Raw genomic sequence first — 72,089 nt, 5'->3', positions numbered from 1 at the left:
ACCAATACCTCTTTATTTTTTTAAACAAGCTTGAGGAGGATAACATATGCTTGTAGTATAATTCCACCCTTCGGGTGAATCCATCACTATGTGATGTTTTAACAAGTCTAGCGAAGGTGAAACTTGGTCTTGTCATGATAGACAAGTTTGTCGCTATTTGATGTTTTAACAACAATGAGAACTTGATCCTTTTCATATTTAGATAGTTTGAAAAGGGACAAAAATAAAACTCCACAAGTTCTTTTTCGTAAATTTGTCTCTCAAGTCCAAAAAAGTGTAAAATAATACAATAGAGAACCTATTGACCATGTTCAATCAACTTATTCCTTTTTTGTAAGTAATCTATCTCAGTCAGAAAAAGGGTTAAACTTATACTGATTAGATGTTGTTTCCAATCCGTTTACGAGCTGAAAAGGACAAGCACCCGACAATATTTTCATGTTTAAAGAGTCAGAAAAGAGCTTGAAAGTAGACCCCCTGTTTTTACTTTCTTTTAACGAGTCAAAAAGGAAAATACTTGGTGATATTTTCATTTTTTACAAGTCATAAAAGAGCTTAAGGGTGACTCGTCCTAAAGGAATGAGTGGTATAAAGGGTAGAAATTGGTTCCAGCAATGGTGGAACTGCTCAAAACATGTAATGGTCAAGAGACTAGCTAATAAAACCACGCATCAGTACGATCCCTCAGGAAAGGAAAATCAACCAAGTGAAAGAATATGATCGGCCAAAGAGATGGTGGCGATGGAATGAAACAACCAAGGCTCATCTAGCATAAATTAGCTAATAAAAATGGAAATCACGAGATGTAAATTGGGCATGGGTTCATTTTTACACAAGCTTGAACCATGGAGAACTCTGCCTGGATTCGGTTTCATGTTTACACAAGCTTGAAACAGAAAAATATGCTTACTATAAGTTTGCATGCCCCCAACATAATGACTCGATTCTAGGTGCATGCCCCCCAAGCTTCATTACATTCACCCAAGTAGACTATTTGTGGCTATCAGGTGGATGGAATGAAGGTTCATTTACGAGATCAAGTGAAAGACTTGACTAGGATTTTACGAGATCTAATCAAAGACTCGAATTGGAACTTTGCTCTAGGGGACATCGTTTCATTTTTTAATGAGCTTCTCACAAGACAAGGAACTCTGCTAAGATTCCTTGTTTCATTTTTTAACGAGCTTGACACAAGACAAGGAACTATGCTCTAGGACTTCTTTCATTTTTTAATGAGGTTGACACAGTAAAAGAACTATCCTCATATTCCTTGTTTCATTTTTTAACGAGATTGACACAAGACAAGGAACTGTGCTCATGATTCCTTGATCACAACCCATAAGAGGTCATGACTTCCAAGAGGTTCTCATCGGATGGGAGAATAATGCTCTAGAAGGGATACATAGCAAGGAATCCATTAGAGAGATCTCGTTCCAATGTCCCCAGTACATAATGCACAACATCACAGAATTGATCGTCAGTTGATGTAGGCATGGAACGGGTTGCCAGACAATTGACCCGTGGCGGAGAAGATACCTTGGGACAAAAGGACCATTTAGGGAAGATGGTTGACTGGAAGCCATATTTGGACCGGGAAATGAAAGTTGGTCAACGGTGACAATTATGCCTTCATACGAGAAACACATCACTCAAAAGAGTGTTGAAACAATAGCTCCCATGTCATAAACATAGTCGTTCCCAAGAAGTAAATTGTAATCTAAAGGGCCTGGGACTAACATCACATCGAGATAAACAATTTTTCCTCCCAAAGTAATAGGCAACTAAGGAAGTATCCCTAATGGTTGACTGGTTCCTCTGTTAAAAGCCAACAGATTTTGGGTAACATGCATAAGTGGCGGTGAACCGAGCGCCTGCTAAGCAGTGGAGGAAAGGATACTCACAGATACATCTTCATCTATAATAGTGCCAGATACAATCATATTATAAACCTGTACTATGATCTGGAAAGGCACATAAGAAGGAAGACAACGTCCTGCCAGTCGATTCCAATCAAAGGAAGTGACCAGACTACTTGGAGGGGGTACCGTAAGAACGAGAGAATTACCTGCTTGAGTTACGAGAACGGGAGGATTTTCCTCCTGTCTTGATGGAACAAGAGGGTTGCCTCCAAGATCATCGGAATCTAAAGAAATGAAAAGAACTTGAGTGGTATCATACTCACTCTCTAAGGTAAAAATACGATTAATTGAAGGTAAAATCGAGTCAACTGTTTCCTTGACCTATGATTGGTTAGGTATAGACTCATGGGATTCACATTCAGAGAGAGTGGGTTTGACTGAAAGTTGATTTCGGTCAGTCGCTTCATCAACTAGTGAAGGATTAAGGGAGAGTCTCCTGTAACCAAATGGAAGTCCCCACGGAGAAGTAGGATGGTTATGCAACACATTTTTTGCTTCATCGAGATAGGGACAAAGGTGAATGGGGTGATTCCCTTCACATAACATACAGGGAAACTTAACTTTAACCTTATTTCCATGAACTTTACTACCACTAGTTGATGGTGTGTTGCTAGCATGATCTCCAGAAGTTGATGAAACAGGATGATGTGAATGAGAAGACCATTCTCCTAAGATCTGAGGAATACTAGAACAATTTCGAAGAAGATGGTCTCCCATACAAAGTTTGCAAGGATATCAAAGTTTGTGAGGCTTATTGGATGGTTTCTCATCAGAAGTTGCATTCAAAGCAATGGTTGCTTGTTTGCCCCCCTGCTGAATTTTCTTCTTCCCTTTCTTCTTCTTCTTATCCACCTAGTTACTAGTGTCAATACTTTCACTAGGCGAAGAGGAAGAAGGGGAGGAAGAAACAACCGATGAAGAAGGTAAAGGGTAAACTTTAGGATCAATTGGAGGTTGATTTTGTCCAATTGTAGGAATATTCAGTTGCGGGGCCAAGGAGGTTGAGAACAACCATACTGGAAAGCCAATGGTAAGTCCCATAAGGGACAATGTAGCCATATAAGGAGCACTAATATTCCCGAAAGGAGGAAAAGGACTAGGATTCCCATCAAAAGGAATTCCTTGATTGGTGGACTCCAGAGTTGTTGCCATATGTCTCAACATAAGATCAACTAAGGAGTGTCATGGAGGATGTTATCTGTGGTCAGTTAATTTTATTTTAATCAAAATAACATAACAAAACAAAAGAGGGATAATCTAGGCAAAAGGATTACGAGGTAATTGTGAACTGCAATATACCGCCTCAGTAAACCAAGGAATTAACATACGTGCAGGTAATCTCCTTGAATGTTGTTTTTTATGTATCACAGTATACAAGATGGCCGACTCAGTTACCTATGGATGGATAGCAACCTAATGTAGTCCTCCCAAATATACCCAAAATTATGTAGGGTGCGGGATTCCCCAAGGGAAGTTTTGGGGCTTAAAGCCGAGATTTTGGTCAAAAGATGTAAATATGATGTAAAGAATTTGCATTTTGTGGGCACGGAGCATGAAGTTTGTACATGATTCATAGGGTTGTCTGCCCTTAATTTTGTAATGTAATGTCATCTTTAGAGATCTACCCATGGTCCGCGGACCATGGGATTGTATAAATAGAGCGAGGCTCTAAGTTGTAAAAGAGGAATAGAATTGAAAGGAAGGATGGAGAGTTAAGCCTTATCTTAAGTGTAGAGTCAAGTATTTGGGTTGAAGAGTAGGAGAAGGCTTTGCATCTGAGTGCGCAGAGGCCTAGTAGTCCGCAGCTGAGTGTGCGGAACCCTACATCTAAGTGCACAGGGTGAGTCGAGTCTGTAAACATTGAAGCATTAATAAAGAAGAATTTTCGTAGCATTATGTGTATTTATTTCCTGTTTTTTGTATCGAATATATTGAGTATAAATTGCATTTCTTTTGTCTATATGGTGCACGGACATATATAACTGTGTTGATTAAGTAAAGGTGAGATAAGGTATCTTTTTACGCGAAGTTACCTAACAATTGTAAGAAGATAAGTAAGATACGTGGTGTAACTCGGGGAATTAGCGCAGATCTCTACCCTAGCAGCGTGAAATCATCTTAGCCCCTGGTTAGGGCTGCACGAAAGGCGATCCTAGTAGATCAAAAAGGTCTTGTAGGTCACGACAGTTCGCGAAGTGACTTGCATGAAGGTAGGCATAGTTGGACTAAATCAACCCCTCAGACATCTCCAGTGTGCAGAAACTTGGTTCCAACATGCCCCCATACTGCTTCGGGTGAGACTTCAGTCCGCGCTCCGCGAGCTGATGCTGAAAGGGCCAGTAGTGTAGGGATTTGTTTGGCTAATTAACTCCGAAACTAGGTCAGGTCCCCTCAAGCCAAAAAATAGTTCCATTGCTGGGACCAGAATCTGCATAGAGATGTCTGATGTCATATCATTGGAATCTAACTAAGAAGGAAATTGAAGGTTGGTTGGATAGGAGGATTTACGAGTTCACGATGTAGGAGAACAAGAACCCGTGACTGACAAAAGAAGAGTGGTTAGACTGCTACCTGTACACAGAGATCCACGAAATACTCTTCGCGTATTTTCCTACTGAGCTGTACGAGTGGATCACAAAGCTAGTAGATAGCCAGGAAAGGTGAAAACTCGATAATCCTATTGTGTGGACCCCATAGTTAGTGTGAAGGTTGGAAGCATTAGAGGATAATATCGCGCGCGTTGTTGATCACTGGCTCGATAATATTATAGGAGGATTCGTTACTGAGTTCGCAGGGGGCCTGACCTAGGTTCAGAGTTAATTAGCCAAACAAATAGCTACACTATTGGCCCTTTTGGCATCAGCCCACGGAGCGTGGAATGAAGTCTCACCCGAAGCATGATGTATTCCATCGGAATTACGACTTCCATCGGCATTATGACTTCCACTCCATAGGCCAACCAGGAAAGGTGTCTGTCCCGTTAGTTTCTTTCATGTCATCCTATAAGCCCATAATACTATGGGTACACGCATGCCCCAATCACTTTGTTGCGCATTGCATACCTTGGTTAGCGCAGTCTCCAGTACTTTGTTAAATGATTCTACTATCCTGTTAGCTTGTGGGTGATACAATGTTCTTTTCTGATGATACACTTGAAATTATTCTGTCAGCACGCTGATCATCTCATTCAGGAAATGTGTACTGCGATTGCTCATCAAGATCTTTGGACATCAAAATCATGTCAATACATGTTCAAACAGAAACTTCGTGGCTGTGTAATCTTTTACTGGCTGTGCTTCTGCCCAACGAGTCAGGTACTTTATCGTAGTGATAATATATCTTGCGCCCATTTTTCCTTGAGGTTTAATAGGTCCTACAAAGTCAATCACCCACTTTTCAAAGGGCTGCAATGTCATTTATGGATTCAAAGGCATCTCATCCCTCCATGTTGGATTACTTGTTCTTTGACATACATCACAGGCCTTGCAATGTGCTTTTGAATCCTGATGAAGGGTCGGCCACCACAACCCTGTGCGAAGAATCTTCTGCACGGTTGTTGTTCTTGCATAGTGTCCTCCTGTAGCGCCCCCATGAGTGTCTGCGAGGATATTGCTTCGTTCAAATTCAGGTACATACCTTCGCAATATCTCATCATTCCCCATCTTATATAGGTGCCCACAATGACAGAGAAATCTGCCGCACGCACCACTAGTTCCTTCTTCTACTGGACAGAGTATCCTTTCGGCATAGTTCCAGTTGTGAGAAAGTGAATTATATCTTCAAAATGTCCATCCGCTATGCGCACAACAAAGAGCTGCACGTTGGGTAATCCTTCCTCCAGTCTAGTAGGTTCCTCTACTCTCTCAATGTGCGACAGGTGATCTGGTCCCGCATTCAATCATCCAGGTTTCATAACAACTTCAAAGTCATATTCTTGGAACAATAAAAGCCATCTATATATGCATCCCCCCAACACAGGCTTATTGACCAAGTACTTCAACGCGAAATGATCTGTATACATCTTAAAGTGACCTCCTAGCAAGTAGTGTCGATAATTCTAGAGCACATACACCATATCCAGTCCCTCACATTTAGTGGTGGAATATTTCTTTTCTGCTTTAGAAAATCCGTGACTCATGAATGCGATAGGGTGATCCAAGCCCTCTCCATCATCCTGTGTTAGTACCACTCCCAGCATATACACGATGCATCAACATGGACATGAAACTCTTTGTCCCAGTTTGGGAAGACAAGGATCAGTGCAATGACCATCTTTTCCTTCAATATATCCAAGATTTTCTTGCATTCATTGTTCTAGCAGAATGTAACATCCTTCTTCAGCAATTTCTCCATCGACGTGGTGATTTGGCATAACTTTTGATAAACTTTCTATAGTAACCGGTATGTCCCAGTATAGCGCGTAGCTGTTTCACAATTCGTGGCGCTTCCTAATTCAAAATCATTGCAATCTTCGCGGGATCTACCATTAGCCCCTATCTGCAAACGACGTGTCCCAATAGGTTCCCAAAAGGAACAATAAACACACACTTCTTAAGGTTAAGCACGATTTGGTATCCTCGATAGGTATCCAACATTAAGCGTAAGCTCACTACATGGCACTTAACCAGCCCAAATACAGTCCAAAAATCAAAATAAACCTCCAAGAACTTATGAATATATTCCTTGAATGGTGCAACAACCATGTGCGAAAATATGGGCGACACATTCTTTAACTCAAACGGAGTGATAGTGTATTGAAAGCAACCCCACTCAGTCGTGAAGGTTGTCTTTCTCCTATCCTCCGACGCGATTTTGATCTGATGGTACCCTGAGCCCATCAGTGAAAGAATATGATTTCTGCCCACCGACGTTGTCCAACACCTCATCTGTGAACGGAGTTGGGAATGGATCATGCACACAAGCGTCATTCAATTTTTTGAGATCCACACATATTCTTAACTCGTCCTTCTTCTTCTTTTCCTACACCACCATTGGAATTACCCAATCGGATTCTTCCATCGACTCAATGATTCTTGCTGCGGGCATTTTATCTAGTTCTACGTGGAACTTCTCCTTGTATTTCGGATTTAAGTGGTAAGGCCTCTGCTTAACTGGCTTTGCGTCGGGCTTTAATGTGATCCTCATCATTCCTAAATCTCTAATGATTCCCTTTAACTCCGTAAACTTGGTTGGGCAAAGTAACTCAACGACCTTATCTACCATCGCGTCGTCCCAGTATGCAAACTTAGGTTCGGCCTCCGTACCAATGTTCACCTGCTTTGTTTTTACTGGCGTGGTTATGTGAGGGTTCTCAATCTATGGTCCTTATTGGGCAGCGGATCCTCCCATAGTGGATTTTTGGGGCTTGTAGCCCGAATTTGGTCAATGTAATGTGAAGACCCTGCAAAATGCGGGTGCGAAGCGCGAGAGTCTAGGGTTGTCTGCCTAAAATATTGTAATTTAATATAGAGTGTGTCAGCCTACCCATGGTCTGCGGACCATGGGAATGTATAAATGGAGTGAGGCTCTAAGTGCAGAAGTCAATTTTTAGTTAGAGTTGATCTCAAGTGATATGGGTTCTTGAATGCGATATTTGCTCTGAGTCTGTAAGTCCAAGTCTTGGGTTGAAGGAGTAGGAAAAGGCTCTGTAGCTGTGTGTGCAGAGGCCTGGTAGAGTCCTTAGCTATGTTCGCGGACCCTTGCAGCTGAGTGCGCAGGGCTGAGTTGAGATTGTAATGGAATAGAAGTTAATAAAAGATAAGTTGATTCTGGAATACTGTGTATCTGCATGTTTATGCTTCTGTTATAATCTTATGCATCTCTTTACAGTTTATGATTACAAGCACTTGTTATGACTGTTGAATGATTAATAAGAATACTGGGCCCATAAAATTAAGTCAGATCTATAATAATAACACAGTAAGGATAAAGGATCTAGACAACACCTCTTCACGCTCTTCTCAGAGCTACGCAAAGGTCAGACAGTTGCGCGGAGCAACGCAAGCATGTAGGATCAGTTTGCGAACTTCCTAGATGCCATTAAGACATCCCTAGGGTGCAGAAACCTAGTTCTAGCACCCTCCCATACTACCTCGGGTGAGACCTCAATCCGCGCTCCGTGGACTGTTACCAAAAGCGCTGGTAGTTTCGGGATTTTCTTGGTTAAAACACTTTTGAACTTGGGTCATGCCCCAACAAGCCAACAAATGGTTCCATTGTTGGGATTGGGATCTACCTAAGGGATGTCTAATGTCGGAACACTAGAACCCTACGAAGAAGGAAATTGAAGAGTGGTTGGATTAGAAACTTCACGAGTTCGTGGCACAGGAAAACAAAACTCCCTAGATATCTGAGAAGAGGTGGCTGGATCGCTACGTATATACGGAAATCCACAAGATTTTCTTCGTGCCTTCTCTTTAGAGCTGTATGATTGGATCGCGAGGTTAGCCGCCAGCTAGGGAAGGTATAAGCTCGATCAACTGATAGTGTGGACTCTGAAGTTAGTGCGTAGGCTAGAGGCATCAGAAGATAAGGTCGCACGGGCTGTAGACCATTGGCTCGACTGGATAATAGTAGGGTATATCACTGAATTTGCAATAGACACGACTGTAAGCTACAGCGAAGTAGAAAGACGTTTTTCAAGGGACCGCGAGGTAAGTGCATCAAATCTTTGAATACCTGGATTAAGATGCTGTTATGTGAAAAACGGGTGATGCAAATACATTAATTATTGGAACGACGTGGAGTGGAAAGGTATACAAAGGTACCGAAGGGTTAGGAAACAGTCCCTTAATTTCACCTCCGTGAGCGAGCAAGGAAGAGTGTGCTCGGGTTTCTCCGAGGAGTGTGGTCAGTTTGATAAGGCAACGAATTCCACAATTACCATCTCCAATTACACCACCACTTGCATCACCTCCTTCACCTCCATCTTCGCCCACACCACCTCTACCAAAACAGTAGTTTAGCATGGCGAGCATGATTAAGCTACTCGTATTCAGAGGAGTAGGAAATGAGGACCCAGATCAGTTTTGGTTCATGGTAAGAGCAGTGTGGGAAGCATAAGGGATTATAGACGATAACATTAAGAAGGCTACATTGGTGAGCGCACTGCAGGATCGCATGTTGACGTGGTATATCAAACACTCAAATGATCACCGAAATGCAGGAATAACAGAGACCTAGAATGCATTGAATAAAGAATTTAGTCGGCCGAAATCAGAGAAGCAGTCAATCATTTGATTTAAGGAGATCGTGATGCTTCCAGGTGAGACCCCATGGGATCTGGATTAGCGGCTAAAGAGTATGATTTGCAAGGCTAATATGACACTAACGGATGCGCAACACTGCGCGTGGTTTGTGGCATCTTTAATATCCCACCTAAGGACGATGCTGCCATAGCAGAAGCTTTCAACCCAGGACGAAGCATTGGAAATGGCAATGAGGTTGCATGAAACATCGATACAGGATCCAGGGCTAGGAGTTCAATAGATTCATGCACAACTGTAGAACCTATGATTGGAGATGCAGAGTTTGAAGCAGGATAGGGCACCATGGCCAAAGGTGCGTGAAGAAGTGTGGTGTATAAAATGCAAAGGCCAGGGCCACAATAAGGATCATTGTCTGGTATTTGCGAACTAATTGGAAGGAGGGGGGCCAATGCCATTGAGATTGGAGGCACAAGTAGGTCCGAGTGCAACACCCCCGCTATGGGGCGCGATCTGTCAGATAGGAGGAAAACACACAACGGAAAATTGTCATCTATTACAGAAATATACATGGATTCCGCAACAACTGTTTTGTAACTTTTGTAGGTCGTTGGGACATGATGAGCGTACTTTTTGCAACTATGAGTTAATGATGGATCAGACCCCAGCCTATAGAATGTAGACAGAAACACGAGGCCTTGACCTAGCTGCGGGAATGGTGCTCGCTGGATTTCAGGGCCAAGGAGGAATGGGGCCAGGAAGGGGCCGAGGACAATTAATCTGTTACAATTGCAGAGGAACAGGGCACTACGCTCGCGATTGTACCAACCCGACGAGACTATCTTTTTCGTACTATTCTCAGTTTGATCACAAAATGGTAGATTTTCCTACGCTGATCGCCCAGATGTGCGAGAAAGGGGTACGACAGCCTTACTCCGACTCAGAATATCCAAATTATGAGGTCTGAACCATGCGAAGAAGATCCAAACGTGAACATGGTGCTTAGAAGCGGCACGACCATAGGGGAAGATAAGGGGAAGCAGCCCGAGGAGGATACATGGGTTCGCAAGGCTCCTACAAATGAGCTTGAGTTTGACTTGGAACATGCAAAGGAGACATTTATAGAAGCTAAGAAGAGCTTCACGGAGGCCTCTACTTCAGGTAGTAAGGATCAACTAGAGATAGGGATGGATCCTTCTATGCTAACTACCTTTTTATAGACATGCATGAAATTGCTGCGTGATAATAGGGTAGTGAAAGGACTATAAGAATTGATAACTAGGTGCGTAGGGTCTGGTGAACCATGCGTAGTTTGGAAACTAGGAAAGCATACATTGTGCACCAGGAGGGAGATGAGATTGATGACGTAGATTGGCGAATATGAAATGGATCAGATCATTCTAGACTTGGGTTCCAATGCGAATGTGTTACCGAAACAGACATGGGAACATGTGGGCAAGCCCATGTTACAGTGGTCCCCTATTCAATTATGGATGGCAAACCAACAAAAGATTTTTCCCATGGGGAGGTTGCAAGGGGTAATTGTTGATATCGAAGGCGTGAGCATACAAATAGACTTTGAAGTAATAGAGATTGTTGATGACAAGAACCCTTACCCCGCGTTGCTAGGAATAGACTGGGCCATTGATATGAATGGAGTCATCAACCTAAAGAAGCGGAAGATGATATTCGAGAAAAAGCCCCTTCGCGTAGTGTTTCTACTAGATCTGACTGAAGGTGCACACTACACCGAACCTGTGCGCGATGAGGACAGTGACGATGAGATGGATTGCATTTACCAGATAACAGTGTAAGACCAGGATCGGGTGAACTCGATAGTAGACGGGAGAATCTCATGGGAGCGTGACAGTTCCTATACTTCGGATTGAGATGAAGAAATAGAACACTGGAAGAACCGGTTACACGAAGTAACAACGCTGAATTGCAACATGATGATTAGATCACTGTGGTGCGTGATGACCGAAGTAAGGGAACTGCCAACATATGATGGGGTAACAGGAGTGGATGAATACTTAGATAAATTTGAAAGTGCAATACCAGAACAACAGTGGTATGGTGCGATGGAATGGGCGTTGCGCATGACACCCACATGATGGTGGAATACACACCAAAAGAATATTGGAAATTGGCATGAAGGTAGAAGGCGGATGCGCTTACGGTTTGGAAGTCCCCAACATCGAACGTGAGTTAGGTAGTCAGGATGAAGCATTTTGCACACCCACCTGTGTCGATGGGTGTAGTCGAGTGCTGTGCAAGCACGTCCTAGTTTGAGGATTGAAAATTAGAACCTGACGCGATAGCAGGAAAAGCGACAGACATTCCATGTCAGAGCCTTCACAAAGCTATGCTGAGTCATGAACATAGTTCACCAGGCGAAACGAATTGACTGGGACTTGCACATACCAACGGTTCGATGGGCCTATAGGACCATAAGAAAAAACAGGAGCATGGAAATGACCCCAACACTGACAAGAAGAGATGAAACCAGAAGAGTAGAAAAGAATCCCCAGACCACAGCTCCCGCAGTTGGGGTAGGACACAAGGACCTGGGTAAAGGAATTAGGTAGTTACAAGAAGCCATTCAGCGAGGGGACCTTGAGCTTCGTGAACTTGAAGAGGATCGGGTACGACTGAAGCAGGAAAGCATATTAATGGACGCGGATATCAGAAAGCTGGAAACCAAAATCTTGCAAGCATTATGTGTTGATAGAAGGACGGGGCCACGGATGGGCAACCCTACCACTGCACTGGAAGATTGTCGCCGAACTTTTTTGGCTATACTACCATGGCTGTGACCACACCTTATCAGACAAAGTTGTTAGAAAATTATATATTATGGAGCAATGGAACACATAAAATATTGCAGAAATATAAATACAGAAAATGCATAAAACAAGAGAGACACAGATATACGTGGTTCACCTAGTTTTGGCTACGTCCACGGAGAAACAACCAGTCCTTCCTCTTATATTATCCAGCACACTGAAGAGATACAACCTACAGCAGATCCGCTGTAACACCCTCTTCGCTCTCAATCTCCTCTCTCTTCCTCACTCAAAATATAGATATATATAGATGCAATACAATTCCCTCATATATAGTGAGGGGTTGCCTTCTAAGGCAAAACACCCTAAATTAAACATAACTTCTACCGTCAGATCATCCGCCTAATGAACGACCCAGATTGACTAGAAATTACTAGACTTTTACACGGTAATTTTACATCTATTTTTAGCTTTGGGGGCATTGCCCCCAAACCCTCATCAGGGGACCACCGGCCCCCAGACCCCCTAGCCAGGGGGGGATTTACCCCCCCAGACCCCCGCGAGGAGGAGTGTACAGTCTCCCTGGGGTATACATCCGGCTGAAACCTTTGAATACAGAAGATAATCAGGCTCCACACCTAACAATCTCCCACTTGGAGCCTGATTATAGCAACTCCACGACTGCTTCATTTGCTAGACAATGACTCCACTTTGGACCTGGCTATTTCTCATCTTCTTCATCATAATTGAAGACCAATTGAAATTGAGCAGATTCTCAGTTTTTCCCTAGTTACAACTTTTGTTAACATATCTGCAGGATTCTAGCTAGTGTATATCTTTTCCAGCTTCAACTGTCCATCTTCCAATGCCGACCGTATGAAATGGTACTTGAGCTGTATTTGTTTAGTCTTGAAATGAAATGTAGAGTTCTTTGCAAGATGTATGGCACTCTGGTTGTCACTGTATAACCTTCCCAACTCCTGCTTCTTGCCTAATTCATCCAGAAACCTTTGTAACCAAATCATTTCTTTACTAGCCTCTGTAGCAGCAACATACTCTGCTTCTATTGTTGAAAGTGCAACAACACTTTGGATTTTTGAAACCCAACTGACAACTGTTCCACCTATAGTAAACACATACCCTTTGTACTCCTCCTGTTATCTCTATCACCTACCATATCTGCATCAACATATCCCTGTAGAGGAATGTTTGAACCACCAAAGCATAATGCTTGATTTGTGGTACCTCTCAAATACCTGAGAATCCACTTCACTGCCATCCAATGTTCTTTTCTTGGATTGTTCATGTACCTGCTTACAACTCCCACTGCATATGCAATATCAGGCCTTGTGCAGACCATTGCATACATTAAGCTTCCAACTACTGATGCATATGGAACTTTAAACATATGAGCCATTTCTTCCTGAGTCTTGGGACACGCCTCCTTACTTAATTTGAAATGGTTAGCCAGAGGTATACTAACTGGTTTTGCATTCTTCATATTAAACCTTTTCAACACCTTTTCTATGTACTCACTTTGAGACAATGTTAATTTGTGATTCTTCCTATCTCTAGTTATTCTCATACCAAGGATTTGTTTTATAGCACCCAAATCCTTCATTGCAAATGGGTTTGCCAATTTCCTTTTGAGCACATTTATTTCCTACATGTTAGAACCTGCAACAAGCATGTCATCTACATACAATAATAATATAATATAGCTGCCATCATTTTGCCTTTTGAGATAAACACAATGATCATAGTGACATCTAGTATAACCTTGTTCAAACATAAACTTGTCAAATTTTAGATACCACTGCCTTGGAGCCTATTTTAAGCCATATAAGCTCTTCTTCAACCTGCACACTAGTTTCTCCTTTCCTTTTACCTCATATCCTTGTGGCTGCTGCATATATATCCCTTCCTCCAAATCCACATGGAGAAAGGTTGTCTTTACATCTAACTGCTCAAGATGCAAATCTTTAGCTGCTACTACACTTAAAATAGTTATGATTGAAGTCAGTTTAACAATAGGAGAAAATATTTCATCAAAGTCAATACCTTTCTTCTGTGCAAACCCCTTCACTACAAGTCTAGCTTTGTACCTCTGTTTTCCTCCATCTTCTTCCTTCAGCCTATAAACCCATTTATTCTGCAATGTTGTTTTACCTACAAGCAACCTGACTAAGTCCCAAGTCTGGTTATGTGCTAAGGAGTCCATCTCTTCTTTCATGGCTTGCTCCCACTTCTTCCTGGTTTCTACTTGCACTGCTTCTTCATAACATTCTGGTTCACCAGAATCAGTCAACAATACATAATATAATGAAGGAGAGTATCGTTCAGGGGGTCTACTTATCCTGGTAGATCTTCTAACACCACTTTCAGGTGTTTGAAGTGCTTGTTGCTATTATGGTTGTTGTTTTGGCTGTTGATCATTATGATTTTCAGGCACCATCACTTTTCCTGTGATATCGTCAAACACTGTGTATTCTCTGTTTTCTTTTTCTTATTTATTTTCTTGCAACTGATTCTTATAGAAGACCTTTTCGTTGAATATTACATCTTTTCTCCTAATGATTTTGTGATTTTCATAATCATATAAGCGATAACCAAAATCATTAACACCATATCCAATCAAGGTACATTTCTTTGATTTTGCCTCAAGTTTTGTTCTATTTTATTTATTAATGTGGACAAAGGCTTCAAAACCAAAAATATTTAAAAATGAGTAGTTTACCTTTTTACCTGTCCATGCCTCCTTTGGAATACTACCATCTAAGGAACTTGAAGGCCCTCTGTTTATTAGATAAACAATAGTATCTACAACATCTGCCCAAAATTGTAAAGGCAATCCGACATGCAATCTCATGCACCTTGCACGCTACATGATTGTCCTGTTCATCCTTTCTGACACACCATTTTCTTGTGGTGTTCCTCAAACTGTCTTCTCTTTGCAAATTCCATTCTCTGAACAGTACCTATCAAACTCTTTGCTGCAATATTCACCTCCATTATCTGATCTGAGACACTTCAACCTTTTCCTGTCTCATTTTCAACCAAAGATTTCCATTTCTTGAAAGTATCAAATGCATTAGATTTATTTCGAATACAATAAATCCATGTTTTTCTGGTTGTATCATCAATAAAAGTAACATAATAACGAGATCCACCAAGAGATGATACCTGAGCAGGTCCCCATACATCTGCATGCACAAGCTCTAATTTTTCACTCTTCTTTTCTTTCCCAACTCTAAGGAATATGACTCTCTTCTGTTTTCCATAAACACAATTCTCATAGAATTTTAAATCAACATGATTCAATCCTGGAAAAAAATTTCTTGAGTGAAGAATCTGCATCCCCTTCTCACTCATGTGCCCAAGCCTATGATGCCACAATGTCATATCTTCTCTTGTAGAGGTTAAAGCATTAACAGAATTAGCAATACCATTGCATAAATACAATGTACCAACCTTTTCTCCTTTCGCTATTACCAGGGATGCTTTAGTGACCTTCCAGGGCTTATCTGTGAAAGTAGTTACGCAACCTTCACCTCCCAACTGCCCTGATGAAATCATATTTTTCTTCAGATCTAGAACATGCCTTACCTTCTTCAATAGCCATTGATTTCCATTTTGATTTTTTATGAAAATTGTACCCATTCCAACGATTTTATAGGGTTTATCATCACCCAATCGAACTTGTCCAAAATCTCCTTGAACATAATCATGAAAATGTTTCTTATCAGGTGTGGCATGGAATGAGGCCCCTGAATCTATCACCCAAGTATAAATAATATTTTCTAATGAAAGAATCAAAGAATCTTGCAACACATCACCTGTTACATTCGGTTCATGATTAGTTTCTTGCTTCGCATCTCCTTCTTTTCCCTTTTGAGACTTGCAGTCTTTTGTTAGGTGTCCTTTCTTCCCACATTTCCAGCACACTATCCCCAATTTGGACTTGGATCTACCTTTTCTTGACTTAATGCGTTATCTTGGGCTCTTTCCTCTTTCCATTTTTCTTCCCCTAGTCTCTGCAGTCAAAACATTACCTGATGTCTCACTGGAGCTTTTCTGTCACATTTCCTTGCTAAGGATTGCACCGACAACATCATCAAACTTTAAAGTACTAGATCTAGAGACAAAGTTACTAACGGCCATAGCTAAACCATTCCAACTTTCTGGAAATGAGCACAGAAATAACAGAGCCCTAACTTCATCATCAAACTTTACCCCTACAGAACTTAACTAACTTGTAACAGTATTAAAATCATTTAAATGATCTGCAATAAATCCACCTTCTGACATCTTCATATTAAATAAGCACTTCATAAGAAATACCTTATTTGAGGCAGAGGGCTTTTCTTATAGTTTGGCCAATGCCGACATTAAACCCAATGTTGTCGTTTCCTTTGAAATATTAAATGCTACGGACGCTGCTAGGCACAACTGTATTGTTCCAAGTGCCTTTCTGTCCAGAATATCCCATTCTGTGTTTGTCATACTCGTCAGCTTCTTTGTCTTTCCGCTCAATGGGTACAGATCTCTTTGATACAACTAATCTTCCATCTGCATCTTCCACAACTGGTAGTTTTGGCCATTGAATTTTTCGACCCTAAACCTACCATCTTCTGCCATTGCTCCCACTCGAACCAGGAACCCTTCTCTCCTGCAAGTTTATCAGCCAAATAAACCTTTGGCTCTAATACCAATTGTTAGAAAATTATATATTACGGAGCAATGGAACACATAAAATATTGTAGAAATATAAACACAGAAAATGCATAAAACAAGAGAGACACAGATATACGTGGTTCACCTAATTTGGGCTACGTCCACGGAGAAAAAACCAGTCCTTCCTTTTATATTATCCAATAAACTGAAGAGATACAACCTACAACAAATCTGTTGTAACACCCTCTTTGCTCTCAATCTCCTCTCTCTTCCTCCCTCGAGATACAAATATATATAGATGCAATAAAATTCCCTCATATATAGTGAGGGGTTGCCTTCTGGGACAGAAAACCCTAAATTAAACATAACTTCTACCGTCAGATCATCTGCCTAATGAACGGCTCAGATTGAATAGAAATTACTAGACTTTTACAAGGTAATTTTACATCTATTTTTAGCTTCAGGGGCACTACCCCCAAACCCCCGCCGAGGGACCACTAGCTGCCGACCCCCTAGCCGGGTGGGGGGATTTACCCCTGTGGGGGGGACAAGTCCCCCCCGCACTCCCCTACGTGGAGGGGTGTACAGTCTTCCTAGGGTATACATCCATCTGAAACCTTTGAATACAGAAGATAATCAGGCTCCACACCCAACAAAAGTCACCAAGGAAGCGCACCACATAAGGAAGAATGCGAGGTGTTGACGGGCGTGAGGGTAACTAAGGGAGGCCTGCCGACTGGATTGAAAGGTGACTTGAAGCCCCACACCTATAGTGTGACCACCTGACTATCCATAGGAAGCACAATCTTAGTGCTCCAAGAAGTTGAAAGAGAGAGCGGGACTATAAACGAGTCTGTATGGGAGCTGCACGACACGGAAGTTGCGCGTAGGCTCAGTATGATGCACAATTCATGTTCGTGCATAAAGGTCTGCGCTGTCACGTAGACAGGCTAAAAAGTGACCGTTGGTGTCACTGTTCATGACAAGATGGCCAATTTAAGACAACGAGGAGTGGACGACGGGCAGTTAACACATAAAGTCAGAACTAGATTTGGGACTATCTGCCGCCAGTCTCACATTAATGAGCTGAATCCAGGGGGAATGGTCGAATTTGAATTCAAAAGGGCCTATAAATCACAGGTGGCCCTCCACCAAACAACCCTTGGCATTTTGTGAATTAAGTTGTTGCGTTATCAAGCAAGCATGAACCAGATGAATTTGGAGGTTGTAAGAGCAAGTTCGTAGTTTGAAGCATTTCCAAAGGATACACAGGTCCTCTGTGATCAGAATAATGTCAACAACCAAAGGATCCACACAGAGTTCTACACCACCGATAGGGGATGCACTAGAAATCCCTAAATTGCCTCGGATGCCGAGACCCAAGAAAGACCCACAGGTAGCAGGACTGGTCTGTATGTCCCCAAGAAATCCGCGGTTCGGAAAACTGTCGATGGAAGGGAAAAACAGTTAATATTGAGAGCGATGATGATGAGGAGGATCCTCAAACCTTTGTAGAAGAGATGGAACCAGAGGAAGAGATGGAAGAATACATCTAGCTAGTACGAGCCACAACAAAGCTGCCCAAGTATGTCCCTCCGTGGAAAGGGAGGGTAAAGGTACCTAAAGATTTGGATGCTGTTAAAATCACACTCAACACCCTATTCCTCCCCGAGGGAGTTCTATTTGAAGGTTTGGCTGTGGGCCGCATACCCACTATGAAGTTTGAAGACTGGGACCTTGCGGATAGTGAGAAGTTCCCTCATTTAGAAACTAGCCAGCTGACGGAGCAAATCACGGAGGGGGCGGTTACAACACTGCAACCATGGACATGGCTACACGGGGTGGAGGAGGTTGGGATACTCCACCTCCTATTGATTCCACACTTCCAATGAGCCCCAATCATGATATTTGTCATCAGGCAACTACTTTTCCTGGTATACGATGGGTACTTGTGGCTGGAGGAGCCCATTCCCATCATGACGGAGCTCATTCATAGGATTTCTCGGCTTCCCTATACAGGAAGGGACCCCGTGGAAATAGCTAGCACAAGTGGAGACTTAGCGATTGCGGAGGCCATGAAAAAGAAACATAAGTTGGAGAAAAAGCAGAGGGGTTACATTATTACTAGTATTCAGAACAAAAGAGTCTACGTCGCTACCCAGTTGTTGGCCAGAAAGGTGATGAGAAAATGTCGTGGCAATGAGGTACTAGCAATGGTCATTGCGCTGGACGAGTAATGCGCAAAAGGAGTATGGTTCAACTAGGTGAAGTTCCTCTGTGACGAGTTCCTAACGAACTGCAAGGAGGCCCAAGAGTAGGGTAAGACCTTCCACTATGCGTGGTTGCACTTATCCATCCTATTGGTTATAGGTGAATTGCTTGAGGATAGTCAATTTCCTCCCATTGACCAGGACTGGCCAAAGGCAACAAAATACACGTCGCTATGGGCGACGAAGGATGCCACGCGAATTCAAGAAACCAAGATCTTCTGGGTACTGATGGAAGCAAGCATATGACTATGGATCACCAAATGGCCACGCCTATCCACCTCGGTACACAATAGTTTGAAGATATTTGTAGACTTTAAAGCAGATATGCACAATGTGTATATTAGGGTGCAGAAGGATCCAGAGTAGAGGTGGACCACACTCCCCTTCATTGCAATAGATGACGTTGTTTTCGTGGTGCTCGACACATGGCCATCGGAATGGCGCGCACCAGATCTGGTGGTGCGCGATGAGATGTAGATTCAAAGACAAAAGGTTTCCGCCAAGTTTCTAGCACAAAAGAAGTGGAACGAACAGCTAGCTGAAGAAGTACGGGTGTCCTGGGAGGTAGCGAAGGTCACCGCAGAAAAGACAGTGTTAGTAGGGGCTGCTACGACACAAGAAGAAAGAGACCCAAACGTGACCATAGGGCATGGGGCAAATGATACGACAGAAGGCGTGGACCCAAGCACCACCTCTACATAATTGAAATGGCTACACACGACAGAACAAACTGGGCCGCGGAAGAAGGCCAAGGCTTCCAAGTTGGATGGGGAGCCTATTACACTGACCGAGGGTGACCTATACGACATCAACAACACAGTTCACGAAGTCACCAGGAAGGTGATCCAGGAGGCAATGAAGGAGCAGCAAAATGTGTTGGGGGCGCTCAGGACGCAACTCCAAGAACTTCAGGTGCGGCCCCCACAGCAGGGAATGGTAGCCACCTACGAGGCTTGTTATGTAAAAATTTAGTTAATTTCAGGTTTATTATTTAATTTAGGTTTAGTTAGGCGAAAGGGCACGATCATAAGATCATGCCCTTTCCTAAAGGGTGTCCATGGCAGTATTTAAGCCAGGAAACCCCATTGTAAAAGACATCATCTGTCTATTTCATTTATTAATAAAGTATTTCTATATATATATTTCTGTTATCCAGAAGTTTTTACACTTCATCTGGTATCAGAGTTGTTCGGTTCTCCGGCAAGACGCTGCACAGAAGGGTATCTCTTCATTGTCCAGGCATCTGATTCCCCATTGGCTCGATCCATTGAAGATCTACCTGTCCCGATAAACCGCTGCCCTTCGCTACCTTCCGCCAACCCTGTAACTGCCGACACCATCAACTCACGTCCCTCGCACTGTCCTTTGTCGTTCGCTGCTTTTCAAACTTCCTCCCAACACCCCTGCCACTACCGCATATTTTCTGACCGCTGTCTCCCTGACTGTCATTGCCGTCCGCCCACTGCCAGTTGCGTCCTCTGTCCACACGCAGTCCACTGCAATCACCCCGCCAACTTCTCTGCACCCAATCCGCTACTGCGTATCCCATTTTCGTTGCAATCACCTGCACCCAATCTGCTGCCACGTATTCCATTTCCGCTGCAATCACCCCGCCGACGTCTCTGCACACGACCACGTTGCGTCTGCACTCATCTGCTGCAACCGGTTGACAGCGAAACCCGCATTGCTGTAGCCGCACAGTAGTCCTGCTTCCATACATAAGTGGGTAAAACGTGACTGTCGGGAATAGGTGATATCTGCGGGGAGCTGACCGCTTAGTCAAACCTGACTGTCCATTTACGCGGTCTTAGATATCCGTTGTTCTATTCCTGGCCTGCGGTGATATACGCTCCGTCGAAATCGAGTGTGACGGTTCAACGGAACCGTGACTAACCATAACGTAAATAATACATATATGGTGTATATATATATAACTTATAATATAAATATATATATTATAATATATATATAAAAGTTATATAAAAATAATTTTAATCGTAAATTATATATATATATATATATATATTATATAAATTATATAACTTAATTAACTTATAATATAAGTTATATATATAACGGTTAATTTATTTATATATATATATTATATAATATAAATATATAAGTTATATAATATATATTATAAATTTTATAACATATAACTTTAATTTTAATTTAGTTATAAGTTTTATATATATATATATATATAAAAGTTAATTTAATTAATTAAAAAATTATATATATATATAAGTTAATTTAATTATTAAAAGTTATATGTATAAAATTTATTTTAGATAAAAAAAAAAAGGGAAGGAAAAATATTTTAGCTGGCAAATAAATATACGCCTCCGCAAACCCGCTCAATGTCAAAAATGACAATGGCGGATTTTCAAAAAAGGTTGTTGGATGCAGAGCAAAAGATAAATAAAAACCACGACGAGGTCAGTAAAAGATTAAATGAAGTCGAGAGCAAGCTTGGGGAGCAAGCGGACAAAATCAAAAATCTCGAAGATACGACAAATCGAATAGAGATAAAGATGGAAAGTCAACATGTTCAAACCGAAGTAAACTTCAGAGAAGTCTTAACAATGCTGAAAAGTCTGTGTAAAAAGTCGAATTGTACACCCGAAGAGCTATTAAAAGAAGGTGAAGAGAATCAAGAACACGTCTCGTCGGATTCAACTAAGTCCACAGACTCTCATGACAAGGTTGAATCCCCAAAAAAATCAGCGACACCCCACCAAGAAGCAAGTAACACAGTCTTTACAAACAAGCAACTCTGGGATAACTTTACCAATCAACACCCTTTTTTCGCTCAACCAGTGGCAACATACCAGCGAAGGGCAAAAATCGAGATGCCTAAATTCGATGGAAACGAAAAAAACAATGTTGCATGGATAAATAAAGCAGAAGAATACTTTGAGATATATGACATCACTGACGATGACGAAAAGCTCAGACATGCATCCATGAAAATGGAGGGAGAAGCATATAACTGGTATATGTGGTGGAAAAAGACAACACATGTCATTAGCTGGAGGAAATTTAAAGATGCATTCTTCAAAAGATTCCAAGGTGTAAAGGAAGAAGAGTTCTTTTCAAAACTCATCAAACTACGACAAAAAGGAAGTGTCGATGAATACACTCAAGAATGGGAGACCTTAGTAACACGAGTACCTGGGTTATCAGAATCTCGTCTAATTCAGTCATACATCTCGGGACTCAAAACCCATTTACAAGCAGAACTTGAGATGCATGATATTACATCTATAGAAGAAGCAAGACGAAAAGCAAAAGCAGCCGAAAAGAAATCCGAACCAATATTTTGGTCAACAGCAGAAAAATCTTATGCAAGACGAAGGATACCCTAGTATGTGGACTCAAATAATACAAGATATGTTCCACCACATCGTCGTGAAGATGAAAAATCTAATTTGGAAATGCAAAGGATAAAAGAGGGTAAATGTAAACGCTGTGGTGAGAAGTGGGACCCCAAACATAGATGTGCTAAAGGAAAAGAACCAAAGAACCTATATAATTGTGAAGCAACCAATGATTCAAACAGTGAAGATTATGACGTAGAAGACACAGAAGATGCCCCAGAGTTCTCACCAGAACTAGATGATGGAAGTATTCTACAAGTATCATTATCAGCTATGATAGGTATATCACAACCTCAGACCTTAAAGTTAAAAGGACACATAAAGAAGAACAACGTAGTGGTTCTCATCGACTCTGGAAGCACACACAATTTTTTAGATACAACTGTGGCAAAGAGACTCAATATAATTTCATTTCCCTTACCAAACATGAAAGTGATGATACCTAACGGTAAAAAGATTGAAAAGGTGGGAAAATGCCATAAGGTTAAATTGCAGATTCAAGACTTCAGTTTAGAGTCTCCGTTTTTTACAGTACCGTTAGGAGGAGTAGATGTAGTCTTAGGTATCCAATGGCTACGAACTTTAGGTACTTATGCCGCCAACCATCAAGTACAATTTATAAAATTCAAATGGGGAGGTCAGAAGTACAAGCTACACAGATTCCAACCACCAGAAAATCAAGTTACATCATCATCCCAGATGATGAAGCTGAGTCGAAAAGGAGCACCTACTTATGTAGTACAATGTCACCAATTAGAAATGTTATCTGCAAATATGACCAGAGAAGAATCACTAGAGATTCAAGACCTACCTATGAAGATGCCGCCTAATACGAAAAGTGAGCGTAGAACAGAAGTTAAAACAGAGTCAGACCTTGCCAACATCAAGCCATACCGATATCCACATCTCCAAAAAACGGAAATTGAGAGATTAATCCAAGATCTTTTAAAGTGTGTGACTTTGATCATCTTGGAGTATCTGATCAAGTGGAAGGACTTACCCGAAGAAGACGCTTTCTGGGAGAATGAATCATTCTTCAACAACATCCGTCGTTACATATGCTTTGAGGACAAAGCATTCTTTCAAGAGGAAGGCAATGTTATGTAAAAATTTAGTTAATTTCAGGTTTATTATTTAATTTAGGTTTAGTTAGGCGAAAGGGCACGATCATAAGATCATGTCCTTTCCTAAAGGGTGTCCATGGCAGTATTTAAGCCAGGAAACCCCATTGTAAAAGACATCATCTGTCTATTTCATTTATTAATAAAGTATTTCTATATATATATTTCTGTTATCCAGAAGTTTTTACACTTCAAGGCTATGGGTACATCAACAACCAAGTAGTTGCTGTGGACCAAAATGGCTAATACTGTCGTGGTGTCGGAAGGAGCACTGACAACAGACAATGCAAAGGATAGAGCTGTGGTAGGTCGGCTCAAGGGACTAGGACTAAACTTGGCTGCCCTTCCACGAGAAATATTATACCAGCTACAGGATGGAGTGACAACAGAGCTCCGTGATAGGGAAGGACGCGCAGTACAGATGCTCAGTGAACAGCGAATCAACATCGAGAAACTGAGCCTCCAACGCGATGAAGCGGTAGCGCAGACTCAAAGGTTGGAAAAAATCATCAAGGAAGCCTGTTGACGCGTCCCCGAACTAGAGATTGCAGTAGATTTACCAGTAGGTATACGGATCCACATATTGGCCAGTGGATTCCGCGAGGTGAAGGAGGAAGCAACGAGGATCTAGTTGGACCTCAACTTGCAGATTACAGAGCTAAGGCTGAAGGCGCAACCCTCTACACCGCTGGAGGTCAGAGAGCAGCGACACCATGCCATTCAATCAGGGTTGGAAGCAATAGAGTGCGCCATATAGGATTGCAAAGGCTTGTTATATCAGTCACTTGTCACCCTCAATTCACTGCAGGAAGACCCAACGCTACAACTATTAGAGACAGAAGTGTGGGAGTTGCAGCAGGCCTCTGATAATGTCCGAGGGACCACGCATACGGTCACCCTTACTTAGTGGCTAGCCAAGATGAGGGAGGCCTGGGCTCTAAAGGCATAGGTGGACACCACGCATCAAAAGGAAGAAGTGCTTAAAGAATGCATCCAGCCTTGGCTCGAGGAAGAATTCACAATCACTGCCAAGATCGAGGGAAGGATGGCACAGATGTAGGGCGTATATGCACTTAGGCAAGTAATTGCACCTGACAACGAAGCATCTGAGATACGCACACAACAGATACGGCAGACAACGGAAGAATGTGCTGCAAATGTAAGTGAAGCACAGAGATTGTTGGATGAACTTCATGCAAAGATCATCGCACCAGCCGAGTGACTCAGGATGAGTCACGATGATTGTGTTGAGGGCTTGTTGGGCAGCGAATCCCCCCATAGCGGATTTTTGGGCCTTGTAGTCCGAGTTTGGTCAATGTAGTGTAAAGACCCCACAAAATGAGGGCATGGAGTGTGAGAGTCTAGGGTTGTCCGCTCTAAAATATTGTAATTTAATATCGAGTGTGTCGGCCTACCTATGGTCTGCGGACCATGGGAATGTATAAATGGAGCAAGTCTCTAAGTGTAGAAGTCAGTTTTTAGTTAGAGTTGATCTCAAGTGATATGGGTTCTTGAATGCGATATTCGCTCTAAGTCTATAAGTCCGAGTCTTGGGTTGTAGAAGTAGGAAGAGGCTTTGCCGCTATGTGCACAGAGGCCTGGTAGAGTCTGCAGCTGTGTGCGTGGACCCTTGCAGCTAAGTGTGCAGGGCGGAGTTGAGATTGTAATGGAATAGAATTTAATAAAAGATAAGTTGATTCTGGAATACTATGTATCTGCGTGTTTATGCTTATATTATATTCTTATGCATCTCTTTACAGTTTATGATTACGTGTACTTGTTATGACTATTGAATGATTAATAAGAATACTGGGCCCACAAAATTAAGTCAGATTTATAATAATAACACAGTAAGGATAAAGGATCTAGACAACGCCTCTTTGCGCTCTTCTCAGAGCTACGCAAAGGTCAGACAGCTGCGCGGAGCAGCGCAAGCGCACAGGATCAGTTCACAAACTTCCCAGACGCCATTAAGACATCCTTAGGGTGCGGAAACCTGGTTCCAGCACCCTCCCATGCTACCTCGAGTGAGACTCAGTCTGCGCTCCGCAGACTGTTGCCGAAAGGGCCAGTAGTTTCGGGATTTGTTTGGCTAAAACACTTCTGAACCTGGGTCAGGCCCCAACAAGCCAACAGTCCTTGAACCTTGCGATGGCCTTCTATCTATGGAATTTTAAGATTCCTCGTATCCTCATCCTCCTCTTCAGCAGTTACATTATAACATTCTAGCGTGCAACTCATCTGAGTAGCCATTTAGGCCGACTCAGGGTTAAAGGCTCCCGCGGTATCCTAAATATGGCTGGTTTTATCTCTTGTAATGCTTCATCAATACTGTCCCCCCATCAATCCTCAAAAATGAGGGTCAGCATGAACCCTTCACGCAAGATATCCCATTCACTTGTCCCATGGAGGAGCTTCGTCTCTATATACCAATTCATGGTTATAACATCTAGGGTATGATAGAATAGGTGCACCCACTCAGGTTGTGCCTTTTCTCCATAGACCTTTGTCCACTTGGCCAGGGGTGCACGCACATCATCCCGTTCATCATACTTGTCTGTTAGCAAGCTTCCAAAAATGCATGCGCATCATTCTTCTATATTCGTGCCAACCATCAAAGCTCCCTTTGTGCGTACCCCACCACCTCGTGGGCGTAGCGCGCAGTACCCAATTCAAGGCCTGGAAGCATTGCTTTTTTGACACCGCCCTTTAAAATTTGTCCAAGAAGGCATCTACCTCACTTAACCCATCATAAGTAGGCAGGTCCCTTACTTCCATCGATACATAGCGCAATGACCTTGTCATCATATTACAATTTAGTGTAGTCACCTCATGTAATCGGTTCTGCCATTGCTTTATCTCCTCATCAAAATCTGACGTACAGGAGCTTTCGCACTCCCATGAGATTCGTCCATCCATGGTGGGATTTACCCAATCTTTCTCTCACACGGTTATTTTGTAGATGCAATCCAAATCATCATCACTTTCATAGTTGTGCACCAGCTCTGTATAACGCGATCCTTTAGCAGGGTCCAAGGGTATAACTATGCATAGATACTTCTTCTCAAAAATTATCTTGTGCTTCTTCATATTAATCACCCCGTTCATGTCAGTGGCCTAATCAATTCCTAAGAGCGCAGGGTAGGGATTGCTGCCATTAACAATCTTTATTACTTCAAAGTTTTCTAGTGCCTCACTCCCTCAATATCCATAATGATCCCTGCAATTTCCCCATGGGTATTATCTTCTGCTGGTTTGCCATTCACAGCTGAATAGGAGACCATTGTAGCATAGGTCTCCCCATGCGCTCCCATGTCTACTTCGGCAGAATGTTCGCATTCAATCCTAAATCCATAATTACTTGGTACATATCATATTCTCCAATTTGCGTAGTTAACCTCATTTCTCTCCCCGTCCTTGTCTTATGCTTTCCAATCTTCCAGACTATGCGTGGTTCTCCTAGCTCGGTCCCAGTGCATCTGTTAATGAGTTCCTGTAATCCCTTTACAACTTTACTGTCGCATAGTAACTTCATGCATGTTTCTAGGAATGTTGTGATCATAGATGGGTTTATCTTTAGCTTCACTTTATCCTTGCTTCCTGAAGTGGAGGCATCAACGAATCTCTTCTTAGCTTCCATGAAGGTTTCCCAAGTGCGCTCCAAATCAAACTCTGCTTCTTTCGCCAGAGCTTTGCGAACCCAAGTACTATCTTCGAGCTACTTGCCTTTGTCATCTCCCATCGTGATTCCACTTCAGATCACAATGTTTACATTTGGATCTTCCTCGCGTGGCTCAGACCTTATCATATGTAGGTTCTAAGTCGGGGGAGGCGGTAGCACTCCTTTGTCACATATCCTAGCTATCAGCGTAGGACAATATTTTGTCTCATGATCAAACAAAGTATAATACAGACATGATGGATGCTTTGGGTTCATACAATCACGGGTATAATATCCTGGCCCTCCACAATTGTAGCATATCAGCTGTCTGCGACCTCTTCCAGGTCCTCCTCCACCTCGACCCTGTCCACGCCCCTAAAATCCTGCTCATGCCACTCTTGCATTCTGGTCTAGGGGTCATGAGTCGGCTTGAACTCTTAAGGTGGGGGTTATATCCATAATCAGCTCATAGCTTCTACGAGTGCACTCATCGTGTCCTACTGACCTACAGAAATTACAGAACAAATGTTGTGAGTTCTGCGTGTACTTCTGTAACAAATGGCAGTTGTCTATAGCATACTTTCCACCTATTTGACAAATTGCGCACCACAAAGCAGGCGCCGCACTAGGTCCTGCTTGTGCCTCAGGTCTTAACGGCATTGGTCCTCCTCAAGCGAGGTAATTTGCAAACACCAGGAAGTGGTCCTTATCATGACCCTGACCCTTGTGTTTTATGCACCACACCTCTTCACATACTTCTGGTCGAGTTGTCCTGTCCTGTTTCAGACTCTGCATCTCAAGGCATATGTTTTTCAACTGCGTGTGGATTTGTTGAACTCCCAAGTTAGGATCTTGCATTGGGGTCTCATGAAGCCTCATCGCGATGTTTAGGGCCTCTGCTTGAGTCATTAACTTCTGCTGTGACAACATGCTCCTCAGATGTGGAATTAGTGACGATACAAGCCATTCATGGTGCTTTCCATCTGTTAGATTCATATTAGCTTCGAAAATCATGCACTTCGACCTCTGATCTAGCTCCCAAGGAGTTTCGCCTGGTAGCATAGTGATCTCTTTGAATCCAATGATCGACTGCACCTCTGACTTCAGCCTGCTAAATTACTTATTTAGATCAATTTGGATATCCGTGATTCCCGCATTCGGATTGTCATTAGAATGCTTAATATACCAGGTCAATGTGTGATCCTGCAGAGCACTGACCAGCGTAGCTTTATTTATATTATCATCTGTAACTCCCTGCGCTTCCCATACAGATCGTATGACGAACCAAAATTGGTTCGGATCCTCATTTCCCACTCCCTTGAACATAGGCAACTTTATCGTGCTTGTCGTATTGACTCACTATGGTGGCGGAGGTGGTACGGGTGAAGATGGAGGTGATGGTGGTGAATCTAGTGGCGGTGTGGGTGGGGGTGGTATGTGCGGAATCCTTTGCCTTATCAAATGGATCACACTTAACAGAGAGACATTCACGAGCTCTTCCTCATCCCCTTGCGGAGGTGAAATCAAAGGGCTATTCTCTAGTCCCTTACTTCCTTCATTTTTGTAGGTTTTTCCACTTCGCGTAGCTCCACACATCAAGGTAATTGCATAACCCTCTTTTCACACAATAGAATTTTAATCCAAGTATTCAGAGACTTTACATACTTACCTCATGGTCCTTTGAGGAAGTGTCGCTCTGCCTCGCTATAGCTGACTGAAGTGTCTACTGCGAACTCAATAATGAATCCTCCTATAATATTATCGAGCTAGTGATCAACAACATGTGCAATCTTATCCTCCAATGCTTCAAACCTTCACACTAACTCTGGGGTCCACACAATAGGATTGTTGAGTTTTCACCTTCCTTGGCTATCTTCTAGCTTTGTGATCCACTCGTACAACTGAGTAGGAAAAGAGGCAAAGAATATTTCGTGGATCTATGTTTACAGGTAGTATTCTAACCACTCTTCTTTTGTCGGTCGTGGGTTCCTGTTCTCCTATGCCGTGAACTCGTAAATCCTCCTGTCCAACCAACCTTCAATTTCCTTCTTAGTTGGATTCCAATGATACGACATCATACATCTCTATGCATATTTCCGTCCTGACAACAGAACCATTTGTTGGCTTAAGGGGGCCTGACCCAGGTTCGAAGTTAATTAGTCAAACAAATCCTTACACTACTGGCCCTTTCGACATCAGCCCGTGAAGCGCGGACTGAAGTCTCACTCGAAGCAGTATGGGGGGATGCTGGAACCAAGTTTTTGCACCCTCGAGATTTCTGAGGGGTCGATTTAGTGCAACTATACCTACCTTCGCGCAGGTCACTTCGCACATTATCCTGACCTGCGAGACCTTCATGATCTGCTAGGATTGCCTTTCGCGTAGCCCTAACCAGGGGCTGAGATGATTTCGCGCTACTAGGGCAGCAATCTGCGCTAATTCCTTGAGTTACACCGCGTATCTTACTTATCTTCTTACAATTGTTAGTTAACTTTGTGTAAACAGATACCTTATCTCACCTTTACTTAATCAACATAGTTATATATGTTCACGCACCATATAGACAACATAAATGCAATTTATACTCGATATATTTGATATAGAAAACATGAAATAAATACACAGTATTGCTACGAAACTTCTTCTTTATTAATGCTTTAATGGTTACAGACTTGACTCACCCTGCGCACTCAGTTGCAGGGGTTCACACACTTAGTTGTGAATTACTGGGCCTCTATGCACTCAGCTACAAAGCCTTCTCCTACTCTACGACCGCAAGACTCGACTCTACACTTAAGATAAGACTCAACTCTGTATCCTTCCTTTCAATTCTATTCTTCTTTTTACAACTTAGAGCCTCGCTCTATTTATACAATCCCATGGTCTGCGGACCATGGATAGATCTCTAAAGCCGACATTACATTACAAAATTAAGGGCGGACAACCCTATGACTCATGTTCAAACTTCTCACTCTGCATCCACAAAATGCGGAGTCTTTAAATTGGATTTACATCTTTTGACTAAAATATGGGCTTTAATACCCAAAACTTCCCTTAGGGGATCCCGCACCCAACAAAGTACATGGAGGCCCAATCCGTGTTAATGCTGTCTAATGAAAAAACGCATAGTGAGAGCATTCCCTTATACTTTTTGTACTATAACACCGCCTGATATACCCGAAAGCATGTGGATGAGCTATGATATACTTACGTACGTGGAATGAGGTATCACACTCAGAATGTATTCCAGACCATTAGCGACAGCTGCTATGTTTAACGATGTTGGAACACATCTCTAGCCTAGACCTCTAGATGTTATGCCTTAAGTTACAATGCTCCATTAGGTTAATTGAGATAAATTTTAGTTGATCTTGTTTAAAAATTTGCCTTTCAGGTTCACCGCGTGATGTTTCTAAAACTCTTAGAATGCAACTATGATGAGAAACATTCTTTTCATTTGATTTAAACAATGAAAACCATAACTAAAAGGGATAGAGCAATCAGAATCTCTAAACAAATAGCATAGATCACATCTAATGCAACTTTCCCTACACCATTCCTACAAGCACACACAAACTTCTAAATGAATTATGCATGCTTTTGTTTTAATTCCTTTAATATTTATATGAACATAAAGAAACTAAATTCACAAATGATCAATCAATGCTTTTCACAAGAAACGAAGACTTTACGATAGTTTCCTTTTCAAAGAAATGAATACTTTACGACAATTCTTTTTCAAAAAAGGAAAGACTAATCAATGTAAGCTAACTTTGACAATGAATTGATAATGATAAAGAAATATCTTAAGAGACACTATACAATCAAGGTCAAAGTAGGGCTAGGAGAGGAACTGCAAACTGATTTCAGAGACAAAGACAAACATTGATCTTCAGCAAACAACATCAGAAGCAACTTTGGAAAAAAATCAAGCAAAAGATGGGTTCTTTTGGCTTGACAGGGATCAGCGTAGCCCTGAGTGGGAGACAGTGTGTTGCTCAGCTAAGCCATCCCTTGTCCTCAGCTAAGCTGATTGTATGGACTTGCTTGATTATACCATGATTGATTGAAGCTTATTGTCACAACTTCAATTCCCATGAGTACTTGGACCAGAAATGAATCAAATGTATGTTCACACATCAACTCTAATGCATGGAAATGATGCATATCATGTCCCAATGATTTGTAGAAATAAAAAAATAGTGTGTCTAATTGCGTAATATATTTGCATTATTGAACAATTTTGTGGGGTATGACCCCATACTCAGCAAACTTCACACCACAACCCTCTACCTTGCGCAAGATGATTAACTGCACCTGTTGCCATATAATATGTCAATAATTACACTCATTCATGTGGTGGCCCTCTGTCCCGTATATGGTACACCAAATATCCTCTCGTTTCTCTTTTCCCTTCGTCAAATATTGCAACTGTAGGGTCAATGTAGTAAGCTAAGAATGCACTTGTTCCATGCGAGTATTTTCCCCATTCCCTACTAGAGAAGCTTGCAACATTAACACAATCTCCATTTTTTATAACTGTGAACCAATCCACTGTTGTGTCAGGGTGTCTCTAATATGTGAGAGTAGTCTTTCAATGAACCACTCCTTATGTTGGGCATCCAAAATCTCAAATGTTAGCCTATCCTTTAAGATCTTGAATCTTTGATCAAATTCCCAAACATACTTGTTCGGGCCCTGCTTAATTTATTTAATTTCTTTAATACATTGAGACTTGAATTTGGCTTCTAAAATTCCCTGATCAAAGCATGCTTGATGTCATTCAATGACCTAGTCTGTCCAGCTAGAGTCACACTTTTATATTTCATATACCAAGTTATTGCACAACCTCTAAAGGTAACTTCGAGATGCACAATCTTTTTTGCCTCATATTGGACTTTCTTTGCTATCCAAATAGCCTCACATATAAATAAATGTTGTTCAAGATCCTTGTTCCTAGAACCATGGAACTTAGACATCCTCAACTCTTCTCTTTCCATTGTGTTCTGTGCAGTGCTTCCTAATGAAGTGTTGCCAGATACATCAACTGCTCCACTAGACAAAAGTGCGCTATTCTACGCAACAAACTAAATATGAATACCCTGCGACACTCCCCCTATTGCCTGACCAGTTTGGTTACTACTACTACCTCTACCCCATTGATTTAGATTACCATATATAATATTTGTCAGAATGTGCTAAGTGTTTGCCTTAATATTCGTAGAAGTACGTGGGGTCGTGGGTTTGACACTAGGCATGGTACGACTCTTTATTTAGAGTTCATAAACTCCATACTGCGTGGGATGAGATTCTCTTCTTCCTTAGCCTCAGTGCATGGGTTACTGAAATATGTTCCCTCGTAACTATGATCACTTGCGCTACTCCTCGTCCTTCGGTGATCTTTCCTTGCCTATCTCCCTTAGATTCTTCTCGCTATAGACATCGACACTGACCAACCTGCCCCCGCATCACTCTGTCGAAACCTCTAACCATTCTTCAGTGTGTCATCCTTGAAATTGTCTGCCTCCATTCTATCTCGGCATCTTTACATTCATAGTCCCATACTCACTTTCTGCCTTCATGTAGCTATTTCCACTATTTCTCCACTTCCTCTCGCTTCAGAATTTCTCCTAGTTCTTCGCCATTTCCCCTTAGCACACGAGCGATTTAGATGCTCATGGTATATGACTCCATGGGAAGAGTTCTATGGTCACACAACAACATCTTCACCAATAAGGGCATTGACTGTATGAATCTGCCACACGGACCCTTCAAGGATTTCCTTTGTGTCATACTATGTGACATTGTCGCTACTATTGCAAACTCAACAATATAAGCTTCCAACATGCTTTCGAACCAAAAATCCATAACGCGAGAGACTTTATTTCTTACTTTTTGCAACTAGCGCACCTCCTTTGGATTCCACCATCTTGGTCCATTATGGCGATAAGTTAGATTATTATCATTCATCCACTTAATCCACTTTGTAAAAATATTTAGGAAATATGTAAAGAAGATTTCATGGAACTCGTTAAACACGTACTTCTGAAACCAATCTTCAATACTAATCCTCCTATCCTTCATCTTTTTAGCTACAAAATCATGTTGCTTCTGCTTGAACCACTTAGTGATTTCCTCTTTATTCTAATTCCATGGTATCAACATGATTTTCATAGAGAAATCCCATCATGCAATGATCATAGTCTCAACAATAGAACCATTTATTGGCGCCGAGTTTAGACAGACCCTGGTTTGGAATGCAATTTTAGCCAAAAATCCCACTCAATACCTACCCTATCAGCATCACACATAGAGTGGATGACATCTCACCCAAGGTGCCATGGGGTACTACTGGAACCGAGTTTTCGTAGTTGGATGAGATTGTTGGGTTTCTATGACACTGTTGGTTCCTAGATTGTTCCAATAACAAAGAACAGCCTAAGAACACAATCATTAAGGGTTTACAATCCTCTAGTTTCGAGTTAAAAAAGGCATTAGAGAAATTTTGAGGTAAAAAATGGGCCTCAAAACAAAAATGTACAATCAAAATAAACTTTGTAAGAACTAGTAGGATTCAAGATGACAATGTTAATCATGGGGGACTATTCACCATTTTTGGAGTAAAAGAATAAAAATATAAAAAAAAAACTAGTTTTTCAACTTATCTCCCTACAATTTTACTCAAATTTCAAGTCAAAGCACTCATTGAATGCAAAATTTAATTCTTCATTCAAGGAGCACTCATGTTACATACTTTAGATGGACCCTGCTACAGGAAAAATGAGAAATACATGAAAAAACTTGATTGCAATCACATTTTTCATGTTTTTGTCATTTTTCCTGTAGTAGGGTCCATCAAAAGTATTCATCATGTTGTACTCCTTGGATGAAGAATCAAATTCCGCATCCAATGAGTACTCGCCTTTGAAATTTGAGTAAAAGCTTAGGGATATAAGTTGAAAAAATAGTTTTTTCTTTCTTCTCTCTAAAATTTGATGATTTACTATAATCTTATTTTATTAATTCCACTATTATTTTATAATATTCATTAGGAGGTACATTTTAGACTTCAAATTTTCTCTAATGATTGGTATCCCTTCACTTTAGGGGGTATTTCCTGTATCAAATTATAAAATGTATTTTGATAGGAAAATATATATCGTAAAAAAAAATACAAAATGTGAAGCTCTAAGTGGGAAAGACCTACAACAATATGTAGTCAATGATATCAAATTGAAACTTTAATTACATAACAAGAAAATAATATTCCACAAAGAACTACAACAATATGTAGTCAATAATATCAAATTGAAACCTTAATTACATAACAAGAAAATAATATTCCACAAAAACTCAAAACTAAAAAAACTACACAATCAAACATAGATAAAGACAATTAAAAATTAGCTATGTTTATATCTTTAGGTTAATAACTTATCTAAACGGAAAAGTTTAAAGGTATAACATCAAGTATTATACTTTTATTCACTTTACAAAATATAAATGTGAATATTATGACCACCCTCTGATAATATGAATATCAAAACAGAGAAGAATCTCATGTAGGCTGCAACAGAATAATACTGATGAAGTCGACTATTCCGCTGCTGGAAGATTTAAGATATAAGTAAACCCTAAAATGCACATAAATTCTGATAAATCGTTGCCATCCTTAAGTTATGAAACATTCTGGCATGAGTGAATTTTATTTGAAACAAATTCCCAACCAAAGAAATCAATGAGTTTTTAACAAACCATAAATCCTGAAAATACATTCACATGTTATATAAATCTATTTAATTTTTTCTGGATTCGACCCTTCATAGTAACCGGTGAGCCATCTTTAATGTGTAATGAAAAATTTATTCTCCAAGAATACATTTAACATATAAGAATTTGTGCAGGTAAGAGTCAAACTTTATTAGAGTTCGAATAAGCTCGTTCGTGAAGACAAATGAATTTAGGTTCAGGAAAGCCATAAAAAGCTCCAGCCAAGGTGCAGGCAGGCTTCAATATAATGTAGGGATTAGAGCTTCTTATATTGGGTGGAGAATTGAAGGTGGTTTAACGAGCCTTGTTTGATTCAATGCATCTCAAACGTTGATATTATTTTAAATGAACGACCCATAAGGGGGGAAAGTTGGAGGGTGTATAAACCTCCTTCTTTAACCCCGGTGACAACCGCATGACTGTTGTCAGACTGTGGGCTCCGAGCATTAAATTTACTACCATGGTTTGATAAAGTTTTCTAAGCCTATACCTCTATTTGGTGTAATATTAACTCCTCCATTTAATACAACGAGGTTTAATTTCATAAGGATTGTTGTTCAATACAATATGTTTTCTTATGTGCGGTAAAGTCCTCCCATGAAATTTTAAAGGGATTTAATAACTAAACCTGCTTTAACCACCTGTGCAGTAAACTTGATAAATTCTTGAAATTCTAAATAAAAATATAAGTTCTGGAATACATCTATATACATAGATTTAAATTTTCATTAAAATTTAAAATATGATTTAATAAACTTATTGTGAATATAAATATACTTTAAATAATTTTAATAATAGCCTTTTTGAAATTTCATAGCTGTTTCATTTAAATTTTGACTTGTGATTCTCATTAGATATAGGCGTTATTATTTCATGGTTAATGTATTATAGATCCTGTATTCTCAACATAAACTAACGTGTTTTCCTTTCAAAATTTCATTCACGGGTTTGCAATCTCATTTGTCTTTTCATATTTAAATAGTTCCACTATAAATAAATAAATAACATCATTGTAAAAACATTGGAATAAAAAATATTATGGTTGTTTTTATAGATAAATTAACTATAAATTTTAACTTCAATGTTTTTCAAACAAGCATAAGCATAGAATATAGTTGAAAAATTATCTTCAAATTTATTTTCTTTAGCATTATTTTCCAAAAATAATTATTTATATGCCTATGCCTTATATTAAATGATTTCTCATTTTCTTGACGTTACTATAATAATTTTTGATAAAATATTTTGACTTACCATGTGCCATGACATATATTTCATTTGCATAAAAGATTGAAACAAATAGCAAATGAATCTACGACCATAAGCTCTAAAGTTTATTTGACGAGAACATAAAATGGTGATTAATTTTATTTTTGTAGGATTACGATGTGAAATATATGATAGGTTATCGAAACATTCGACTTGCCGTGAGTCTCCGTTCCATGCATGAGTAACTTTTATTATATTCCAGAGCATATGGTCTTCCAGAAAGGAGAGTTTTGATTTTTGATTTTTTAATTGCTCATGTGAAAATTAAAATATTTATCTCATAATTTATATCATAATTTACTTATAACACTATATATATATATATATAAAACCAATCAACTCTCTTAGCATCATAAGTTTTATATTTATATATATTTTTGACAATTTTCTATTTTTGTGGATTATTAGTTATGGTAGTAATTTCTTAATTATGTTTATTTACATGAGCTAGTTAAAAATATAAATATTAATCATATTTAGTGATATGCATTAGTTAATGTTAACATTTAATTATTATGTTTTTAGTTCATATATGATTAATAAAATTAAAACCATATACATACGCGCTTCTATGGATTATGATGTTCCTTGAATGATGTCACTTATATCATTAACTTCATTCCTCATTCTTTAAATTTCATCTAAAACCTATTTTACTAATTCTCTCTTTCATATGACTAAGGGTAAGTTGTAAGGAGTTGAATATGATTCTAGCAAGATGGATAAGGCTGAGAGAAATAAGAAAAGTCTTTCGAAGGTCCAATTTTTTAGGAGGGTCGAATTTGGGAACACGACACTATGGGCTTAACTTACCACACATGTCAGGACACCTAATAGAGAGACATGAAAACCAACTTGGGTTTATGCACTGTGCGGGGTCTCTCATATTCCAACTATTTTACTTACTGTTCACCGTCCACAATGTCATTACAACAAGAAAAACACATTCCTAACTACATTTCCTGTTGCATAGGCAATTAAATAGTATGAATGTAACAATATTAGAGCATATGAACAATAGCAATAGAACCATGAAAACCACAAAAATAATGCAATTCATCCATTCATAAACACATATGGAGGAAATCCATTAGTATTTCATTACTTCATGATCAAGGAACATGCACATCATACTACAACATATGGTAGTTTGAATTCGGCTTACCAACCTTACCATAGCTAAGGATAATATATTACATTAACTGATGCATTTTAAAACACAAAAGAATATACATAGATCATGTCCCTACGACCTGGTCTAACTTACAAACTTCATCTATGTAGATGTTGAATATTAGCTATAGATATACACAAAACAATGACACGACTATATTCAACTTAATAGTAACAAAAAGAGACACAATATCAATAGTTCTCTTCTTTTCAAACCAACCAACCCACAAACTAAGACATACCAGTCCTCGTATTGGTCTTCAATAGTTTCTTGATCATCCTCATCCTAATATTTGTTCAGTTTGGAAACCTTCCACGTCAACTAATGTTTTGGATATTCTTTGATAACCCTCTCTCTAGCTGTCTCACATTGCTCAATCGTCGAATGGTGTTGGCTTGAAATATTTTCTAACTGCTTCTTCCCCACTCTACTAACCTATCTCCTTCTATAAATATCTTTTGATTCTTCAATTAGGTGACATTCTTCACCTTCGCCAACCATCTCAAAATCCTAACTACCAAGATCCACTAGCATGTGCCCTTGTCTACATGGCACTATACGCACGGTGCCTTCCTATGCTACACCTCCATGTCTCATGCCAGTCTCTTTACTACACGTTGGGTCCTCTCTTCCCATGCCATTCACATATGCATGTGGTCTTCTACGCTACCATCAACAAAATAAAATAAAAAAAATGGCCTTCAACAAGAATAGGAGAGGTCATATGACCGAATCAAATGGGAGTTCGATGCCATCCGACAGAAGCACACCTCTAGGGCCAAATTGAAAGTGACTTATCATGCCATTTGGGATAAGATCACTAAAGATACGCTGAATGAGGAAAAGTCGGAACAAATCCAACTATTACAAGAAAAATGGGAACCATTTCTAGAAGCCAAAGAGAAGAGGAAAGCTTGAAAATGTAACTAGAGGAAAAGTTGAAATAGTGTAGGTTGTTAATTCAATTTATACATATGAGAACAAGGAAATATATGTCACTCAATGATAGGAATTTTTTTGTCCGACAATAAAACATGGAATTTCAAAAAGTGATTCTTATAGAATTTATTGAGAAGAAAGAAAAGGAAATACCGGATGTGGTGATGGGGATCATCGAAGAATTCAAGTTGTTATTCAGGAGAGGCCTGTCCAATTTTATTGAAAAAAGTGAGATATTCATGCAAAAGGAGGACTATGGGATATTATTAGAATAGGTTAGGAATGACCCCATAGTGTTCAAAAAGGAAGGAGATATAGTGGTACCAAGAGATATCATCAAGCACCCACAACCCTCCTTTTATATAATGTTCAAAGTAAAGTAGATATTTAAGGGCCTACACCCTATTGAATATGACTCTATCAATAATTTGGTAGTCACAATTAAAATGAACCGAGATTGAAAGTATCCCTTGACCAAGGATTGGATCCTTATATCATAATATACAACAAGATCACAGAAGTGGTATCACAAGGAATTGAATAAGCCAATAGCACTAACAATATCCACTTCAACTCAAAAGGACACCGTCGACACCAACAACAAGAACACAACATGCACCTCAAAAGTCCACATGATCATCTAACGAGTCACCCTCACCTACGCAACTAGAACAACCATCTATACAACAAGAGAAGGAGTGAGTAGGAAGGCAAGGCCCACCCTGACAAATAGAAGTTTCTAAAAACATTTAGTTACACATTACCAAATTTTAGTTGTAAATAACCTAATAGTTTCTTGATACCACTATTGGTTTAGGGTTAGGGTCCTTGTGTGGTGTCCTATATATAGAGCCCATTTTGATGGAATAAATGATGATTTTGTGTACAAAACTTCTTCCAAATTTTTGGTAAGAGTTGTGAGGTTTGTAATCTAAAACTGTTGTAAGGATTGGGATTTTGTAGTACATGAAGCGTTGTCAATACTATTCTCATGTTACTATATAATTTTGTACCTCTTATGTAATCTGAACTTGTAGTTTCAAGTTAATACAAGTAAAATTGTTTCATGGCATCTCTTGGTGATACGTCTTGTTGTCTAAGTGGAATGATTGTATGTTGTATGAAATAAGGAAAACTAAATCAATTTTCTTGTTCATCTTATTCCATGATATGAATTAAGGTAATACTTGGGTGTTGATCTTGTTTGAACAATTAACTCAACACTTACTTTTCAAACCAAGGGTTGTACACTTCGAGGCGTAGTAGAGGTAATTCCCAAAAGAATTCTAGAAACCATGAAAAACAACTCTTCACTCCAATCTATGCTCTAAAAACAAATTCATAAGTCCCCAAATAAAATTTTTCTTTAAATTCAATACTTTTGATTGAAAACCCTAACAGTTTAAGAAAATTTATTAATAAAACCCTAAACTACCAATCAAAGCTATAAAACAACTCCTGAAAAATACTGCTTTCTGAATCAAACAAATTAAAGGATTTTAATCATCAAACAAGACTTTCAATTTCAAACTAATTTTTTTTCAAGGTTTCTCTACTTTAAATTTTGTGCAAACCATACAAATTACTTCACTTTGAATATAAACGATATCACTCAAATATGCCTTTGGATCAATCAATCAGAAAATCATTGTTGTGTACAAATCAACTTCATCAGTTAAATAGGTAATGGTTGCATTATCCAAAACAACTTCACTCAAAATGTTCTTTGAATATATTGGAAATCTCACCGCAATGACACTTTTTTTAGCCCACTCTTTGAAAATAACAATATTATTCATGCATAAAACACATGAAATGAACTTCTAATAAGGTATACAAAAAGTACAATTAGCTTATTTGTTCAATACTTGTTCCTGCACTGTGAGTGCATGATCTCAAGAGAGTCCACTATATCAATATTTGTATGCATAAATATTCACAAGGCTTGAAGGTAAAATATTAAAGATTCAAATGATCAAAACTTGCATGGCTTGTACTATATCAAGTGATGTTCCTATTTTCTGAGTGAAAGCCTTATCTTACTTAACTTCATATGACTAGGGTCAAGAGTACTTATAACAAGCCTCAGCTATAGAAAAATATCATTTTTCTTCCTATTCCAATCAAGTTCACTATTTAATTCCAACACTCTGATGGCATGTCCTAAAGTCTTATAAACCCTAGTGTCATTTTTAGTGACAAGGTGACTTTCATTCCTAAACTGTAAAACTAATTCAAAGAACAAAATTAAGTCATTATAGATTTATCTTTGTGTCTCCTAATCACGGGAAGTCAAATTTATGTGCGTTGTTCAAGGATCCTCCCTCATAGACAAGACATGTTATCCCAATTAACACAATGGACTAAAACCTTTGTGAATCCTGGAGTAAGTTGAGTTTCATTAATGTTCACAACCTTTAGGTAATTATGGATCAGATACCAATACTAGACTTATACACTAGGGTTTCCAACTTCTTGTAAATATGAAATGCTTGTTAAAATTTATTTAAAACCTAGGCCATTCTTCACCACCAAGGATTGAGGGTTCTCTCATAAAATAATACATGAACACATGTCCAGTTTTAGCTAGAAGCCTTAGTTGCAACTCATCCATGAAAATTCCTACGATATTTAGTACAAGACTACAAAATGATTTATTATTATTAAAACAACAATTCTCTTATACATTCCAAACAAAGTATTGATATAGTCAAACAATTCTTCAAACTAGAAAACAAATATAATATTTAGAAGAGAACCATGCCTTTAGCCTCAAAACTTCTCATATCTGAACATTCCAAACCACACATAAAGAAAACCAATATCCGTAAGCAAAACAACATTCAAAGAGGCACTTACTATTTCATAAAATAAAACTTGATAGTAACACACCATCACCATTTAACACACCAAACAAAAGGAAAATATGCAACATGATTAAAATCACATTATTGAAGGTATAACGAGTTGGTCTAGGGCTCTACTAGTCCAACTCACACCCTTATTTAAAAAAATAGACTTACAAAGTTGATAACCATCAAATGCACAAATATATGAATAATAGCCTATCATTAGAAAGCCTTTGTATTAAGTCTTGAACAGTTTGTTACATAAAGAGCTAAACCAAGCTTGGCTGAGGGGTGACATGTTCACACTAGCAACATCTCTTTTATCAAAGGTACACTAACCTGATTTGAAACCAAGACTTAACTTATATACATATTCAATACAGAGAATAGATTCTAACGAGCTAATCCATCACAGGAAAATTAACAAAAAGATCAAAACTATCTACCATCAATAGGAACTTGATAACAAAAAGATCATATCTAGTGATAGAGTCTTATTATAGAAAGTAGTCCCTCCTTTGACTTGTCACTAACAGTAAAGGAGAGAAGCATACCTTGACCACGATCAATTTATAACAACCTTGGTTAAAGATCCATGTAAAATATATAAGGCCACAATCATGGGACACATATTCCATGACGAATGGTGGGAAAAAAATCCTAGTGGGTGTTTATTCGGTTTATTATGGCTAAGGAAATTGGCAAAGGCAATGACAAAGGCTTTGGAAAGGCATGAGACATTCATTGGCATTTTATTTATGAAAATAATGGAAATTAGGAGAAAATGGAGGTGAAAGGTCACAGGTTGCATGTGAGAAGGAAATTGAAGGAAAATAATGGAAAATGAAGAAAATAAAGGCCTCATTAATAAAAAGGCTTGTGAGGATCAGTGGGTAAGCTTGGTCAGTTCATTTTTGGAGCTGTCTCATTATTCTCTCTCTCTCATACTCTTGGATACTTAGATTTTTCTTGGATCCCTCTTGGAGAGTGTGGCATACTTGGAGTTTTGGAGCAAGAAGGCAAAGGAAGAGCAGGAAAGCGCAATAGGACATCATGATCTGTTAATTTTGCAACTGCGGTCAAATTCCACTTTGGAAAACTCATATGATGAATATAATTATTGCATTAGACTCCTCTTTTCGAGATGACCAAAATCGACCTAAAGATCACCCAATTTGGTTAAGAGGAAGTTGAGTTATGAATTATTTTATTCATACATGTATTATGGTATGGGTCGGCCCTAACCACATGGGTAACTACTTAACCCTAAGTGGACACTCATGAAAGCCTATAAACATAAGATACCTCAAGCTTATTTAGACACATTCGATTAATCCATCTTCTCTTCTCTTATTTCCTTGGTTCGCATAGGTCTGTTGGAGGAAAGTTCGCACAAGGATCCGCAATCTCACAGTCGAAGCTCACATTGATCTAGGGATTTCTAGCCATGGACGCTGGCACATAATTGTGCATTTTAGTCCTTGGACACTGGCACAAAAGCCTATGAGAGTGTCCAGAGACCCATAAATGCTAACATAAAATATTATGAGAGAATCTAAGGTTCTAGAGGCATATTTGAAGGTAACAATCCTCGAACGCTTGCATAGAGTGGTCTAGAGAGCGTCGGTGAGTTTGTCTCTGGATGCATGCACATAATGGTATGGGAGAATTCAGGCTACCATAGACATTGTCATACAGTTCAGAAAGAGTATCTAGGTTTGCTATAGATGCTTGCACAACTCCAGCCTACATCCGTGACTCAAAGATGAGATTTCAGTATTCTGAAGTTTCCACTCAGTGTTCAGTAGTGTTCGACATAGTGACATCATTATCCAACAATATTATACAGTTAGTGACATCATATTACAGTCATCAAAATCAGGATTTTATTTTTAAGCATGATTAGATCTATTTCATGGATATCATAGTTATTTTGTTGCATAGATAAAGTTATGGACCATTGTACTCAGTTTTGTTGAATCATTTGATGATGATATAAGAAGAAGAATATTTTCAAGGGTGTTCCCCATAGTGGTTTTTTCCCTAGTCTTGGACCAATCCTTATGTCTCTATGTGTGTGCATGCTTTTCTTCTACCGTTCCTTTTATGTTCCATTGCATTGATGATGAAGATGATGTTGTTCTTTCTATGTAATTGCATATGCTGATGAATACTGGTGTAGATTTGAATAATGTGATGATGATATGGGGTGAAATTAATGTATTAATGATGAAATGAAATTATCAAAGCAAAGAACAATGTAGCTCTATGAAAAAATAAGATGGTATCAGAGCTAGTCCGAAGAAAAATCCATGGAGATCACCCCAAGTATGACATCTTTGATGGAAACAAGAAGAGGATGGTGGAGACCTAAAATAATTATAGGGTTTGAAGAAAACCATAGGCAACTTGATTATTAGGGTTTGATGGATTCTATGAGGTTAGGGTTGGAGAGAAACCCTGATTTATGGAAATGATATAAGATATGAAACCTAGTATGGTCAATGAGAAGATGCTCAAGCACCTGTGGGAGATTTGATGAAGCCCTAGATGGGATAATCCCTAGCATACCTAGTTGGATACTTGAAGGAACTATTGGTATATATGGACCATGGACATTGATGGCTCTTAAAGATTGATTCAAGAGGGAGAGGATCACCTCTCATTAAAGATAAGTATTTCTTGACTTATGATGCCTCTTACTTTTGTTTAGTCTTATGGATTTGATGATTATGTTCATTGCTTCTACTTTCGGCATGTATGTTTGAGTATATGGATTCTTCTAACCTCCTTGATGATATGTGATGAGTAGATCCTTCTTGAGGATCATTTTGAGATGCATATCTGGAAAGAGATAAAGAGGTACTAGATGAAAATATGACAAAGTGCTTCAAGTGGCCTATGTTTAATAAGAAGGTGCACAGGTATTTGAATACCACAAGGTATTTTTCTCATGTTGTGTTTCAGCTATTGGCTCGGTAAGCCCTAAGGTATCATGGGAACATATATTTATGTGATGGCTCACACATATGAAAGTGACTTAGATCTATGTTTCCTATGATGAAATGATGCACCTGGTGTTGAACATTTTGATCTTCTTGAATTCTATGAGTCTATCTAATGTTGATACATTGATACACTTGATGTTTGGCTAACATATATGATCTATCTGTTGGATATCTTGATCCTATAAATAAGTCTAGTGCTTTGAATCTAGTAGATGATACTCTTGATACTTGTCATGATGGATTTCATATAGAAGGATAGCTCATTGACTCCTATACTTGAGTTTGCTGATAATGCTTGTGATAAGCATGATGAAAGCATATGGAAAGAGAGGTTGACACTCCTGTTGTTTTTGTAATTTTTTATTGAATGACCTAATTTGATCTTATTGGTCATGAAGAGCATGGTAACCTTGATGTGAGAAGTATACGTGTAAGATTGATAATTAGATCTCTTACTAACTATGGTCATGTTTTGATGACATATGATTAAAATGAATATCCAAACTTGATGAAGTGACTTGATAGAAAGTGCTATTGTGTTCATAATATTTGAGATATGATGCTACTACTTTGAGTCTAACCTTTAATGAAATATTGATGTCATGATGCTGATAGCCATAATAGATATATGTTTATGATCTAACATATTTGTTGTTACTTGACTCTAGTAGAGACAGGTTGATTACATGGATGAAGATGAGTGAAGTAGATTCCCAGTCAGAGGTAGAATCTCTTCAAGATTCTTTATCATATTTACATTCTATGATGTTGAAGTATGATTTATGTGTATCTGACATTATTGATCTTCAACAAAGTCTCAGATCTAAATCTTGTACAAAAATTAGGGTTTCTGCTCTAGATGCAAGCATACATTTGGGAGATTTTGTCCCTATACGCACGCATGCTAAGGCCCAGGTAGCATCTAGGCAGCTAAAGATGCTCCCATGCTAACCTAAAGGGAGCGTCCAGAGGCTTGACTACAGCTGACCATCATATGAAGCTTTCTAATGCTGTTTGAATTCTGAATCAAGATGTTTCTGACATATTCTGCCTCTGTAATTTGATTCCTAAAGTTGTTGGGTTAAATTTATGATCACATTAAAATGAAGTATTGTGCATCGGATGGTCACTTGAAAAATGTCAGTTCCACAAATGTGTTTTAGATAGAAATATTTGCTAGTAAGAAAAGCATGTATGTTTTCCATAACATGATCATGCAGACTGATCTTATGTTTATAGGTGACTGGGACATACATATAGATATGTCACTATGTTTGTGCTACAAGAGGATGACATGATTTGGCTGATTGATATAGATGAGTAGTCTTTAGTGTTGTGTCATGATACTTGACAATAAATTGGAATTTTGAATTGATGGTTGGGATGTATTTTGACTATAGATCTCTCTTCGATAGCAAATTTGGACTTGACCTGATGTCTAATGATCGGATTTTACAATTGTTTATTTTCCCTGATGTTAATTCTATGTGGGAACAATAAATTTGTATTGGAATTCTTGTTCCTGGCACAATGATTGAGGTAATAATAGTTGTGATTCAACATGAAATTGGAACCTGCATGACTCATCCTTGGTGTATGCATTTGCACCTAGTGACATAAATGACTTATGTGTAACACCCTCCTCCCATATCCACCCAAGTAACCATGCCAACATGGGGTAAACATGAGATGAGAGGATACTATGATCATATTCAATCTCCTAGGTAACCTTAAGGAAATGGAATCGACAGAACATCACACAAAATGATCCAACATCATCAACACAACCCTTAGGAGACAAGTCAACCACTCAGACGGCCTGTCCCTGGGTCCCACTGTTGTTCTGGACCTTTGAGGCCATAGGTGCTCTCATGCTATGGGAAAGGGAGCGACTAGAAACCAAAATTCGCTCTCATAGGCCTGCTTGCTAGTGATTGTGGACTAAACTTTCCAGTTCTGTGCTAGTGACCTTGGGATTTAAGCCACTTTTTTAGGCCCAAAGCCCAGGCCACTGTCCAAAATGGAATGAAATTTCAGAATCAAGTAAAGTACAGGGAAAGAATGATGCAAAAGTAAATAGTTGATCAGACCTTAACCAGACACCTACTAGCCATGATAGGCATTTCATCAAACATATTGCCAACATGTAACCTATGGGTGTAAACAACAGAATTAAGTGTAGGGATATCATACTTATCTGAGGATCTCTATGAATCATTGTTCCCTCATGCAATTTGCTGCATTATCATATATTAGGTCATAGACACATTATCCATTCATATAAAAGTAAAACCATGTTGCAATCCATACATAACTGCTGTCATAAAATGTGCATATAACCAACATAATAGTAACACAAATACAATAAACATATCATCCATCAAAATCCATATATACATTAGTACATCTGCACATAGAAATAAAGAGAATGAATTTCTCATTAATGAATGGAATCGACCAACAGGAAATGGGACTACCACAATCCATCTGACCATAGAATGGATGAGCCAAATATCTCTTCAACCATTCACCCCTGTGCCATATTCCAAACATGAATGTGGGACTCAAACCAAAAGAAATAAACAAGGGCATACCAAGGTTAAACCACCTCACTCTCATCAATAGAAACCAAGCTTTACTGTAATCCATCGTGGATCACCAGGCCAACACAATGAACATGTCATAACAGGCTTTACCATGATCTTCACACAATCATTAGGCCAAACAAGCATGGATGCCACCATATTTCTCCACCTACTCTGTGAGGAATTTTCCCATCTCCTAGTCTCTCAGGATTTATAGCAATCTAAACCCAAATCACTAGGCCCTAAATTGAGATCCCAGTCTCTCAGGATTTATCGCAATCCACACTGAATCACTAGGCCCTAAACAGAGACCCACTCTTCAGGCTTTACCGTATATCCCAAACCCAGGATTACTAGGCCCAACGGAGAGAAAACCACCTCTTGGCTTTACCGTATATCCTGCCATTCACCGGCAAGGATTTCGTCCCACTGAGGTAACACAATCCTGGCTTTACTACAACCCACAATCTGGCTCAGGGGTCAGTAAGCCAGTGGCTTTACCATGATCCACATTCTAGTTTAGGGACCACTGGGCAATGTGTTCTATCATTCGGACATATGCCCCACTAAGCTTCGAATACATCCGACAATCTAGCTTAACCAAAGCATGAGAACCCCATCACACCATGGCTTTCTGGAAATGGAAAGGCTAGGCTGGAAACAATGTTACACCTGGAAAAACACATGCCACAACAACAAAAGAACCACATGCAATACCATGCATGCTAAATCTAGCAAGGAAACTACACATGCAAGTCGATACTTGTAATGAATCCTGTAGTAGCTTCTTGATCCTGCCTTTCCCTGCTTGATCTTTGCTTCCTCTTGCCTTCTTTGCCTTTCTTGATTCCATGCATAACCATAGAAAAACTTTAGCCAAGAGCTTACACTGGCTAAGAGATTAACATTGAAAAAAATAAGCTTTCCAACTGATCCTCAGAAACCTTTTTATGAATGAGGCCTCTATTTTCTTCATTTTCCATTATTTCCCTTCATTTTCGTTCTCAGATACAACCTTTGACCTTTGACCTTACTTTTCTCCTAATTTCCTTTATTTTCATAAATAAATGTGCCAAAATGCTATTTTTCCTTTCCAAAGCCTTAGCCATTGCCTTTGCCAATTTCCTTAGCCATAAACAACCAAATGAACACCCCCTATGATGTCTTTCCCAACATTCAACTTGGAATACGTGTCCCATCAAACATTGTATTATATAATTTTACATGGAATTTTCACTAGGGATGTTACAGATCCCTTTGCCTTGGGGGAACACCATCCTCGGTGTTCAACAACACTTATAACCAACAAGCCTACTGAAAACAAAACATATTGCCCACAGAGCTTTATAACACAGCTCGTTGTAGTATTTACAATGACCACTGCTAAAACATGACAATCATACCATTTATTGGAGCTTTATAACATAGCTCATTGTGGTATTTAAAATAACCTAATATAAACATACACATTTGCTTCAACCAACAAATAACCATACTATCTATGGAAATTTATAAATCTAGCGCGATATAGTATTTATAATAATATACGCATATACACATTTTCTCAACCAACAAATAAAAATATATGATGCCTTCATTCGCAACAAGGGAATCTAGAGGCTCACACCTCCACCCTCAAGTAATACTAGGATTCACCTCCTTCCCAGGAAGTCTAGAATCCAATACCACAGTCAAAATGCATCGAACTTCCAGCGCTATAATCCCATGCTATTTGTCCTCTCAATGAACATTTACCAGCTCATTGGTCGAGGGCGCCCTCCCAATGTGTATATGATTCCATCTAACAATGCTAATGATCAAACAAACCCATTCGTGACCTTCCCTTCTATGCTACATAGTCCCTCGGGAAGTCTGGTCACCCCTTCAGTGTAGTCACTCACCTTCCAAGTTCCGTTGGCACCCCCATCTTGAACAGTCCATCACTTGGCAAGGCTTCCTTGCATCGGAAGATACAAAAACCAAGGCATATCCCAGCTTAAAAACCATCATACCGGTCATAACATGCTCATGGAAATAAATGGACATTATTGGGTACCAGTGTCCCACAATGGCCCTTCTCCTAAATGCTTTACCAACATATTGTTGCCTGTTATAATTCCTTTTTTCTACTACTGCTAATTCTTGCAGTTGATTTAAATCACCTAACTGGGCATTTTATGCATTCCTGTACCAAGCACATAACTTCCATTAGATTTAAAATAAATTGAAATAACTTCAAATCATACCTCATTGGTAGCTTGTTAATAAGGTACACTTGAAATCTTGTTTACTTCCTGTCACGACAAGTCAAACTAGCATCATGTATAAACATATCACATCATGTTATCTCAAAACATAACCATCATAGATCAAAATCATAAATCACATGTAACCATCATAAACCAGAATCATAGATCACATGTAATCAACATAGACCAAAATCATAAATCACATGCATAATAAAACTAAAATGAGATACTTATCCTTTAATCAATCCTTAGCTTCTTCCTTTTTCCTTATTCCATATGCACTCTAGATCAGTTGCCACACATGACAACATCTAGTGCCTTCTCCACAACCATGTGCACATACCCATAGTGTGCATCACACACATACAACCACACACGACATACGACACCATGTGATACATGCACCTACACTTGATATACAACACATACACCTATACCCAATGCATAACACAATACCATACATACTCCTATGTCCAGTGTGCAACACGACACAACACGTATATGTACACAATGTACATCACAAGACATGCATCCGCACACAATGTGTGACACCACAAAATGAATACACATACACCCGCTATACAACACAACTCATACACCTATACCCAATGTACAACACAACACAATACATATGCCTACATCCGGTGTACAACACAATACATGCACCTACACTTGATGTACAACATAACAAAAATATGTGTCTAGAGTGCAACACAATGAATGCATATGTCATGATACCATGACTACACAATGCACATAAATAGTACTGCATGCCCACAACACATCATGTACGACATGCAATCAATCCCACAAGCACACCAGTACCACATGTACCAAGCACCACTTGCACAACGTGTTCACAACATCACATGTACACGACACCACCTGCACAATGTGCACACAACGCCATATGTACACTGCACCATTATACAATGTGTATACAATACCACATGTACATAGTACCACACGCATGAAAGGTATGCGACAACACATGTACATAGTGCCACATGCAAGATATGTACACAACACCACCTACTCATAGTGCCACTTGTACAACATGTACACAACAACGCATGCACACAACACCATTTGTATGATCACGCACACCACACCATATGTACATAGCAACACATGTACAAGATGCATGCAACACCACTTGTACATAGCAATGCATTTCAAACATGTACATAGCATCATCTGTACACATCACTGCATATCTAACAGGTGCACAACACTGTTGGAAATAATACTGAGAGGGGGGGGTGAATCAGTATTATCAGATCAGATAAAACTTTTCAAAAACATATACGCGACTTCAGTTAAGTGAACACGCGTGTACACGCGACTGTGTCTAAAGAAACTAGCGTATATGCAGAGATCTTATGATTCAGTTAATCTTATCTTCAGTAAATGCATCAGGATATTATTAAGCATATTAACAGTAAACAGGTGTAGTATAACTGAATAGATCATCACACAAAAGCCACACACATGAACACCATGATATAAGGTGGAAACCCAATGTGGGTGAAAACCACCTGCTGCAATTTGTCTCTTTCTTCTTTAATGAGAAACTTCTTTTACAATGTACTGGTGCAGTCCTTTACCAGCATGCAGGCTACAACCTGCAGAGGGCTACAACCCTCTCTCTCATTTTCCAACTACTTTTGGAAGGGAGCTACAACCCCCTCAGCTCTTGTACTAGCTGATCCATTTACTAGTACGTAGGTGCTGACCCTACAACCTTCAGGGACCACGTTTCATACATTTTCATACTGGATCCATAAGAGTACAAAGCAAACATTACCGCAATACAATCATCAACTTATACTTGCATCATAATTCATTAAACAACCCAATACAGAATCACTGAAACCTTGTCATCAAGAACACAGAACCCTAACCAGAATCCAGAACTCTGCAACAGCCACCAGAATCAGCAGCAACCTGAAATATCAACCCTTATCATGCATACGCTACTTCACTGTACCAAAACCGCGTGTATACGCGCTTTCTCCAAAGGCAACCCGCGTGCAGATCTAGAAATGATTACTTCTGCCTTCGCTGTCAGATCCGACTCTTGCCAAGCGTCCCGAACAGATAACCAGTACTACCAGATCTTCTCACTGCGTCAGACACACCATCCACACCACTTTGCCTAGTGATCTTCTCCTTATATAGCCTTAGGCCTTGTTCAATACCAAGAGCCAAAACCATAGAAACACAATACCATCAACTTCAAAACTAGGGATCGACACGCCCGTCGAGACACAATGGTCCGAAACCATAGGCACAACTTCCAAGGACTAACCGCCATGGACCAAAGGTACTTTTCCACATACACGCGCTTTTTCTGAAGCCAACCTGCGTGTACACGCGACTTGGGCTTAACAAACCTGCGTGTATGAACTTCCTTGGCAAGCTGTACTAGAATCTGTCTTCTGATTAAGTTGCCATCACCTGTACCAACTTCTGAGCATCTGTACCAACCTCTGAGTGAGTTGCCATCAAGGACAACACTTGAATCATAATGCCAACAATCTCCCCCTTTGGACTTGATGGCAACCACCACACCAAGTCACTCTCCCCCTTTGACATCAAGGGCAAAGGGTGGACCAAGATATTCTCTTCTTTGGTATACCTTCTGCTGTCCATACTCCTCCTAAGTACCTGCTGAAATCTCCAAATGTGCTCCCCCTTTGTGTATGCCAAAGTGTACCAATCTATCCATCCTGCTCTTGCTGAATTGTGCTGTCCATGCTCCCCTTGACTGTAAGCAAGTTCTGCAAAAGATGTTCTTCAAGAAGAACAAAGACTTATACATCATAGCAGACCTTCCTATCACCAAAAGACTCAACATACATTCATCACCCAACCTAGTGGGGATATACCAATATTGACTCATCCACCTAACCATGTGAAGATACATGAACATTTCATCATTCATCCCAGGCATAGTGGGGAAACCAACATAGGCCGTTACATGACCTTGACATCATAAAGAGATACATGACATAGTGATGAAATATCTAGACCAAGACTTATGAAAGCCACCAACAGCATCATGATCTGTACCATAAGCATCAGCCTGCAATTCCATTCCTAAACAGTAAGATGTATTATTTAGCTTTATAGATTTTATCAACAACTTCTAACCATAATGCCAACAATGCATTATTTGAAGAATATTCTCCCCCTGAGTGTGAGCCAACCATGTCTGAACCATCTCCTGAGTCTGTTCTGCTCCCCCTGAGCCTGAGCCAACCATGACTGAACCTGGGTCTGTTCTGCTACCCTTTCTCCATATACGCGACTTTGCAGCCTGTAACTCGCGTATATACGCGACTTGTCTTCATTATATCAGCGTATGCAGGATGGAATACTGAATTTCATCACTTTCAGATTCCCCTGTGTCTGTTATGTCAGTTGACTGAGTTATCCCACACCTTTCTGTCTCTGTCTTCTTCAATTCCTGCAACTGTGATGATGTATGGTCCCCTTGTCTTGAATTTTGAAATCTGCTCCTGCATTCCCTTGCTTTATGCCCATAGTTGTTGCATGTATAACACCTTATATTTTTCATGTTCCTTCTATCACAATCAATTGCTTTGTGTCCATATGCATTGCAAGCAAAGCAATACCCTCTGAAATACCTGGGATGCGATGATCTTTCTTGAACCATTCTACTTCTGCATCTGGCTGCAACATGTCCAAGATTATGACATACATAACATTCAACATTATTCAGTGGAGGAAATAATCGTCTATCACGTCCATAGTTAGGAGTAAAGGATCTTCCTTGAGAAATTTCTTTCCTTGGTTGTTCCTTGAGCATTTCAGATTTCTCATTAGAGTTTCTTGCTTCACCTTGTGAACTAGATTCACCTTCAACATATTCATGAAAACCAAGACCAGTCTTGATAGCAGGAGATCTTTGACTATTAAGAATATCATCCAAGACTTTAGAACTATCTTGAAATCGTAAGAGCTTATCCTTTTCTTCTAGTTTACCTTTCAAGATATTTACCTCAACCTGATGTTGTTCTTCCTTTTTCAGATACTGCTTCCTTAGGTTTTCTTCATCTTTTCTCCCTTCTTCCACTTGTCGCTTTAGTTTGATCACTTCATGTTCTTGATCTTCAAGATCTTCTTTTAGAGAGAGGATCTTTGATTCAAGTCTCTGAATAGTTGTGCTCTGATCTTTTGCTATATCCTGCAATCTCTCCCTTACCCTGGTTTCTGTCTCCAACAGTTCTTTTAGTTTGGCAACTTCTTCAGTTTCTGCATTCTTCTCTTCATGTGCCATGAGACTTTTAATATCCTCGCTATTATTGGATGAAGCATTCTTCTTCTTATGTGCCATGAGACTTCTAATATCCTCACTATCATTTAATGAACTTTTAATATGGGTATAATAGCTTCTACCATCTTCTTCATATATCTTTCCTTTGTTATGAGGACATCTAGCAGCATAGTGACCAACTCTACCACATAGAAAACATTTGAAAGGTAGCTTATCTTTGAACCGTCCAGTTCCCCGTTCAAGATTCTTGACAAAATTTACCTCATCTTCTTCCTCTGACACTTCGAATGCGGCCTCTGGTGGTACCTCTTGTCGCATTTCAAAAGCAGTTAAGATCCCGTGAAGCTGTGACATGGTAATTTTCCGCACATTCTCCTTTTCTTCTATGGCAGATACTTTAGAATCAAATTTAGTAGACAGAGATCTCAAAACCTTTTGAACTAGGACAACTTCCTCAAATTCTTCACCTAGATCCCTCATACAATTCACAATCTCATCCATACGCAGGAAATAATTAGCTACGCTTTCATTACTTCGCATCTTAAGAGTTTCATACCGGATTCTGAGAGTTTGAAGCTTTGCTATTTTTACCTGATCATCTCCTTCGTAGCTTGTAACGATTTTGTCCCATATTTCCTTAGCTGATTTGAGATGCATGATCTTCATAAATTCTGATTGAGTCAAAGTACTCAATAGGACAGTAACTACTTTGGCATTGAGCTCATATTGCTTTTTCTCTGCTGGATCTGTAGGAGTTGCTGATGGGAATTTGTATCCTCCTTCTACGATTCCCCAAACTTCTGCTCCAAGCGACTGTAGATATGCAGTGGTTCTTATCTTCCAGTGAGTAAAATTGTTCCCGTCAAAGACTGGTGGCCTGATGTGTGCCTCTCTTTCTGGATTAGCCATTTGATGGATCTTTTCCTTCAAGCGATCAAGCTTCCTCTGAAGGACCTGCTCTGATACCAATTGTTGGAAATAATACTGAGAGGGGGGGGGTGAATCAGTATTATCAGATCAGATAAAACTTTTCAAAAACATATACGCGACTTCAGTTAAGTGAACACGCGTGTACACGCGACTGTGTCTAAAGAAACTAGCGTATATGCAAAGATCTTATGATTCAGTTAATCTTATCTTCAGTAAATGCATCAGGATATTATTAAGCATATTAACAGTAAACAGGTGTAGTATAACTGAATAGATCATCACACAAAAGCCACACACATGAACACCATGATATAAGGTGGAAACCCAATGTGGGTGAAAACCACCTGCTGCAATTTGTCTCTTTCTTCTTTAATGAGAAACTTCTTTTACAATGTACTGGTGCAGTCCTTTACCAGCACGCAGGCTACAACCTGCAGAGGGCTACAACCCTCTCTCTCGTTTTCCAACTACTTTTGGAAGGGAGCTACAACCCCCTCAGCTCTTGTACTAGCTGATCCATTTACTAGTACGTAGGTGCTGACCCTACAACCTTCAGGGACCACGTTTCATACATTTTCATACTGGATCCATAAGAGTACAAAGCAAACATTACCGCAATACAATCATCAACTTATACTTGCATCATAATTCATTAAACAACCCAATACAGAATCACTGAAACCTTGTCATCAAGAACACAGAACCCTAACCAGAATCCAGAACTCTGCAACAGCCACCAGAATCAGCAGCAACCTGAAATATCAACCCTTATCATGCATACGCTACTTCACTGTACCAAAACCGCGTGTATACGCGCTTTCTCCAAAGGCAACCCGCGTGCAGATCTAGAAATGATTACTTCTGCCTTCGCTGTCAGATCCGACTCTTGCCAAGCGTCCCGAACAGATAACCAGTACTACCAGATCTTCTCACTGCGTCAGACACACCATCCACACCACTTTGCCTAGTGATCTTCTTCTTATATAGCCTTAGGCCTTGTTCAATACCAAGAGCCAAAACCATAGAAACACAATACCATCAACTTCAAAACTAGGGATCGACACGCCCGTCGAGACACAATGGTCCGAAACCATAGGCACAACTTCCAAGGACTAACCGCCATGGACCAAAGGTACTTTTCCACATACACGCGCTTTTTCTGAAGCCAACCTGCGTGTACACGCGACTTGGGCTTAACAAACCTGCGTGTATGAACTTCCTTGGCAAGCTGTACTAGAATCTGTCTTCTGATTAAGTTGCCATCACCTGTACCAACTTCTGAGCATCTGTACCAACCTCTGAGTGAGTTGCCATCAAGGACAACACTTGAATCATAATGCCAACAAACACCATATGCACACAACACCGCATATTCATCATGCACACAGTACAATATGTACACAATACCACACATCCAACATGTACATAGCACTATATATACCTAGCACTGAATATGCAACATTCATACAACACTATTTGTATTACACCATGTACATAACATTACATAATCAACATATACACACACTACATATGCATAACACGACATACACACAATCATCACAGATGCAACATGTACAACATGTGCGACATATGCAGAATAATAATACCGCACATCTGAAACCAGACTACCTCTACCAAGCATCCTTGCTTCCAGTGTCTTATTCATGCTTGTCCTAGCATGCCACAAACCACACTTCTTTCATTTCGCTGATGTATCCCTCGGTATAACCTGTCCATAACATAAGCATAAGCATGATACAAGCATAAAATATAAATTCATATTCACATGATACTAACCTCATATGTTTGTCATGAATACTCTTCCCACTTGATTCCTCATAGACCAGGAACCTCTTCATGTCATTTTCTTGCGTAAGCAATCATTCCTCCACAAGTATGATTCCTAATGAACTTGTCGGGTAGTGATATAGATACATAGACACATACATAAATATACATAAACATTAGTATAAAATGATAATGATCCATGATGATCCTGTTAGATAACAATTTACATAAATACATAGATGCATATAATCATAGCATTAATAATCATGATCCATGATGACCCTGTCAAACATGCAATACATACACACCTACATATATAAACATCAACATAATCATGGTCATAACATAATTACTAGATATCAAGGTCAAGGTTAAGAGAACTTCCTTTATTCATGCACAACATTGAGAACCATTGTTCCCAACTTAGTCAATCCATATGACATCTCAGGTCCATTTACTTTACCTTTTCTGGTTACTTTTCTCATGTCCGTACTACCACCATTTGTTTGCCACAATGGACTCAACCAGTTTAACCGACTATCATAGTCTTACCTTCCATCACACTTACTCATTCACCGAGCTTCATCTGAGTCCTTACCTTACCTATTGGGTACCACACAACTCTCCCGAGCTCTTTCAATTTTCCTCTTTCCCAAACAATTCCCAAGACTCAAACATAAAATGCAAGACAAGAAACAACCAAGAAGAAAGAAGAAGAAAACCATACCATGGAACCAATAACAATATGACACCAAAAACAAAGTGGAAAACCACAAAATCTCAACAAATCACAAAAGACCAAAAGTGAAAGACTGGCAACATACACTATGAATCAATCCCCATGGTTCCCAAGGAAATCTCAACCAGAGCCTTCTTCAAGATTTCATGGAAACCTCTCTTGCCATGCAACTCCCCACATCATACTGCCATCAACACATAACTGTCGGTGCATAAATAAACATAACAATACACTAGTTACCTTACCTTGTTGTGCCAAGCACATTGCTTGCAACTGAACAAATCCACATCATCTCTCAAGGGACTCCAATTCCCTTGACAGATTCACCTGCAACTAGATACTGACTAATATACATGTCAAGTACCTATCCATGACTATAGCACATATCCACATAATGTCAAACAAAATCAAGGTTAAGAAGACTCCCTGTATGCAAAACACTTGTTTGTTTGGAATTAGGGTTTCCAAACACAGCCAAAGGGATTCTTACCCGATTCCTTTCTTTTACCTTTACCCTATTGCAACTGAGTCCTACTATATACTGTCACGTCACCCAACTGTTAGTTATATAAACACATCAATTATTAACTCATCATGCCAATACCAAACATGTTTCCTAAAACTTCTCACACATGTCAACCACATGTTCCAAATACCAAGACTATCATATCTATCAATTTGAAATCAACCTTTACAAACCATCATGTCATAATCCATAGTCAACTCATAGTCATTAGACATTATGCTACAACTATCACCTACTATAGTCAGGTACATATCAACTATCTCAACACATATGTGTTAGTAAAACCATCTTAAAGCAAGATCATTGGAACACATACTCATATTATGAAATTCATCAAACATTCAACCAACTTGCAAACATACCATGTTAAATAAATCAACTAGGCACCAAACACTCAAACACAAAATATATGTCATAATCAAACAACCAAGCACCAAATATACCACATAAGAAAACTCATACCTTAATGTATATCATGGGAGGCTATCTTGTCTACGCAATAAATCAAGGTTAGCATGATACAACTTCACAACATATCAAATCAAACATAAATCATGATTTCCATAATAGTAACTAACTAACATGTTCACATCATAAGCTCATAAGCATTTGTCGTTCATGCATAAAAATCATATATGTGTGATCAATATAGATTAGTATGACACCATATCACAAATATGTTAGCTCATACCTGAATATTGCAACCATAACCATTTGCATAGGTCAAACCAGGATAACACAATACATTTAACATCAATATATTCAATTCAATGAACATAACCATCACGCATATGACCAATCCAAATTACAACATCAAGATCTCAATCAAATAACCCTAATTATCAAGTTAATAACATATAAAAACAATAAGCTATATATCATGCTCATAAACAACATGAAACTTAATTGTCAAACCAACTTTCATATAGAAACAACAAGTTAACCTATAACATACTCATCAAAAACATATCATATAACATAATCATCAAGCTATCTAACCTAACCAAAATAGAAATTATTACAACCACATGTTACTATCATTCTTGACTATTTGACTCGTGCATATAACTACACTAATCAACTAACATCTATCATGAAAGTAACCATAACATCAAAAGGCATCTTCATAAACCTAATGTATATAAACCTAATGCATATGGAAATCCTTAACTTCCACACCATGCCAAACATACAATACCTGTATGGCGATCTACTCTTATCCCAAAGTCTAATGTTGCAACCTCATTATGATGATCTACATCTCCTGTTCTATCTCAACCAACACATTAGCATCATAACATACCAATAGCACCATGATGACCTAAATTTCATAGAATGACTTCACCAGACATATTTGACCTAATATTCAAACTATAACCAAGACCATACATGCATAACAACTTTATATAGACATATAACACATGAGTGCAAAACCATATACACACCACTCTAGCTAGAGTCTAGTCATCAATGCATGACCATATCAACTACAAAAACCATGACCTCATGCATGAAAACAATAATCACCTCACGTGCATTTGATAAAATGTGAACAATTACGTGCATAACAATGCATAATCAACCATACACACATGAAGACATACTCCACGACAACACCTTCAACCTTCACATGAAGACATCACTACAACCATGAGCAACACCATGAAAATGCAACAAGAACATGAACTACATGCATAAGGAACACATATTCAACCAACATGAATGCATGACCAACACACAACCAAGGAGAGCACAACCACACTTTGATACCACTCTATAACACCCTCCTCCCACATCCACACAAGTAACCATGCCAACTGGGGTAAACATGAGATACGAGGCTACTATGATCAGATTCGACCTCCTAGGTAACCTTAAGGAAGTGGAATCAACGTAACATCACACACAGTCATCCAAAATCATCAACAAAACCTTCAGGAGACAAGTCATCCACTCAGACAACCTATCCTTGGGTCCCACTACTGCTTTGGACCTTTGAGGCCATAGACGCTCTCATGCTATGGGCAAGGGAGTGACTAGAAACCCAAAGTTTCTCTCATAGGCCTGCTTTGCAGTGACTGTGAACTAAAGTTGCTAGTTTTGTGCCAGAAACCCTAGGATTTAAGCCACTTTTTCAAGCCCAGACCACTACCCAGAACGAAATGAAAGCTCAAAATCAAGTAAAGTATAGGGAAACAATGATGCAAAAGTAAATAGTTGATCAAGACCTTAAACAGACCCCTACTAGCCATACTTATTTGAGAATTTCTATGAACCATTATTCCCTCATGCCATTTGTTGCATTATCATCTATTAGTTCATAGTCACATTATCCATTCATATACAAGTAAAAAAATGTTGAGAGCCATACATAACTATTGTCATAAAATGTACATATAACAACCATAATTGGAACATAAATACAATAAACATATCAACTATCAAAATCCATATATACATCAGTACATTTTCACATAGAAATCAAGGGAATGAATTTCTTATTAATGAATATAATCAACCAATCGGAGATGAGACTACCATGTTCCACCCGACCATAGAATGGCTCGGCCAAATCTCTCTTTAGCCATTCACTCCCATGCCATATTCCAAGCGTGAATATGAGACTCAAACCAAAAGAACTCAACCAAGGCATACGAAGGCTAAACCACCTCACCCTCATCAATAGAAACTAGAATTTACTGTAATCCATCCCGGATCACTAGGCCAACACAATGAACACATCATAATAGTATTTATTGTGATCTCCACCTGATCACTAGGCCAAACAAGCACGGATGCCATTGGATTTCTCCACCTACTACGTGAGGAATTTTCCTATCTCCTAGTCTCTCAAGCTTTATCGTAATCCAAACCCAGATCACTAGGCCCTAAATTGATACCCCAGTCTCTCAAGCTTTACCACAATCCACACCATATCACTAGTCCCTAAACTGAGACCCACTCTATAGGATTTACTGTATATCCAAACCTGATATTAATAGGCCCAACAGAGAGCAAACCACCTCTTAGTGTTACCATATATCCTGCTATTCACTGACAAGGATTCCTAGGCTCACCGAGGTAACACAATCCTAGCTTTACCTCAATCTATAGTCTGGCTCAATGATCATTAGGCCAATGGCCTTATTGTGATCCACAGTCTGGTTCAAGGACCACTAGGCAATGTTCTCTATCATTCAGAAATCCATCTCACTCAGCTTTGAATCCATCCGGCAATCCAGCTCAACCAAAACGTGATAACCCCATCACACCATGACTATCTGAAAATGGCAAGGCTAGGCTGAAAACACTGTTACACCTAGAAAAACCCATGCCATGACAGAAAAATAACCACATGCAATACCATGCATGCCAAATCTAGCAAGGAAAATACACATGCAAGTCGATACTTACAATAAAGCCTGTTGTAGCTGCTTGATCCTGCCTTTCCCCGCTTGATCTTTACTTCATGTTGCCTTCTTTTCCATTCTTGATCCCATGCATGAGCATAGAAAAATTTGAGCCAAGAGCTTACACTGGCTAAGAGATTAACATTGAAAAGAATAAGCTTTCCAACTGATTCTTAGAAGTCTTTTTATGAATGAGGCCTCCATTTTCTTCATTTTCCTCCTCACATGCAACCTGTGACCTTTCACCTTACCTTTCTCCTAATTTCCTTTATTTTCATAGATAAATGTGCCAAAATGAAATTTTCCCTTTCCAAAGACTTAACCATTGTCTTTGCCAATTTCCTTAGCCATAAACAATAAAATGAACACCCCTAGGATGTCTTGCCCAACATTAAGCTTGGAATACGTGTCCCATCAACCATGCTCTTATATATTTTTGCATGGAATTTTCGCTAGGGTTGTTACATTATTTTATTATTATGAGAATGACTTGATAAAGTTCGGATTGATAATGCATGGTTTTCATAATGAAGTCATGATTTGATATGAGCTCCACCTATCTCCTGGTTTAAAGAATTGATACTATGATATTGATGACTTTGATAATGGTCGTGCTTCTAAACTTTGATAAAATGAATCTGTTGATGTGATGGTACAACATTGATTTATCTAAGGCTGGTTATGCTTGGCTTAATAAAAGCATTGTGGTTTTAGAGAGAATTTGCATGAAGCAAGTTCCTCGATCTAGTTATGTCTATATTTGACAGTTATATGATGAAGTAAGGATGATGAGTTCCAAGGTATGGCTTTGATATTGATTATGGTTTTGATTTTATATCTTGATGATACTTGTGATAGGTAATGAGCCTTTGATGATCTAAATCAGAGGGAGGTGGCTTCTAAAGCCCGAAATGATGTTTCATGGCATGATGAATCGATTTCTGGAATTTGAGAAAGAAATTCCATATTGCAAAGCTATTGGAAAATGTTTTTGAATAATGAAAATGAAAATACTTGGATACTCTGATTTGAAGTTCAAAGATGTTGTTGAATTTGTCATGGCATCTGATAGTTGTTTGAAGCATTGATGTTCCGTTTTAAACATCCATTTGTATATATGTGATGTGCATAGAGCCAGAATAAATTCATGATTGAGCTGCTTCATTCACATAGAGTTTCCACTGAGCATGCTTTGAAATATCCACATGAGAGATTATTGTTGATAAGCATATTTGGATGTTGCTTTAGTATCAGATCTTCCATAATATATTGGATGAGAGGTCCATAGCATGACCGAGGTTGATCATGATGCTTCTAGCATGGCTATTTGTGAGGTAGGATACAAAATCTCCTTAGAGAGCTGTTTGAACATGACCTGGATATGACATGGGTACATTGCGATGAGAGAAAGTCCCATATTTATAGTTGGGATTGAGATACTCTCATATATTGAGACAATGTAGCTGTTTGAAACAAGCTGAGGCTTATGGTTGGTGCCTCCTTGAGAGGGAGGATGATTATGGTATCTTTTTGTGATTTATATGATTATATATGTTCTGACATGATATTTGATTTGATGTTTTATATGAATAGGAAAAAACTGCTATTGAGGAAATCTGATAACAGATATGAGCATGATGAGAGCAGCGTTGATCAAGGACACTGAGCCAAATCTTCCCCATTGTTTGAGCTCCAAGGGTGAGGAATTAAGGGAGAAGGGCTCCTGGGGTCGAAGGAAATTTTTACCATAGGGCATGGCCCATATTTATTACCCATAGGGTTGAGGGTGCTACCCCTCTATCTGGTATTTACAGAGTATACCCTAGTTGGCATCATACCCACAATCAAGGCTTGTTGGGAATACTGCTCCTCATTTGGCCAATGAGTTGAGAGTGTACTTGGGGTGTACAACCCAAGGAGATTATGATGCAGGTGTTCTACCACATGACTACTAAGAGTCATTGTTGGGAAGATCGATATGCAATAGGATTGGGTTGAGAGTTACTCCCCTTTTGAGATTCCAGGTTGAGGGTAAGCTCCCTGATGAAATTTTAGGTTGAAGGTAAGCTCCCCAATGAGATTCTAGGGTTGAGGGTGTACTCATTTGTATGATGAGTTATCCTATTGATTGATATGGGTAGAATCTATTGCTCCCCATTGTAGTTCCAGTTTGAGATGTGCTCCTTGATGATATGCACTCCGATGACGATTGATGATGATATTCTGGGTAGTAGCCCATTGGTAGAGATTCCAAGTAGCGGCCTAATGGATAGAGGGTGGTATCTTAATCTACCATATGGTAGCAAATTCTTCTTCTTCTAGATTCATGAATGTTCAACATATGAGCTGGAATGATCAAGAGATAAGTAGGAATAAGCAAAGGATAGATCGAGATGTACAATGATGATTTGTGATGACGAAACACTTGAGATGGACATGACACAATGACTACATGAAATATATGATCAATGATGATACGTGATGACACTTGAAGATTCCATAATGGCATATTGATCGATGGTTAGATATTGGTAGGTGGAATTCTCCCTAGTTGAGAGGGAGTGTTAATTTTTGCAAATGCAGTCAAATTCCAATTTGGACAAATCATATGATGAAGATAATGATTGCACTATATTCCTCTTTTCGAGAGGACCAAAATCAACCTAAATACCACCCAATTTTGTCAAGTGGAAGTTGAGTTATGAATTATTTTATTCATACATGTATTATGGTATGGGTCGGCCCTAACCACACGGGTAACTACTTAACCCCAAGTGGACCCTCATGAAAACCTATAAATAGAAGAGACCTAAAACTCATTTAGACACATTCAACCAAGCCATGTTCTCTTCTCTTATTTTCTTGGTTCGCACAAGTCTGTCGAAGGAAAGTTCACACAAGGGTCCGCAATCTCATTGTCAAAGCTCACATTGATCTAGGGATTTCTAGCCATGGATGTTGACACAAAACTGGGCATTTTAGTCCCTAGAAAATTGCAGACAAGCCTATGAGAGTGTCCAAATACCAATAGATGCTAGCACATATGCTTATGAGAGCGTCTAGGGTTCTAGAGGTAGATATGGAAGTTTCGGTCCCCGAACGCTCACACAGAGTGGTCCTGAGAGCGTTCAGGAGGTCTTGGACGCATGCACAGTAACTATAAGAGAGAATCCAAGGATTTTTGAGTAGATCTAGCGAGTTGGTTTCCGGACACATGCAAAGAATTTTCTAGGAGAATCCGGGCTACCATAGACACTGGCATACAATTCATAGAGAGCATCCAAGTCTGCTATAGAGGTCTGCACAACTCCTCCTCCCTACATCCGTGACTCAAAGATGAGATTTTAGTATTATAAAGTTTCCTCTTAATGTTCAATAGTGTTCAACACAATGATAATATTACCCAACAGTTTTCTGCAGTCAGTGACAACATATTATAGACATCAGAATCAGGGTTTTGTTTTCAAGCATGATTAGATCTATTTCATGGATATCATAGTTATTTTGTTTCATAGATAAAGTTATGGATCATTGTAATATCTTTTGCTGAATTATTTGATGATGATCTAAGAAGAAGATGACTTGCAAGGCTTTTCCCCGTAGTGGGTTTTTCCCTAGTCTCAGACCAATCCTGGTGTTTCTATGTGTGTGCATGCTTTTCTTCTACTGTTCCTTTTACGTTCTGCTGCAGTGATGATGATGATGATGTTGTTATTTCTATATAATTGCATATGTTGATGAATAATGGTGTAGATATGAATAATTTAATGATGATACAGGGTGAACTTAATGTATTAATGATGAAATGCAATTATCAACGCAAAAAACAATGTAGCCCTATGAAAAATTAACAGGATCAACACTACAACGAGTTTTTCTTGTAGGTACCGAGTTGCATGCATGTTTTACTCACTATTTTCAACATGCATGGCACATGCATGAAGTTTCTTGGTTATGATCTATCATTGGCATGGAGGATTGCTAGGATTGACAGTGGATTTTCCTAGCCTCACAATTTCCTAGATAGCCATGGTGTTGTGGGTTCATTTCTTTGTTTTTTTCGTTGGTTCTCATGTTTTCTTTAGCTTGGGTTGAGTTATTAGTTCTCAAAGCCTTAATTGGACAAATGCTCTGGAAGCCCTGTAACGGCTTGGGTTAAGTTATTAGTCCTGGAAGCCTTGGTTGGACAAACACTCTGGAAGCCCTGTAAAACTTGGGTTGAGTTACTAGTCTTGGAAGCCTTGGTTGGACAAACGCTGTGGAAGCCCTTGATGGGTTGAGTTACTAGCCTTGGAAAACTTGGTTGGAAAAATGCTTTGAAATCTCGTAAAATTTTGTGGGTTGAGTTACTAGTCCTGGAAGACCTAGTTGGAAAAACACTTTGGAAGCCCGAAATAAGTTGTGGGTTGAGTTACTAGTCCTGGAAGTTGGGTTAGAACAAACACTATGGAGCCCTGGAAGGCTTGGGTAGAGACCAATCTCATGATGGTTTTGTGATGTGTGACCATGAGGTGGAATCACTGTTTGATGGGTTGAGGTGGTTGGCCTCTGGAAACCTTGGATGGTTTTGGATTGATGTGTTTTATGAGATCCCACATTCATGCTTGGAATATGGCACGAGGGTGAATGGATGAAGAGATATTTGGCTCAACCATTCTACGGTCAGGTGGAACGTGGTAGTCCCATACCGGGTTGGATTTTGCATCATTAATATGAGGTTATTTCTCCTTGTTATCTCATGAGTATTATACTGGTTTATATGTGGATCATATGGCTATGATTTCATTGGTATTTTTGTTGCTATTATGCTGGCTATGTATGTGTTTTATGATAGAGGCTATGTATGTCTCTCATCAGGTTTCTACTTGTAAATGAATGAACAATGTATCTATGTCCTGATGGGTGAAATGAAAGTGAATGTGTTGAGGCATCAATGCTTCTCAACGATTCTCAGCTAAGTATGAGACCCTTATGCTTAGATATGTTATTTACTCTTGTAGATTACATATTCATGATATGTTTGACGAAATACCTGTCATGGCTAGTAGGGGTCCAGTTAAGGTCTTGTTCAATTAATCGTATTTGTACTATCATTTCCCTGTCATCTTACTATTCTGAAGGTGTCATTCAATTTTGGGTAGTGACCTAGGCCACGGGCCTGAAAAAGTGGCTGAAATCCTGGGGACGCTGGCACAACATTGATAAAAATAGTCCCTGGACACTGGCATGCCTTGTCATGAGAGCGTCCAGAGCCTCCTAAACACTGACAGACCTATAGCATGGGAGTGTTTGGGGGTCAAGGGGTCCAAAATCTCAGTGGGACCCAGGGGCTGGTTGATAGAAAAGTTGGGATGGTTCCTGAGGGTCCTAATGCTGATGTTGAAGGTCTGTATGGTGTGTTTTTGTCGGTTCCACTTCATTAACATAACTTAGGAGGTTTAATCATATCATAGTGGCCTCTCATCGCATGTTTACCTTGGTTGGACGATTATTTGGGTAGTTGTGGGAGGATGGAGTTACATAATTCAAGATGGTTTCAATTAACACCTGTACTACTAGCTACCATTGAATTTCATGGAAATATTTTGTTGGAGTGTTCCATTATGTCTTTGAATTTTAGTGCACTAATTTAAAAAAAAAAGTACATTCCTTGATCCTGGTGCAATAACTCAACAAAGTGAAGAAACTACAAAAACTTGGGTTAATGACTTGTTATGGCCATAATAACTTGGAAAATACATACAAATAAGTGAATTTGACTTAGAATAAAAATTGCCTATCAACTTCTCCATATGATTGTGATTTAACACAAATTAAAATGACTATATAATATAGATAAGAGGAATGCTAGGAAAAAGGGAAAATTTTGATGAAACAAGGGAGTTAAAGAGGGTTAAAATAAGACAATTTCTACTCCTAACATTTACCCCAACCCAACTCCTTTGTGTTTCCTCACACAAACATGGGTGTGTCATTTCTTTTCAAAAAACCAAAATTGTAGAATTTCTCTCCTTTCACTTTTTAATTTGGATGTTAATCTCTATGTTTGACCCTAGATCTACTTCAACTTCCTCTTGGGTTTCCTATGCTTAATATTTAGAAAATCATGTTTCATCCTCCACCTATTGATATTTTCTTTAAGTTCTTCCACTTCCTTTGATAAATATTCATTCCTAAATGTCAATATGGAGTTCTGCGATTTAATAAGATGATCCAATACCTTTGCCTCTTGAATTTTTGTTTTTAGCCCTAAAATCTCCTTTTTCTACTTAACTTGGTCCATGAAAGTCTTGATTAACATCTATTCATCTAGTCCTTCACAAAATTAATCCTTATGAGAACTAGTGGGTTCATTCACAAGCACAGGTGCATTTTCCACAAATTTTCCAATAAAGACAATTTCTTATTTTTAAATGTAGGTCCTTTGTCAAGAATGGATTCCTTGTAGATCACTATATGATTCACATTGGATACCATCGGAATTTAGTATAGGGAGTTTTGTTCTTATGCTACCTCATGATCTTACTTACTTACTTATGGTTCCTACCCTTCATTATTTTTTTTATCTAACATAGAGACTTGAGGAATAATGTATGGTGGAGGGGTCTGAGGGTTTTTATCTAGCTCATAAGTTGGACAATATGCATATGATACTAGAGTCTTCACAGGGGAAGAAGGGGTATGAATTATTCTCAACAACCCTCATGTTATCCTACTAGTTGATGCAAGCACTGCTACCATAGATTATTTACCCTTCTTCAAACCCTTTCCCAACTGCTTAAGGGATCCTTATTCCTTTGTCACATCAATCTTCCTACTGTGGATACAATTTAACCATGAACACTTAGTTTTTATTGCATGACCCCCAGCCACTGGTTCTTGAGGGTTATTATTTTTTTTGAAATTACCAAAGTTATGAAGTGCAAGAAAACCATCCTAATTACTACCTCTATGGCCAAACTTCTCATAAACCAATATTTTAATAAGCCCATAATGATATAACTTGTAACCATCTTGATCAACAAGACTTTTATGAACATTTCATGACATCTTGGTTAAGCCTTTTAAGAGAAAATAAGGAAATTTAATACACTAACCTTCTTCCAAATGTAGCAAAAGCTAGTTGTGATAGAGAAAGGTGACATAGTACCGCCCTTTGCATGTCACGAATTTATTCAAAATATACATCAAACTTTTCCATTTGTCAACCATAAAACTTCTTTTTATCCAAAATTTCCAATTAACTCATAACTTGAGTCCACAATAAACTATTTTCAGGTGCCCTTTATCTTTGAACTCTTAAACACTTCTTCTCCCTGACAAGGAATTCTAGTCGCTTGTGCAATAGTTTGTTCAAAAATTCTAAAAACTAGGGTTATGATAGTTTCCATCTTACCATCAAATTTATCTGCAAAAGCCCTTGTAATCCCTGAATCGAATCCTTCAAAATTCTATAAGAAAGGAAACCATCCAATAGTCTCCAAAATTGGAAGACTATCCTGATACCCTGAAGTCCTTTCCACCTCTCTCATCGACCATGGCTCAATTCAGACTGGTGCCATTTTCTCCACAATTTTTTCTAAAAACAATATCCCACCACAATTTCGTAACCATACCACTCTTTGCCTCAATTGATTTTTTTTAACACAGAAAGGAAAACACAATTTTCAGAGAAATTCACTACTAACCCAACAACAACCAACACCAATTTCAATATAAACCCCCCCTAATACACAAAATCTCCACTCCTACGACAAAACCAGTCTTGCACTACAAAAACTTCAATAAACTCAATAGGTCCAATAGTAATTTGAATTTATTATAATTTTATCTTGACCCTATATAACAACCACTAATGCAATTCAACCTTTCATTCAAAATGGTAATGATAACAATATGAGGGATAGGGATAATATGACAAGTGGGAATTTAGAATGGGAATTGTTTCATAATTACGGGAACCATTGGTAATCATTTAGATAAAGGGTAGAGAGAATAATAATAATGATGTGAGGGATAGGGATAATAAAAGAAGTGGGAACTTAGGATTTAGATTTATTAATGATTTTGAAAACCATGGTAATGATGTATATAAAAGGTAGGGATGATGATTCAAGTAAGGTGTATAACTTGTCATCAAGGATAGTGATGGAAGGAATAACATTCTCTTATAATGATTATAGTAATGGGTAAGTTAAATTTCACATATCAAATGTACAAAGTTAATATAAGTTTAAAAAATGTCAAAAATCAACTTATCTAATGCACTCCCAAGCACTATGTTAAAGATAAGCCATGATTACCAAGATTCATGCATAGTTACCTACCCTCTGTTGCAAAAATTATATTGTGTATATAGACCTGATTGAAAATAAAACCTATACAACCTATTGCATTCTCGGAACTAGTCAAAAATGAAAATAAATTTGTACATGATGCAAAAAATGACAAATTCTTGTATCCAACTCAAATACTGTACTTTCCACCAGAGCTCGAAAGTGGAAAACACGAGCTGATTGGTTGTTCTGAAATTGATGCTTGCTAATTAATTATCCAAAAGAAGGTGTCCTCAACTGAATAATTTATTATGCTATAAGTAATTTAATGCTGAGGATGCCATCAGATGCTGCCCATTTTGTACAGGAGCACTTGGAATGAATTGGAGGAAAATTTTTACTTCTAAAATAAGGGGGGAAAGAAGAAGAGGGAAATAGGGAATAATGCTTAAGAATAGGAAGGGATATAATTAGGGACATTCATAAACAGAATAGATCACAATAATATGAAAGAGAGGGGATATAGAAAAAGGGAATGAGGGATAAAGGTTTAGGGGTAATAAAAGAGGGAAAAGCAGAGATGGGACAAGGGATCAATTTAGAAGAATGGGTAGGATAATATATATATGGAATAATGAATAATAAGAGGGATTACAGAAGAAATAAAGGAGGAAATACAAAGTACAAAATTATAAAATGATGATGCCTTTGTCAAGATAATGCTGAGACCTGTAAAAACAATTAACTACAGTGGAATTTCCATGCTTCTTGCATGCGAATTAAGCATGTAACCCGCCTTGAAATTTTATAAGACTTGTATTTCCATTGGTTATTTTCTGCTGCCACCAGAAGCTATATATAGAAACTTGCTTCTTCTTAGAGATAGGTTAGCCATGCATAGAAATTGAAGCAATGATCTCATTTATTAGAAGGAGAGTCTACTTGCCAGTGACTTGGTTTTCAAGTAGACTCTTACGCAACTATGCCAACAAGATTATTTTCACAGTAATGAATATATATACATATTTATTTATTTATTTATTTTTGTTTCCTCACCTTTTTTTTAGAAATCAAAGGAAAAGAGATCATGAAATACTCATAGCATTCCAGATATCAACTCTACCCACCATCTTCAAATCTTCTTGTTGTTCAACCTTCTTGACAAATTCTTCCTTGGCGAGGGGCTACTGATATAACCTAAGTCAATGGCCATTCACCAGGAAGATAACCCCATTTTTTTCGATTTGTTTTGATTTCAACAAGTCCATTTTTGAAGGCTCTGACCACTTTATATGCTCCCATCCAACGTTTGTGAAACTTCCCTTTCAAATTTTTAATTTTTGAGTGAAAGAGAAGTACCCAGTTGCTTGGTTGAAACTAATTTCTCTTGATCAGCTTATCATGCCACTTACTACACTGCTGCAGGATCAAACTAGTCTATTGTATGGTGTCTCTTCTCATTTCATCCAACTCATTCAGCTGCAAGAGACGCTGCTATTGTGCTTAAGAAAGATCTAGACCCACCTGAACTGCATTCCTATAAGTATTGAACTGGAACTCGATTAGTAGCAAGAAATACTTCCCATAAACCAAATCATATGGTGTATGACTATTAATATTCCTCTAGGTAGTTGTATATTCTCACAAAGCCTTTGGTAACTTCTTTTCCCAATCCTTTTTGTTCATATTGACTGTTTTGGTAAGGATTATTTCAATCACTTTATTCATGGACTCCACTTGACTTTTTGCCTGTGGATGGTAAGGTGATGAATTCCTGTGGTGGATCTTATACTTCTCCATAATTCCTTTCACAAAATTAGAAGTGATCTAGGTTCCATTGTTAATAACTATTTCCCTAGGCACACTAAATCTCACAAAAATTTCTTCAAATAAAAAATCAATTACAAACTTTTTGGTAGCATATAAAACAACTCTAGCCTCTACCCACTTCGTAACAAAACCAATACAGACAAGCCTATATACCTTTTATTTAAGGATGGCATTGAAATTGGCCCTAAAAAATCAATTTCCCATTTTTCAAAAGGTTCAATCATTACCTAAGGACATAAAGGCATCTCATCTGAATGTACCGGGCGTTCCATCCGCTAGAAGCTATCACACTTGTTGACATATCTTTTGGCATCCTTGAAAAGAGATGGCCAAAACTAGCCTACATGTAATACCTTGTATGAAGTTCACTTATTAGCAAAGTGGCCCCCACACAGTTCATTGTGGGTTTCCTTAAGGATGTCAAAGATATCTCCCTCTTGAACACACTTGTGAATAATCAAGTCAACTCCTGTGTAGAGGAGTTTTCCTTGTATCCGTGAATATAAACACTATATTTAATGATCTTCTGCTTTTCTCTAGTGGAAAAATGTGGTGGTGTTTTTCCCATGGCCAAATAGTTGCCTATGTCTACAAACCACAGAGAATTAGTAGACACAACAAACAAATGCTCATATGGAAATGAATAATCAATAGGAACAATTTTACCTAGATTATTAAGCCTAGATAAGAAATTAACTACAATATTCAATTTACCAAGCCTATCAATTATGGTAATATTAAATTCCTGTAGCAATAGTAACCATCTAGTAATTCATCCACTAGTCATAGCTTTATTCATTAGAAATTTAATTGCAGAATGATCTGTGTGAACAAAATCTTCATATCCAATAATGTAGTGTCTGAATTTGTTAATGAAAAAGGTTATAACTAAAAATTCTTTTTCAATTACCGTGTAATTCAACTAAACATAAGATAAGTTTTTACTGACGTAATATATGGTATAGGGTGTTTGATTTTCTTCTTGACCTAAAGTTGCACCAATAACAATGTTTGAAGCATTACAGAAGATGTGGAAGGGAAGGGACCAATTAGGTGCCCTAAGGACAAGTTCCCTTAATAATTTCCCCTTCAAGTCCTCAAAGGCTTGTTGGAAAGCTTTAGTCCATGAGAAACCACTCTCCTTAGCCAACAATTGAAAAAGAGGAGAGGCTACCCTAGAGAAGTTCTCAATGAACCTCTGATAATATCCCACATGACGTAGAAAACCACTCAATTCCTATTGTTGTTTAGGTACTGGTAGGTGTGTGATAACTTCTATTTTATCTAGATATACCTATATATCCTTGCTAGAAATAATATTGCCAAGGACCACTCCTGCTTTGCATATGAATCTGCACTTTTTTTCACTCAAAGCAAGATGAGTATCTTGGCACTTAATAAGCACTCTCTAAAATTTGGAGGGATTTC

Source organism: Pinus tabuliformis, chromosome 4_2 (assembly GCF_031772625.1).
Source record: "Pinus tabuliformis cultivar Carrire ecotype Pingquan chromosome 4_2, CPIR1, whole genome shotgun sequence".
NCBI lineage: Eukaryota > Viridiplantae > Streptophyta > Pinopsida > Pinales > Pinaceae > Pinus > Pinus tabuliformis.
This window is presented reverse-complemented; position numbering follows the sequence as displayed.